This window comes from Cajanus cajan, chromosome 9 (genome assembly GCF_000230855.2).
Source record: "Cajanus cajan strain Asha chromosome 9, NIPB_CcT2T_4, whole genome shotgun sequence".
NCBI lineage: Eukaryota > Viridiplantae > Streptophyta > Magnoliopsida > Fabales > Fabaceae > Cajanus > Cajanus cajan.
This window is the reverse complement of record NC_138525.1, coordinates 15,108,119-15,169,066: the sequence shown is the minus strand read 5'-3', so window position 1 is coordinate 15,169,066 and position 60,948 is coordinate 15,108,119. Positions and strand designations below refer to the sequence as shown.

Here is a 60,948-nt window from a genome sequence, read left to right as displayed (position 1 = left end):
TTGATAGAGATGTACTTCAACGAGATAGTGAGGTTACACGAGATTTTTTACTAGTATAGTTTCTGATGGGAAATATTTAGGAAAGTGTTACATAAGAATTAGAAAGCAAGAAGCGAGGAGTCTACCCATTTCTGTTTGTAGGTAAATTTCAGGGATGAAATTTCAAAAAGGAGGGGAGAATTGTAACATCCCGAGTTTTCTACTAGTATAATGGTTAATTATTATTTATTTTTATATTTATGGAGATTATTTTCTTATAGTTATTTTAATGGGTTTTATAGGATGTTTTAAAGGTTTTTAATAATTATTAGAATTTTAATAATAAATATTTATGAAAAATTATTTTGTAATATTTTGATTTTTATTAGCCTAAAACGAGCTGTTATCAAATTGGAACGGGCCGTTCCAGACTACAAAAATGGCCTATAAAGACTAGACTGGAACGGACCATTCCAACACATGATTCTATGAGTAAAATGCGAAGCCAGAACGGGTCATTCTGATTTGGGAACAGACCATTCCAGATATGGCCATTATAGATTTATAGGTAAAATGTGATTTCAGAACGGGTCGTTATAGTTTTTGGAACAGACCGTTCTGAATGTGAAATTTACGCATGACGAACGAGTGCAGAATGAGCCGTTCCGGATTTGAAACGGGCTGTTTTGAGCAAGAAGGACAAACAATTGAAATAGGTCGTTCTGCATTCCTTCACCATGTGCAAAATTCACATTCAGAACGACCCGTTCTCAACCCAGAATGACCCGTTCTGGGGTTGTATTTTAACTCATAACGGCCATGTTTGGAACGACCCGTTCTCAAACTAGAACGGCCCGTTCCCAACTAGGTTTTATAGGCCTATTTAGTAGTTTGGAATGGCCCGTTCTAGACTACTAAATCACCCTTATTTTAATAGTTTGGAACAGTCTATTCCAATCTACTAACTACATTACACAAAACTCCTTAAATTAATAAGACAATGTTTAAAAGAATTGCATTCGAAAAACAAATTAAAAAAAATTGAGACGGTTAGTATTTTAAGAGACAAAAATTAAATGCATTCCACTGGTTGAACTCAAAAAATATACTCAATAAAGATATTTTTATGTATAATAAAATTAATGCTCAAGACATAATAGATTAAATCTTCTAAAAAAAAAAGGCTAAACCAATTTTTAAAGTTGACTATAATAAGGATGAGACAATAAAAGTAAGCAATTTTTGAAATAGGTAAATAAAGAATTTTGTTATAATCTAAGTAGAACTTTGTTATTATTATTATTTGAATTATTAGAGTTAATTTAATGATAGAAGGAATAAGGTAAATATACGATAACAGATTTAATCTTCGGTATGTCATTATTTTTTTTTGTTGGTTAATAAATTGAATTTTTTTAAAAAGTTTCTTATCCATCTTTCTTTGAATCTCAAGAATTGATTTTATTTTATTTTTAATTAATGGGCAAAATGCTTTTTACACTATGGTTAGGTATTTGGCTAGCCCTGATATCAGTGGTGCTTGATGACGATGGAATGCCTCCAACCGGCATTTGTGTGATTGTGTTACCCAGAAATTTAAGAGACATGTCTTTATGTGTTTCTCCCTCTTTTGTGTACATGTAAAATCAAAAGTTTTAAATATATCTATTTCCAAATAATTCTTTATATCATCAAAATGATTTATACAATATTTTTATTTTATAAATACACTCTTCTATTAGATTTGATGACTATTTTCAAATAATAATTAATTTTTTTAAAACTTTTTGCCAAACGACTTTTTTTTTTTTTTTTTTTAAATTCAGAGAGAGTTTTTAAATTAAAAATAAAAAAATGACAAACAATTTTCATTTCATTTTTAAAATTATTTTTTAAACTTTAACTTTAAAATAGTTTTTAAATAAAAGAAAAAAGAGAAAACATTGTTCCAAAGATAACCTATACTACATGCCAAATAATTTCATCATTGAATTAACATAAGAAAAAATTTAATCATTTAAAATTAATATAAAAAGAGTTAATCACCTATATATTATCAGTGTAAAATTTTTTTACACTGGCAGTCAATCAGAATCATTAATAATAAATTTTTATCTTCTCATTTAATTAAACTAAAATAAAAAATATTATTAATGATTCTGATTAACTGTCATTAACTCACGTAAAAAATTTGATGAAAAAGTTTTTCCCTCGTAGAGATCCGTGTCCCCGTGTGGGGTTGGAGAGTAATGTATTTGTCTTATGCTCCATTTTCTTACTCTCCAATTTTTAAATGCTAAATTTTTTCTCTTATCTTGAAAAGGAGAAAAGAAAGAAATTTAGAACATAATTTTGAGTGATGAAAAGGGTAAGGACAAGCCTGTCGAACCAAATAATGGCCCCATGATTAAGATGTTGACCTAAACCATGCTTACAAAATTCCTTTATATTTGGCTCATGGACCACCCTAACCGTATACACGTGTGTGTGGGTCCACTGTCCACACCACCCTTTTTCTTTCATTTATTTTTCCTATCTTTCCGTGTCCTTCCTCGTCAATGTGTGCATGTGGACACACAGTTTCACATGCATCTCACTTTAAACCACATCGTTAATTAATGTTGCTTGTGTTTAGTATTGAATGTCATATTAAGTTATTTTATACGTCAGATGAATGAGAATAATAATTTTATAAGATTAATTTTATAATTAATATTTTTTTCAAGAAATAACGTAGCATAATAACCATTTTTTAAAAATGTTATGATTTATGATATAAATGAAAAAAAATATTAATTAATATTACTTTGAAAAGTTGATATAATACTTATTTTGAGATTTTTTTTTCTTTAAATACAATACTTATTAGAAGATTATGAGGTGGAGAGAATACAAAATGAATAGATTGACTTAAAATTGGTAGTGTAATAGTGATTTGAGATAAGTGTTATTTAATCAATGACTCATGTTTCACCTTTGTTTCAAATTAATAACTTAATTTCTAAATAGAACGTTTTAGTGAAAAGGAGTTATTGTTTTTAAGAATTGGAGTTCAAAATTGTTGAATTGAATTAAATTATATAAAAACTGGACTAAACTAGAAAAAATAATTTGTTTGAACCGAATGAAATTAAAAAATAGTTCGTACAAACCCAATTGATAGAACTGTTTTTTTTTTTTTGTTTGGTAAACTATTTTGTAAAATTTGAACCAAACTAAATTATTATTTTTTAAATGATTAACATATATAGTAGAAATTAAAATTTGAAGAATTTTTACTCTTTTACAAAAATATTTTAGTTTTTATAATTTGGTTTGGTTCAGTTCATGCTTTTTTTTTATATATATAATAATTAAATTTTTATAATTTAATTTAATCTAGATCTCTACTAATTTAGTTGAATTCAGTTTTTTCTGAGCACTCTTAGTAAAAAAAAAAAAGTGAAATGAATGAATCACTACACTCCAAAGTCCCAACAATTGCATGGTGATGATCTCATTCTCTTTTGCAGCAAATTATTTTCACTCATATGATTGTACATTGCTGGGTCAACGTGTGACAGTGCTTTTTATATTTCCTACTAGTAATCTAGTATTTGGAAAGTAATTGCGTCATTATAAGTAACTAAAGAATCTAACTAGGCTCAAGTTGTAACATATGGAAAAATGTAACAAGGAGATCGAAGACTCTATTGTTGCAATATGAAACAAATGCAAAATCAAAGAAAATGATGGAAAGAAGAGCATCTTCAATCCAAAAGGATAAGGCCATTCACTAGTTGACAATAAATCAACATTACACTTTGGAGACTGGAGACGTACATATGTTCGGTTACTCTTCTTTGACTCTTTCTTTTTAGAAATCAATGTTCTACCAGCTCAAAGTTCTGTACCTTTCCTTCCTCGTAGCTATTTTTTTTTTTTTTTTTTTTTTTTAAATCTTATTAAGTTTAGATACTTGTAAAGACATTCTGTTTCAAGGTAGAAGAATAATTTAGGTATAGATATTTATAATATAACAATTTTCAACACTTATACTTTTTAATTAAAGAAAGATTGAGATATTCAATTCCTAATTTAGATATGAAATTGTAGTTGAAAGTATTATCTTAAAAATTGACTCGATAAGAACCCTTATACCTCCTTAAATAGAAAAAAAAAATTATAATAGGGTTATGTGTATGCATCTTATAATGTTTCTTCTTTATATAATCAAAGATGTTAATTACCTGAATTAATGAATAATGTTAACTTTAAAATAATTTTCAAAGAAAAATAAAATAATATTCTCATTTTTATATGCATCCCTTTTACTTCTTTACTTTGCTTATGATCAAGCATGCTTTCGATCATGTTGATCGATCAGCAGTGTCATTTCACATTCTATTAGATAATGATTATTGAATTTATCTTGTATAAATATTTTTTTTATTAAAAAAAATTGAGTTAAGATTGTTAAAAAAAAAATCTAGTTGCATAAAATATTTAACATAATTAGAAACTTAAAATTCGAATTTAATATCTATGAGATAATTCCACCGTTCTAAGGTTCTTTGATTGTTACTCCTACTATGTTAGGCCTTTGTTCTGTAAACCCTAAACACGTGTGAGTGCACGTGGGGAACTCAATGACAGGGAGCAAAGAAGTGTAGATAGAGAAGCAATATATTCAAAGATTCCTTTTCAAAATGACGGTGCAATTTTCAAACTCTTTGTGTAAATGGAAATGAAAATTTCCTTTTCATGGTAGACTCACTGATAATACTTTAAAAGGCTATGTTTGCATTCATAAGAAGGAACGTAATGGGAACTTATTAATCGTTGATATTTAAATTTCTTTAGAAACAGAAAAAGTCAGTATACTAAATAAGGAATGCCTTAAAAGGACTGGTCAAGATAATAAAATATTTTTATTAAAAATTATAGGAGTAGTAAAAGTGTATTCATAATATTAAATGTAATTTCATAAATATATATATATATATATATATATATATATATATATATTTAATTCCTTAAAAAGTATTTTAAAGGATTTGATTAGCATTTTCTTTAAAAAGATAAGGCATGATGCCTTTGTTTTATTTTATTTGATTTATTACTTTCTTCTTTTATTACAATTGAAGATATAATGGAACAACTATGATAAAATTATAATTTTATTACGGTTTTATTTATCAATTCAAAAGATATGCACAATCAGTGTACTTTTTTATTTTATTTTTTATATATATAATATTTAAACTATCAAATAATTAGAAATTAGTTTTAATGTAATTTTAGGAAGTGGTTATTATTAAATTTAACATATATATCATATACAAGACTCGTGATTGAATATTAATGTAAAAATGATTAGCGCGTATTTTTTCTTTCTCTTTATTTATATCTTAAATAATGATTAATATGTTAAAATTTTATTATAAAATACTTAATAATAGTATGATAATATTTTGTTTTCTTTCATTTTGATCACTCATTATTAAAAAAAAAAACTAAACTTAAGCTGTCATGTCATATATATTATTTTTTATGATATTCTACTGTTGAAACTAAGTTTAGTCAATGTTAGTAGTTAGAAATATGTTTGTGTTTATCTTATTAAAAGAAAATCTGCCTTTGAAAAATCATAAGTATGACTTGTACAGATGATCAATTTTTTTCTTTTTTCGTTCATGGAGTATCCATCGCCGGCTGCAGTAACTAATCTCCTCGCTACGAGGGAGGCACTCAAAGAGTAGGATAACTAGCCCCATGATTTAACGCGACTACATACACAAGGTAGGATTCGAACCTCTGACCTTGCTTAAGCGTGGATCAACCCCTACCACAGACATCAAATTTTGTATACAAATAAATATAATATTTATTTCCATTTTACAGAGCAGCTGCACGCTACCGATTACATATTAGTTTAATCAATGATTTCATCATTTCAGGTTTAACTCTCAAGAATACAATTGTGTTAAAATTCAATAAAGAAAAAATTATTTCTCTTGATGGTCTTATTTCGCTCGAACATGGTCAAATCCTAAAAAAATCCCTCACGTATTCTTTCTTTCTTTTTACAGTTATTGTTAATTTACACAAGTTGATAAAAATTAGGAATGATACAATTTAATGGTTATGTATAATTTTTTTTTTATTTTTTTTATATACAAGTAGTTAAATTAATATCGATTAAGTCTAGGAATTAATATTGAAAATTAGAGTAATACTATATTTTTTTTTATAAATATTCCGAATAGTTTATAAGAAAATATTAAAGAAAATAATATATTTATTATTTATCATAAAATCTTAAAATTTTTCAATAATTTTTTTTATCTAGTAAATAGAAAAATTAATAAAATATAAGATTAAATAAATTTTTAAGAATCTGATCTTTTAGTTTTTTTTTTCTTTCAATTTGTAGTCCTTTATTAATTTTTTATTGCATAAATTAGTCCTTTGAATTAAATTTTCTTTACTAATTGATAATGTATATTACTAAATAATCACTAACTTGATTATTAATATTCATGTGGTTATCTAGTAGATGAAAAATTATATGAAGTAACATTTTTATTATTCGCTCATGGTTAAATATTATTTTTCTGAAATAAAAGACTTATTAAAATAAATCTTCACCTATATAACCATGAATGGACAATAAAATTACATTTTTCATATGATTTAACATCTATATTAAATAGTCATGTTGACAGAATCATAATTTTTTAACATATATCATCACTTGATAAATAAGACTAAAATCTAAGAATTAATTTATGTGACAAAAAATTTAATAAAGGACTAAAAATTGATTAAAAAAAATATAAAAAGAATTAAAATTAAATTCATAAAAAATGAGAGAATAAAAATTTATTTAACCCTATATTATATAAAATAATTTAAAACTATTAACCATAATTTTCTCAAAAACAAACATGAACATAATTATCTAAATTTCCTGCTCAAACTTTATTCGGTATTACATATTTGACTCCTCTAAATTTAGAGAATTATATTTTAAAAAATAAAGTGCAATTGAAATTATTAATAAAAATTAATGATTGAAACTATAATTAATTTTAGATTTTATTTTATAAGAATTTAATTTTATTATAATTGTCAATTGTTCAATTTTTAATCAACAACTTTGAGTGTCTTTTGGATTTTAAATTACACCCTTCACTTTAAAAGAGACAAATCTTATTTTCACATACACAAATTTTATGGAGAAACACTTATAACATACCTGTTAATTTATAGATTTTTAACATATTTTTATTATTAATTTAAATATAATTTTAGTTCCTATAATGTACTGTTTTTGTTATCCTTAAAAAAATTGTTATATTTAAATGGTTCATGTAAAGTTTTGTTTTTTATTTTTATTCCTTATAACATGTGAATAATTTAATTTTTGCTTCTATAATTTTTTTTAAAAGGACTAACTCAAAAATAAACAAATGTTATAAAGACTAAAATAAAATAACAAAGACTAAAATATTTTTAAATTTTTTTTTTACAAGGACTATTTAAAAAAAAGTTTCACAAGGCCTAAAACGAAAGAAAAAAGGTGTATTATTACAAAATTCAAAAGTATATTTAAACAATTTATTATTCACAAAAATTTATTACAAATTATAAAATTTTATGAAACATATGCACTTCTTATTATTTTTTTAGTAAATGATCAAATTAGTCTTTAAAATTATAGGTTACTCTTAAATTATTCCCTGATTTTAATGAAACTCAAAAAAAGTCCAAAAAAATATAATTCATCAATCATTTAAATGCTTCCTTTAAATAAATTTTGTTTATTTAAACAAAAATATTTATGTGGCATGATAGTGTTGCATGACACATACATGGTATATATATAAAGTGACATGTGTTACATGAATATTCCATGTGACGTATATATATCACGTAACATATGACTATAATATAATATTATTTTAATATTTGAAACTATATTACATTATTTTAGTCTTTTAAATTATAATTTAATATCACTTTAATCCTTAAAATTTTAACTTGATGTCATTTTAGTCCCCATATATTATCATAATTTTATTTTAATCAAATATATAATTACGACTTGAATATTTTCACAATAAATAGATAATTATATTAATATTGTAAATAGGATAATAATTATATTCAAATTGTATTAAGAATAAAAATTTAAAATGAGAATAAATATTATGTACTACTTTTATAATATGATGTTAAATATATTAATCTAATAATCTTTCTTAAAATATTATTAATTTAATTATTTATTTTATTCTATAATTATTTAAATTAAAACTACAATACTATAAACACTATAAGTTTTAAGAAATAAAAATAAATAAACGTTTTCATAATATAGAAATGATTGATAAGTGAATTATTTATGAAAATAATATATATATATATATATACTAGAATTTTATTTATTTATGTATTATTAAAAAAAATTAATAAAAAGAATGAAAAAATTCAGAAATTTTTAGTTATGTTATATCACTTCCTTTAATTGTCAAAATTTTATATTTTTTAATTCATTTTATTTTATAATACATAAATAAAAAAATTCTAGTATATATATATATATATATATATATATATATATATATTAAAAATACTAAAATAGAATATCAAAGACATAAAAATGTAACTTTTGGAAAATGAAAGTAATAGATATTTTCACAATAGAAAAATAAAAAATATATTTATATAAGAGAGTTAATTATAAAAATAAAATACAAATATAGAGAAATTAAAAACTCTTTCTATTTATGTATTTTAGAAAATAAAATGAATAAAAGAGGGAGAAAATTGACAACAAGAAAAAGTGATATAACATATTTAAAATAAGAGACTGGTATTTTAGTTTGTTCAATGCACATGTTAAATGTTTATTACATATAACTAAATTTAAAATAAATTATGTATATAAACAAATTTTATATTTAAATATATAATTTTGAATAAATAGATATTTTTAAATATATAAACCATATTTTAGATTTATGATAAGTAATTTATATTATAGCACAACATTATCTTTACTTAATTATAATTTATTTTAAAATATTAAAATTTAACTAATAAATATTTATGATAAGTAAATATCAAACTAATATGAAATTAAAAGAATCTATAAAAATCCTTTTATTGAAGAAAAGTCACTAAAAGTACTCTCGCGCAATATAGATGTTTGTATTTTATATATAAGGATTGATACAATGTTAAATACCAAAATTTTAATATAATTTAAATATATTTATTATCTTATTTAGAATATTAATTTAATTATCTATTTTATCATGAAAATTTTCAAGACTTAATTACTTTATTAAAATAAAATTATGATGACATTTAAAGACTAAAGTGACAGTATTATAATTTTAGTGATTAAAATATTATTGTGTTAGAATCACATGTCAGCTAATAAATATACACTAAGTGACACACTCATATGATATGGGTCATTTATTTTATATATGTACTATGTAATGCAACATGATACTATCATATCATATAAACACTTTCGTTTTAAAAAAAATAAAACTTATTTAATGAAATGACTTAAATGAATGACATATTACATATTTAGAGACTTTTTTTTACTTTCATTAAAATCAAAAACAAAATTAAAAATAATATATAATTTTAAAGACTAATTTAACCATTTACTCTATTTTTTGAGTTAACATATTATTAGTAAAACTTCTTCTATGATTTTTCCACCTATAAAATATAAATTCAAGACTTAAAGAATTTGAACATATTTATATTTAGACTAATAATATATTAATATTCATTTCTTATTTAATACTAGTCTCATTCGTGATTTTATAATCTTTAATAAATTTTAATAATAATAAAAATATACTGAAACTTAAAAATAAGTATTATTTGTATTAATAAAAAAATTACAATAATAACAAAAAAATTCAAACTTAAATTTTTATATATATTACATCATCTAGCCTAGTTATGATTACTTAAGAGCAATATGCTATATTAAAATCATATATTTTCTTATCATTAAAAAAAAAATAATAATAATATTTAAATATATAATTTTATAAATATTAGTTGAATGTCGAAGTGGTGGTGCATACAAAAAGGCCTTGTTAATTTAAAAAATTGGTGGTCTTGTGAAATGGCAATCCCATCTTGTTTTGGTGGCCAAATTTGGATGTTTGTGACCTTATTTCCGAAACCAGCGCAATTGCTGGTCGACCTGACACGGATTCAACGAAAAGACCCAACCCCTTTTTTCCACACTGTCACCGCCAAACCCCAAAACTCACTCCATCATCTAAACAAGAGTAACGCAACACCTTCCATTTTAATACTTTTTCATATTTTATATCCACTCAATATAACACACAATACCCTAAGCTTTCCACCAATTTAATTTATGCACTCAATTTTTGTCGCATTTATTTACGACATGCTTGCATCATCCCTAGGGCCACCACTTTATATATCACTGGCTTATGTGTACAGTAAAAACGTGGGAATCGATTTTTATCAGTTAGTTTTCTTAAAAGTAATTTACCAAAAAGTCCAAATGTGTTTTGACTTTGACAAAGACTCACCCTCATCACCGTTAAGCACACGAGACTGTTTCATTTTAAACAAAGATCTTAATTTTAAATATGCATATGTTGTTGTATTAAATACTTTGATAGATTTGTCACTTGTAATAATCCTATATGACTCGATCAAAATTGTATTATTACATTTTCATCTGATAGATTTATCACTTATAATAATAATCTTAGCTATCTGATTTAATCAGAATTAGATATGGTTTATAAAAAATAAAATAAAATAAAACTCACTCTCATTCTTTTCTTCCTTTTTGTTCCTTTATCCCCTCTAAAGGTTTATTTGACATTCATACAAGTTAGACTACAAAACTTTTCCTCTGGCTACCAAAAGGAAAAGACTAACCACCAAGAATTTCAGATATTGCATCAAGTTTTGTTAGCCTTGAAGGAACCCTCACACTGTTATGGAAACTCACCAGCACCAAAAGAAGACAGAAAACGATGTGGCAAATCTCATAGTAGAAGTAGCACCACAGTTGAGGCAAGAAGGAAACAGAGAACAAGAGCAAGCACCCTCACCACAATCTTCAACACCCTCTTCCCCTTCTCAAGAGTTCTCCTTCAAAATCTCCCTCCACCACCCCACATTCTCTCACAACTCACCACCATCTCTTGCACTTGATTTGTCACCTGCTGATGACATATTCTTCCATGGTCACTTGCTCCCTCTCCAACTCCTATCACACCTCCCTGAATCACCACGCTCTTCAACCAATTCCATGGACAGTTTCACTCTCCCCATCAGAGACTTTCTAGAAGATGAAAACCAAAACCACCCCATTAAGGACAGTGGCAGCACCACCACCTCAGACAGCAACAACAGCAGCAAAAGAGACCAAGACAACATAGGAAGAAAAAGGGTACAAGGTAAGTCCAAGTTTGGTTTTTCATTGTTTGGATTGACCAAGGGGCACAAAGGGTGCCAAGATAAGGAAGGTAATGAAGTGAAGCACAAGAAGAAGCCAAGGTTTGATTTTGATGTGATCCATGCAATCAAAAAGTACTTGAGACTGGTCCAGCCTAGGATGCTTTTCAAGGGACAAAGAGAGAAAATTAGACCCCATAATGGACAGTGTTATTCTTATTCAGGGAATGTTACTCCAACAAATTTGAGGGGTTGGAGAGGGCAATATTCAGCACCAGCATCAATGAGGACTTCTCCAACAAACAGTGGTCTCTTGATTGCAACCACACCTCTTCCTCCTGCTAGTGACAGTACCATGGAAGAGTTGCAAGCTGCCATTCAAGCTGCAATTGCTCACTGCAAAAACTCAATTGCAAAAGAAGAGAAGCTCAAGTGCTGATTCAAAGATAGGAGAGATTTTTTCTTTATCTTTTTTGTCCCTAGTGTTTTATTTACTATCATTCATTTTCTATGTGCTATTTAAGGTATCTTGTACATAAAAAATGTACCATCATAATGTGGTTAAAAAATCACAGCTAGAAATAATATCTCAGAAGATTAAGAATCTTGCTTTCAAATACCAGGTAAGTTGAATTTTTGGTATTCATTATGGTCAAATAGACTTCTCAAATCGAAGAACGTTCTTAAGAATATTGTCTTTCGGAGAGGACAAAATTTTGTGTTCTTCTCCAAATAAAATTTATCTTAACAGTATGTAATATATATATTTATTCTTAATTATTAAGATAAAATTTCAATTCTAATTTAAAATATGAATGGTACGTATGATATTGCATCTAGTTTTTAGAAAATTACCCACCAATAAATTCCCCATCTCAACAGTGGGATAAGAGTATGATTTCCCATCTCAACAGTGGGATATGAGTCATACACTTATCGACCAGACCAATCTTGTTTCATAAAAATATTAAGTTGCATCCTGTTCTAGAATCTAGAGCAACTTGTATACTTTTCAAAGAATCTAGAGCAACTTGTATAATGTGTGCCTTGTATTTATGTCATGATTTTTTGTAAGCTTCTTCAGCTAGTGGCCAGTTCTGCTTCCATTTGGATCAACGATAGAATATAATTACTATGTATCCAGAATACACGGATTGATAAGAGAGAGATATCAATAATTAAGAAACTATATGTTATTTTCTCAAAATGGTACGGATTCTCTATGTGGCAAATTCGACATGAATGTGCACCTAGCAGCCAGAGATGCGTCAAATTTTATCATCTTAAAGGGCCAATGTTTTCTCTACATTGTCCTTGCAAGATCCATAATATTAATGATTACCTGAGCTACGTTATTCTTTTTCTTTCATTTTCCGTTGCGTTGGTATTTTGTTTTCTTTCAAAATCATACATATCCAATTAATTGCTGTCCAATTGAGACGTGTTAGGACCAGATATCATATACCTGATTCAATTCTCTTGCCAAATAATCTATTCTACCCTGTCACAATCATGTCAAGAAAGGTTATATGGATTTTTGAAGGTTACAACTGTTGGTGACAAATCACAACGTATTTATATGCTTAAAGGGTGTGAACAGGTTCCTCGCAGACTTAGGAGTCACGAAAGCTGAATCAACACCAACCAAATTATTTGCCTAGAAACATAAGGAATATCATCATCATTATGCGATTATAGTTTCAAACACAATTAATTACAATACTATTATTAATTGGTACCGAAACTATATCTTATTAGGACATTAGGGGATGGGGAGGGGAAACAAGTGAAATGAGATAGGGATGTTCCATGGTGATTGGACTCTATCAAGAATTTGTATGTAAATTTCCTACTTAATGAACTAGAGTCAAATCTAAACCTAACTCGTTGAATCTAAATAAACTTTTAACTCATTGAATTCAAAGAATTGTGATTTAGGATAGGCTAGAGTATTATTTTATTAGGAATGTGAATTTATATTTATTTTTATAAAAAAATATATTATTAGGATTATTTAGTTTTGAGAGGTTCCAATTTATAATAAATAGATTGATATAGAAAGAGTGGTGAATATTAGTATTGGTATGGTAGTAATTTTTTTAAAAGAGGAGATGTAACACCTTACGTTTGTGTAATTAGACTAATAATATTTTTGCTATAAAATTTAAAGAGTTGATAGGTTACAGGACATTTTAAGGTTTAAATTATATTTTATATATTTGTTGTGATGAAGATTATATTTTAATATAATGCTTTTATTATTATTATTATAAAGTGAGGGGAAGATAGGTAATCATAGATGAATTAGAGGGAGGTTAAGTTAGGTTATATTAAAAAGAGAGACGCATTAGTTTCTGCTCATACTCTCATTTTTCTTTTACACTCTAAAGAATCAGGGGGATAGGAGATCATTTTAAAGACCCATGTTCTTTGTTGTTTGCTGATAGAGGTAAGGAGGAGTGATAATTTTCGCTCTAGGGCATGAGATAACTGATAGGTAGTGAGGTTAGCCCGCAACCTCTATGTGTTGTATGCGTTACATGAAGAGGGAAATCCCAATTATTTTCTATTCTTGATTATTATCTATCACATGATTGTATATTGATATGAACTGTGAGTATATATAATTAACTTTGTGCATTAAGCCTGCTTGGAATGAATTGAGTTGTTGTGGATTCCCATGGGAAACTTAAGAGCACGCGTGAGAATGGTTACCGTGTGAGCACATGATGGGAAAGTACAATGATATAAAATTCATGTTTTATAGATGCATTATATGATAAATTAGAGTGTTTTTACCGATTGGAATGATAAATACATGTTTTGGATTTTTTGTTTGCAAATCGCGATTCTACAAGTTTTGGTGTTTCTAATATGGCACCGGGCGCCACTTGTGTCTCGCTGGGCGCTTGGGTGCCCAAGAGTAGAGTTCACCCCCTGTTTTGTTTGTGTTGGGTTTGGGGCATGTTTCATCAGGCATTATCGAGGGAGTCCCTGTTGTTATCTCATCGAGCGTGAGTCATCCTGAGAGTTATAAGTGCTCACTAGATGTGTTGCGTCGAGCATAGATGGATTTCTGTCGAGCACTGATTGTATATAAAAGTTGTTTCCTTTACGAGAACTAAGAGAGGTGAGGAGTAATTTGAATGTTGATGAGTGTGAAATGAACATGTATGCTTGGTAAATTGCTTGAGGGTGATACTTGATTCTTGTTAGCAATTTGTGTATGTGGTAACATATATGTATGATTAATAACAATTGTCAACATGACAAATCGTATATGTGGCAAATTGTTAGATGACAAATTGTTGAGCATAAGTATAAATTGAATTCATAATATGAAAGAGTCTGTGTGACATGCATCATAGGCATGCAAATCAACAAATCAACAAATAGTTTAATATGCATTGCTCATATCTTAAGATTGGTATCACATGCATGCAAATCGAGAGTTCGTGTCTATTGGATTTCATATTTGCATGTGCCTTGTTAACAAGTGCTTGTGTCGGTAGTGATAAATGAATGATGGTGATAGTTGATTGTTATTATCATGTTATTGTATAAATAATGTATGGAGTGTGTTTGACTATCTGTTTCTTATATTCCATGCCATAAGCTAGAGTGAGAAGTTTTCTTACACCCTTGTGTTCCATGTCTTGTTTATATGTATGTTGTTGCCAGTAATGTTCATCAGGATCTTGATGACGCTAGTGATAAGACGTAATTCTTGTTTTGGGAGTACTCTGATAGGACATATGACATCGGGACTTAGATTATGACTAGTTAGAATTTTGTTTATGTTAGTTATATTAAGTAATTGATTTTATTTTTCTTGTAATTTGTTATTTTTCCTAAGTTTATTTTATGTTAAAATGTAATACCTTTTTACACATGCGTGATAGAGAATATCACATATGACTCTTAAAAAAGTAAGAAATAATTAATGGGTATTCATCCAAGAACTTATTCACAATATAAATAGGTATTTAATTAGTAGAAACATAAATAAGGCTACTCGTAAAGAAAATAAGTATTTCAAGGGAAAGAGAAGAGTCATATATCCACACACACACACATATATATATATATATATATATATATATATATATATAAAATCAAGAATTAATAGGAAAAGACACTCTTTGTCTTCATAAAAAATAGATAAAATGATAATTTTTTAATAACATTTTTTATTATTTTAATATTTATAGTAGTTTTTGACAATTTTTTTTAAGAAGTTACTAAGGGTAAAATAGATATAGAAATTATGAACATGAAATGGGATAATTCCTTTTATTATTAATATAGATTACAATAATAAAAATAAGACTCGAATATATATATATATATATATATAGAGAGAGAGAGAGAGAGAGAGAGAGAGAGAGAGAGAAAGAGAGAGAGAGAGAGAGAGAGAGGAGTGTTATAATAATTTTGGTGTAGTTTTTACTAAGTATTACACCGCTCAATAACTTTATATTAAATGTGAATTTTGTAAATCCAACCGTTAGATTGAAAGTGCATATCTCTTAGATCATATATACAAAATTTTTATTAATCCAAAATGATTTGATACTTCATTTTTATAAAACAAAATTGGCGTAATATATTCATTTCAAAATATACTAAAATATGAACACTTTGATTACCTTCAAGTTGTTGTTCAATTTTAACAAAACTTGATATACACGTATAAAGTGATATAAACTTTCAATCTAACGGTTGAATTTACAAAATTCACATTTAATATAAAATTATTGAGCGGTGTAATACTTAGTAAAAGTTACACCAGTATAATTATAATCCTTCTCATATATATATATATATATATATATATATATATATATATATATATATATATATATATCTTTATGTATATTAGAGAAGTGACAATACACTTTTTAACATACTCACTCTTATCGATAGGAAATTAAAAAAAATTACAAAATCAAAAGAGAGACATTATATAAAGTGTGAGACTCACCAAATTTTATGTTTTTTAATAAATTTTAACCAACTATAAAAAATGTGTTTAAAAAAGTGTGATATTTTCATACATATTATTCTAACTCTAATTTATATGTATACCTATTATAAAAGGAATATATGTTTAATGTTTTACTAACTATATTTTGGTTTTTATTTTTTATTAAATACTTTTACTCTTAAATCTATGCAACAATTTATAATTTTTAAAACTACTCGTTTGATAATTAAAAAAAAAATAATCCACTCTCACTAATATGTATAATTACCTATTTTCAAATCTTAATTATTATTTTTTTTACTACAACCACCTTCTCTTAAAACTCTTAAAAAAATACAAAAGTATAAAACTTAATATTCATAAAATGATATATGAATGCAAGAGATGTGAGAGATTCTACCATAAAAGAGAATTATTATCATTATAACTTTTGTTTGTTTATGAGACTTACTTTTGTAGGGTGGTCTTTACTTGAGATTTTTTTTTATCTACAAAAAACTTATAAATATTTTTGTATAGACGTCTCTGAATTATGTATGAAGTGTTAAACTACATTGAATTTGTGCTATTTTTTTTATGTGTATGTAGTGTTTTCTCTCTCTATATATATATCCTTGTTTATGTTCGATATTCTCTCCTAACATTAACCAGACTCATCTTGGTTGAGTTGATTTAACAAGAAATAGAATATAAAATTCAAATCCAATAATAATCTTAGTTATATATAGACCTCAACCTTAGTGGCAATGACAATGAACTAGAAAGTGGGATGGTATATTTTAAAATAATAAAAAAAATTAGGCTAAAAACCTAATTTGGTCCCTTATAATTTTTTTTTGTTTCAATTTAGTCCCTCATTAATTTTTGATCTCAATTTGGTCCCAAACTAATTAATTGGTTTCAATTTAGTCCCATATTAATTAATTGGTTTCAATGTGGGACTTTCCGTCAAAATTGCTTTAACGGTGTTAACTTTTGGCCACGTGGACGCCACATAGATGCATACGTGGATGCCACGTGGATCAAATTTTTTTTTTAAAACACCTGGACCCAGAACGGCCCGTTCTGAAACCGGAACGGGCCGTTCTGGGTGCACTTTTGCTGTGTTAATTTTGCATCCGGAACGGCCCGTTCCAGGTGCAAAATTAACACAACGAAAATGCAACCAGAACGGCCCGTTCCATTTTTAGAACGGGCCGTTCCGGTTTTATTTTATTTTATTTATATATAAAATATTGATAATTTTATAAAATATATATTATTAATTATATTTTAATTATGTTATTATATCTAATAAAATAAATATATTAATATTTTTTTTATATTTTATTTTATTATGTTTATTTTATTAATTTTTATCATTTTATTCTTTTAATCTTAAATAAGTTGCAAAAAATTATAAAGTGATATTTAAATATTTCTTCAAACAGAAAGAGAAAGAAAAAATTATTACTCTATTTATAAGATAATTATATTTTATAAAAATAAGTAATTTTAAAATTTTTACTATAAAAAAATATTTTTCAAAATTATTATATTTTTTAATAAAATTAATCAAGAATATTGGTTTAATTGCATTTTATATCTCTCAAACAATTGTGCAGTTTTGTGATCTCCAAGATTTTAATTGCATAATTTTAGTGCTTAAAGAATTACAATTGCGCGATTTTGGTCCTTCAATTTTTAATTGAACAATTTTAGTCCCTCGAATATCATAATAGTATGATTTTTGTTTCTCCCATTAAAAATTAATAATTTTAATATATATATAATGTTTTAAAATTAAATAATTATTTATCTATTCAAATTAACATATATTATAATTTTTTGTAATGTATCAAATGATATATATTTATTATTACTAAATAAATAAAATTTATATATTATTAATATTTTAATATTACTAATAAATTAATATCAATAATATTTTTCCTATATTTATAAATAAACTAATAATTTGATAAATATATATTAATATATTTTTACAAAAATATAAATATATAAGATCAGATATATTTTTCTAATTAATATACTTATATTTTTGTAAAAGTATATTAGTTTATCTATAAATATATTAATAATATTATTGATATAATATAAAAAATTATAACATATGTTAATTTGAATAGATAAATAATTGTTTAATTTTAAAACATTATATATATATATGTTGGATATCAGCACATATCAATCAGAATCTGTTGGAAATCAGCATATATCAATCAAAATATTCAATTCTGATTTGTAAAGATTTAATGTTAATAAGATCAATTTTATTTCCCCTCCTTTAATTATTTAGATACAGCATTTATAGGGAGAATTATTTCCCAGATTTTTAGGGATAGATTAGTGTGCAGATTTATTCCCTTGTATTCTATTTATACCACTTTTGTATTTTTCCCAAATCAGAGAAATATACATTGTATTTTTCCGCAATATATATATATATATATATATATATATATATATATATTAAAATTATTAATTTTTAATGGGAGAAACTAAAATCGTATTGTTATGATATTCTTGATTAATTTTATTAAAAAATATAATAATTTTGAAAAATATTTTTTTATGGTAAAAATTTTAAAATTACTTATTTTTATTAAAATATTTATTTTATTAGATATAACAACATAATTAAAATATAATTAATAATATATATTTTGTAAAATTATTAATATTTATATTTAAAAAAAAAAAGTTAAAACCGGAACGGCCCGTTCTGAAACCGGAACGGGCTGTTCTGGTTTCACTTTTTGTGTGTTAATTTTGCATTCGAAACGGGCCGTTCTGAATGCAAAATTAATACACCAAAAAAGAAACCAGAACGGCCCGTTCCGGTTTCAGAACGGGACGTTCTGGGTCCAGGTATTTTAAAAAAAAATTTTATCCACGTGGCATCCACGTGGTATCCACGTATGTATCTACGTGGCATCCACGTGAGCAAAAGTTAACTTCATTTAAATAATTTGGACGGAAGTCCTAAATTGAAACCAATTAATTTTTAAGGGAACAAATTGAAACCAATTAATTAGTTTGGGACCAAATTGAAACCAAAAATTAAAATGGGACTAAATTGAAACAAACAATTAATATAAGGTACCAAATTAAAAAAATTATTAGTAATTATCGGAAAAAACATGAATGGATATGGACGGGATGGCTGAAGAACAAATTAGGGAAGTTTATAAAGTACCAAGCATGTCAATTATATTTCAAAACAAAAAAAAAGTAAGACAATTATATTAGAGCCATAAATGATGCCCAATATAATACATATTGACTTTGTCAATCTTGACATTTCAAATGCGTAACTTTCATGATAGGCAAATGGTGGTGAAAGTCACAAAGATAATACGAAGGATAAACACTGAACCATTGAAAACGATGATGAAGTCTACATATAGATACGAGTAGGTATAATCACAAACTCTTTTCCTTATTAAAAAGGGTCAGCATCATAATGTTGTCTACTGAAAGCCCAACTGAAATTAGAGCCCATTATATAAGCAAGTGCATGGATCCTCTCTTCAACGAGAAAGGTAGCCAAGACAACAACCAAACCATTCAATAGAAAATGAAAATGAAAAAGAAAAAAAGTTAGAAATCAACAGATACGATGTTATTAGTATGAAAATTTTATTATTGATGATTAATATGTGTTAAAAAAATTGATTGAACATTTTTAAAAAGGTTATTTCTTTCCGATATTAATTTTGTTTCATGCACAATGTTGGAACCGAAAACTTAGTTCTGCCCATGCTAATGATATATTAATAAAATTTAATAGCTCATGCATTTATATTTTTTTTTATCAATAGTATAAGCTATTTGTTTGATGTTTAACACTAATTTATGGATTTTTTTAACATTAATAAAGATTGGATCTAGAATAAATAACTAGTTTTCCCGTAGCAAACTAAGGTTCCAAATTTTTGTATTCAAATAGAAAAGGTCCAAATTTTTGTATAGAGAGATGTTTGCATTTATATCATATTGTCTCGAATAAATTTTCCTTCCATATAAGATGTTTACAAGAGACAAAGTACAATTTTGAATTCCTTATTTAATGAATATTCTTTAAATTAAAAATAAAATAATTACATTAGATAAGCATATTACATCAAGATTTTAGATAATAATGCATAATTTATTTTAAAATAAAATGAAATTTTCAAATAACAATTAAAAAAGTTCACTTAAAGTTAACTTTAAAATAGTTTAAAATAAAAAATATTATATATATATATATATATATATATATATATTCAAGCATTGTAAATTTGTAATATAACCAAGTCTCTTAACTTAGTGGTTGCAAGATTGGCTCTACAACACGGGAGTCGATCGGGTACCCTTATAGTTAATTTTCATTAATGTTAAAATAATGTTTAATTAACAAAAATTATATCTTGCAAATGCAAATTAGGTTTTGATTTTTTTTATGACATTGTGCATATCACATTCATTGACAAAAAAAAAAACTGTATTGTAAGATGAAAAAATGGGTTGCAACTTATAGGTTGGAGTGAACATTTTAATTTTAGCTTGTCTAGCCGGCTCGCTAAACCAAATAGCTAAATAAAGATAGGTTGATCTATTAGTTCATTTAATTAAATATTTTTTTATTTTGTAACTTATGGTGTGTGTCACTTTATATTGTGATATAGTCTTTGTTATTGAAGGATTATTAATACTTGTATTATAATTCTTAAGAACTATTATAATTTTGTATTGTTGAAAAACTATCAGTTATAATTTTGATTGAAAAATAATTTTTTTAGTAATTTATAATTTATTATTTTTGTATACAGTTTTAAAGTTAAAGAATAAATTTATGTTATAGGTCATTTAATTAAATTTGTTCGATTGATAAAAAAAATTAAATTTATGAATTTGAATTAATATTAAATATATATATATATATTTTTTAATTTTAACATACTAACCCGCAAAACCACACTATATTTTTTAGTCAGTGACGGACGCACCAAAACAAGCTAGACTGAGTTGTATTTATTGTAAGATGTAATGGTTCTGATTATTTGTCTCCAACCATTAATCCTTCAATGAATTCATCCGTTTGGTCAGCTCCTTTAACTAATGTCAATTATTACTATTCTACCAATAACAATATTGATGATACTTTTCACAACCTTTGTTTTGATGAGTGTCATCACAATGCCATGAAAAGGACTTATTTTTCCCATATTAATATTAGGACCAACACCAACTATTTTTTTACTATAGATTAGGTCATTGTCGACCAAGGAATAATTTGGTTAATTGGTAAACTAAACTATCACTTACCTGATTAAACCTTTTAAGGGTTGCAAATTATTCGTACAAGTCTATTGACTTGCTTTCTCTTTACTTATTAATATAAGAAAATATTATTTGTATAACAACTTATATTACTTAAAAAAAAAAAAAAGACAGACAGACAAATTTGAGATGTAATAAATGAAATAAGAGAAATCGATACGAGAGTTAATCTTGTACAAATTGTTACATGTATATCATATCTCTTAACATAAATATTGAATATATTTGGTTAAAATATATTTAATTAACTTATATTAAAAGAATGAAAATTATTTTAGAGTGATTTTTGTGTGCACAAGTTTAGAGAAATTTATTATAATGTTTCGAGTTTATGGATCAGGTTAAGTTAGATAAATTTTTAGCATCAATTTTATTAGCCCGTCTCAAATATTTTATGAAATTCTTTACATGAATTTAAGTTAAATTTTACTTTTGATCTTCCTATAATATATAATTTGTAATTTTGATCCTCCAATTTTTAATTCTACAAGTCTAGTTCTCCAATTTTATAAAATATTCCATTTTGGTCTCTTTGTTGAATTTTCATTACTTATGGTTAAAATTGCAATGTTGGTCATTATTTAACATTAAATAAACGATATGATAATTAATATTTAAAAATATTTATGTTAAATTTTAGCTTTAGTTCTATTTTTATCTCATAAAAGGTAAAATAAAATGAAAATGTGATAAAAATAGGAACTGAAATTCCTCTATGAATAGAGAACACATGAAAATTGAAGACAAGGAAACATCCCTACGAAATTGTTTGATGATAGAGGCGAGGAGGATCAATGGAGGAAGATGTCCAAGAAGAAACTACTAAGGACATCCTCCGGCTGGAAAAAGTTGAGAAATCTTATCAAGGATACAATCATGTGACTAGACTATGAAGGTGGGATCAGGTTTCTACCTAAATTCACTATTGCAACAACAAACTTTAATGAACTTTGTACCCCTTGGAAAAAGTGCTTGGTGGTGAAGTTGTTAGGAAAGAACATTAGGTTCCTTACAATGCGAGAGAAACTTTGTTCAATTTGGAAAATGGAAGGAGGTTTCAAATTGATGGATGGTTATTGCAATGTCAATTTTGATCTCGAGGCAAATCGAGAAAAAGCTGTGAACAATGTTCCTTGGATGATATTTGACCATTACTTAATAATAAGGCAATGGTCTATAGATTTTGTTGTTATAGAGACAATAATAGACAAAACCTTAACTTGGGTTTGTTTCCCAAGTATTGGAATGATCTACAAAAGTATTTTGATGTCCAATGCATCTGCCATTGAAACGCCTATCAAAATAGATACAAATACCCTCAACATGACACAAGGTTGTTTTGCTAAAGTATGTATTCAAATTGATCTTAATGTCCTTGTGGTAGGGAAATTCAATTTGAATGGTAGTTGGTACAACATGGAATATGAAGACCTCTATATTCTTTACTCTCATTGTGGTTGTTATGGACATGTTACCAAGGAATACAAGGTAGTAAGTTCAGAGCCCACACATGATGAAAAAAAGGCAGCATGGGAGGTTGCACCATTTGGAGAAGTTGTCATGGCTAACCCTAGCCATGCAAATGTGAAATCTTATAGCAATTCGCCCATAGCGGCACACAACAATCGGATGGTTGTTAAATGGAAAGTGAGAAAATTAGGGACAAATTATCTTAATAGATTTTGTGGAGATATGCAACATGATGACAACGATAACGACGATGATAATAATAGTAATAGTAATAATAGTAATAATAATAATAATAATAATAATAATAATCATAATCATAATCATATATCGCAATTATCAGGTAACGTATAATCGGGCCATGCGGGTGTAATAAATCTTGTAGGGTCATCAAGTTAAATCATTAACTAATCTCCAAAAGCAGTTACGAGAACCGTCAGGGTGCTCGAGCATAAAGAATGAAAAAAAAAGTCAAACTCAAAACTATGGATCGAGAAAAAAACTCCTTTGAAGACACCTATATACCAAGATAATACGTTGGCTCTAAATGGTGAGGACCACACAAAATTACCCATGAACAACTCAAATGGTGTAGTTATCTAGGTACCAAACCAGAAGCCTATGTTGCATTGCAAGTTTTACAAAACTAAGAATGGTCTCAAGACTTCCTTAAACCTCACATGCGGTGAGAAACAAATATATCATTAATCTTGGGGATGATATTATGATGTCTTAGGAACTATTGGTTGCAATAGGTTTGGATGATGAACCAGATGACATGAATTTAGATATGAAGAAGTCTTCTATGGCTCAAGGGGACCCATCACTCAATGATGTTGAGATGAAACCCTTACCCAAGGTTCCATTTCCTTCTCAATATCTTTTATGGATATCTTAAAGACTTGAACATTGTTTCTCAGAATATCTAGGGAGCAATAAATGCTAAAGGGAGACCACATGTCTGTGAGCTTGTGAAAATGTTTCAACCAAACATTTTTATCTTACTTGAAGCTCATTGCTTATTTGTGTCAAAAAATAAGTTTTGGAAATTTTTAGGGTATGAGGTGTGCCATATTGCAGAGTAATAAGACATACAAGAGCATTTGTGTACTGGCCCCTATCCGTAGGAAGTTCCAAACAACACGATCCAAAGCTTTTCCTAAGCTATCTCCTTTAAAGTGACACATGGAAACCCTTCTTGGTGTTGTAGTGTAGTTTATGCTAGTTCTCATGCACATCAAAGAATCCAATTGTGGGACTGTTAAGTCTCAATTTTACCTCTTTTTGGATGAGACTTATTGAACAAATTTCACTCATCCTTTGAACCATTGCAATATAATTGTTCTCTTTTTGGTTCATTTTGTGTGCAGATATAACTAACCCAAATTCAGCTAACAATACCTTAATACACCTCATTTTTTGTGCAGGTATTGAGCTAGTGACTTGAGGATTGAAGACTCTTAGGATTGGAAACCTAAGAAGCTAAGGAGCAGAGAAGAGGTTCTGCGCCGGGCTCAATATAACCCGCGCTGGGCGTGACAAAAACAGAGTATTTCATCTCTGCCGGTTATATTGCGCCGGGCGCAAAAGGAATTAAGCCGGGCGCAAAAAGAATTAAGCCGGGCGCAAAAGGAATTGCGCCGGGCTTGTGTTGAGACAGAGAGTGCTTGACTTCTCTGGAAGAACTTGCGCCGGGCGCGAAGAATTGTGCGCCGGGCGCGGAACCCTAATCTGATCTCCCAGGCTCGTATTTGAAGCCATTTTCGGGGATCTTTCTCTCCATTCTCACATTGGGCGCCTCCAGGAGTTGCGGAAGGGATTCCCAGGGCTTGGGATCGTCCGTGTGCGGATCTTTCCTTCGGTTCTTCATCCTCCTTTCATCTCTATTTTGTATTTGCCCTCTTTGTTGAGTGGTTTCACCCATTTTGTGGGGTTAGATGTAACCAACGTACTCTATTGTAATCTTTACGATTTTAATGATATATATACATGTTGTTTTATTCTTTGTTGTGTTTGTTTCTATTCTTAATGCTTGCTTTGGATTGATCACCCTTTGCATGATTTAAGGTTCCATGGGTATTGGAAAATAACCTGTGAAACTAGTTCTGAAACATATGCCTAGTGGTGATTGTATCTAGGGATAGAGCTTGACCCATCAGTAGTCTTAAACCCTAGCCTGTAATGCGGGTGTAGATATTGGGTACTCAAGGGATTGATATTCAATATCCGCACCTAGGCTCTTTCTCTAAGGGATTAGGTTTGAGTAAACTCATGGGTTGACTAAACAATGAATTCAACAAGAGATTAAGGATACATTAGTGTTACGTTTGGTGAAATCTGACCCCCACAACCTCACAATACCACAATACCATTCCTTACCTTTTCCACTCACAAAACAATATTTATTTACAGCTTTCATTCCAATAGTCACAACTTTGCATTCACTGCACAAACTATGAAATTGGAATTATTCTTTAGTCACGAATAGTCAATAAATGCTTATATTATCTTCTAATCCCTGTGGATACGATATTTTTACTACTTGAACGGCCGGTATACTTGCCGTGTTTGAGACCGTTGATAGAATTAAACGAATTTACAAATATTAACAAAAGTGTTTCAACGGAAATCTCAACAAGTTTTTGGCGCCGTTGCCGGGGATTAGAATGGCGATTTAGTATTTGTAGCTATTTGTGACTTATTCTTTGTTTTTATTGTTATTTTCATTTGTGTGTTGGTAATGAATTGTTGAAGCTAACCTGTGCGCTCTAGTCCTCTGCTTTCTCTTGTATGCAAGGTACTGTGAACTAGATTGACCAATTCCTCTGAGCAGTTGCTGAGCAATCCTCAGATTGAGCACAAAGCAAGGAGGAACAAGAGCAACAGGAGGAGAAGGAGAGTAGAGCACTTCAAGTTGGTCATCGTCAGGCTCGGGACAGTAAACAAGCGCTTCCTGGGAGGCAACCCAGAGATCTAAACTTTGTTTTAGATTTGTGTTGCATGTTGTTCTGTGATATATGTGTTGTTTTGTATTATGTGTTGGATTGTGTTATATGTTGTTTTATGTTATATATGTTTTGTGTTATATGTTGTTGTGTTCTATGTTGTTTGTGTTAATTGTTAAGTGTTTGAATCATGTTTGAATGAGTAAATATAGGGTATATTTTGCTTGGAGTGTGAGAGATGAGGTAACTCTGTTTCCGGGTGGTTATAAGGCCTCCTTTCAAAGCAAATTTAGGCAAAAAAAAACTGACCATATCAGGGTTACGCTCCCGGCGCGCTTCACCTCGCGCCCAGCGCAAGACTCGAATTGTGGTCTCTGGAACCCACCACGCCGGGCGCGTTTAACGCACGCCCGGCGCGATATCAGATTTTGAAACCTCGTTGATTTTCGCTGATATGAAGCCCGGCGCATCTGTGTTAAGCCCGGCGCACCACACCCCTGACACCCAATATTTATCTGTTTTCAATCATGTTTCTTTATGTTCTGTTGTATGTTGTATGTTTGTGTGCTTTATGTTGCATTATTATCGTCCAATTCCGTGTGCATGCATGTTGTGCTTAATTTTGGTCTAAGGATATTCTCCATTTTTTGCTATATTTGCTTGGTCATCAATGTGTATAATTTTTGTGCTCACCATGTTCTTTCATGATTATACTCCGCAATCACTTCTGGTTACCAGAACTTTCAGGCATATACTGGTTGGCCTGGGGACCAGGCTCCTAAGTTTGGGGGAGTGGAGCTGCTGATGCTGATGGAGTTGATGATGGTAGAGCAGCTCTTGGAGATGATGATGACCAGACCCCATAGATGGAAGCAGATGGAGCCTACCTTAGTTTACCTTTGTCTATTGCAATTTATTCTTCTGTCTTTTATTTTCAGTATTTAACTATTTTTATATATAGTCTTTTTGATGATTACTCTGTTGGTTCTTTTTGTGAATAGTCTGCCTTAGCATGGTTTTTAATCTTGTTGATACTTGTTTTGTTTGTGGTCGATTCTGGATTATAGTTTGCTTGATGTTTATGGTGTGTGTACCTTATACATTTTCAAGTCACATAAGATATTTAGTTCATAACTAGTTGCATACGGGTTTCAATGTTGATCATAGAACTGAGCTGAGTTTGATAGTTGTGCATGCATAGCCGGGTGAGGTGTGAGCCTAAATACCTATGAGTGAACTACACTTAGGTTGCATGATAGACTTTGCTTGAGTTTCCCTGGTGGTTTGCTTATGTTGTGCACTTATATGATCAAGGCATTCATACTCCTCTATTTTGTAACCATCTAAGCCAAAAAGCCATCTCCACTCTTCACTTGACCCATACCTTTCTAAGCCTAAACACCACACCTTCCACTTGTCCCAAACCATGAAAAATTAACCATAACCCTTGCTTTGGTTAAGAGAGCAAACTGATGACATCAAATAAGTTTGGGGGAGTTGAAGAATGGGGAATTTTGGGAAGAAGAAAGTATGTGGTCAGCCATTACAAAAAAAAAAAAAAAAAAAAAAACAAAGCAAAACAAAAACAAAAATATTAAGATGCAAAAATGTAAATATGCATCTCATAAAGGCTAATGGCTTGGATCAGGTAAAGGGCATGTGCCAAATTGTTGTAATGGGGTATGGAGAGGGACATCATTGTAAAATCTTATTTGCTCTCTTAAGCTATAGCACCTTCAATCCTTGAAAAACCATAAAACTGCTACCGCTTGACCCTGCTTGACCCAGATTGCCCTAATAAAGACCTTGTGATAAGTGTCTGCATTTGTTTTACCACTGGTTTCATTTGGAAACGAAGAGCAAAGTTGAATTATGTGGCGTGAGTAGTAGACTAGAGAGAAACACTCACCCTGATACACTAGTGTGCATAGAGAGAAACATTTTTCTAGTGAGGATGCTTACACAGATAGTCATTACTCTTCTCAGCTCTTTGATCTCTTTTGAAACCTTTGTTTGCACCTTGTCATGTTCTAGTGCAATAATTGTGATTGAAAATTCATCTGAGGTTCATGCTTGCGAAAAGAAGATACAAGTGAACTAGGATGTAGAAATTGACTCACTTGCATTGCTTGTTATCTGCTAGATTAATTACCTTTTGCTTGAGGACAAGCAAGGTTCTAAGTTTGGGGGAGTGGACCTATAACCAAGATTCACAATATGATCCACAATCCTTATATGCTAGGTAGAGACTTCAATAAAGACCCTCTGAGGTTTGTGGGGGCAACTTCTCTTCTAATAGAGTAGCTCTCTTGTTAGACATGATGAACAGTTGTGATATGTTTGATCTAACTACAAAATGGTTGCACTATACATGGTACTGCAAATAGATAGGTAAATTTGTAGCCAAAAAAATTGGATAAAACCCTTATTAGCCAAGCTTGGTGCCTTACCTTCTTAAAGGCCTTTGCAAAAAACCTTTGTATGGTGTATTCTAACGATTGCCTTATCTTGATTAAATGTGGTGGCATCAAAGGGGTTAAAGGTGAGATACCATTCTATTACCTAGTAGTTTGGACAAACCACCCTTTGAAAGTGTGGACTAAGGGTTCCTCCAATGTCCCCCAAAGGGCTACTTGAGGTTAAGGATAACGCCTTAATTTTCAATAGGAAATAGGAAAGTCTTTGGCATTCTAGACAAAAGCCCCAAGTCCAAGCCAGACTTAAAGGCATTTAGAATGATCTAGAGAAGAAGGATTTTGATAATTGTCAAATATGTCAATATCTTTTATCCAGTTCTAAGAAATTATCCAGCATATCTTATACTTTAAAGTCTTGTTTTTGTCAAAAATTAGTATTTTAATTTTGTCTTAATTAATTGAGTTCTTTTAGTTTTAGGTATTTTTGATGATTTTTTTTTGTTAATTTTGAGATATAGGGAGGAATGAGCTAATGTCAAAGGAATTGAACATTGAGAGCATTCTCTTAGAGTGAGAAGGAAGCATGCTCTAAGCGACTTCCTGCTCGCTCAAGTGAGCCAAATGGTATCTCTAAGCGAGCTAGCACAGATGACACCCTTAGAGAACCATGAAAACTCACTTAGGCAAGCCATCTAAGCACTTTGAGCGAGCTAACGCTACAATCCTAGCATGGGCATGTCATCAAGCTCATTTAAGCAATCCAACCTTGTAGGTTAAGCGAGTCTACATGAAAAAGCCCATTTAAAACATTATAAAACTTGGGCTTGAGAGAATAGAGGGATATTTAACATATTGTATATTTTAGAAAGATTTGAGAGAATAACATTAACCATCACAAAGTTCTTGAAAGTTTCCCTTAGTTTCTTTATGCGATCTCATTATCCATGAGCGTCATTAACTTGTTAGACTTTTGACATGCATACCAATTGTTGCAAGTTGTAAAATGGACGAAAGTCCAAGTATCAAATCTACAAAGACTTGTGCTACAACTAATTAATCTAATTTAATGCTAATTAGGGAAAATATATAAAAGATTATTTGCATAAAGATAAAGAAATAATTTTTAGGTTTTTTAATTATCATAACACTTGTTAAAAGATAATTGATAGATTTAATAATAAAAGAAGAAAATTAAAGATATTGTCAAATTGATGATAAAAGATGATAATGATTGATTTCACTAACTTTCCTCGTACATATCTTTCCCATCGTTATCCAATTTAAGTAATTATCAAGTTAATTCAATAGATAACAAAAATATTTTGACCTAATCTCTTAGGTGAGAAATTCTAGGTTACTTAAGAAAAATCATAATTCTTTGACGAAATTTGTTAAGAAACCCGCATTAAGGTTGGAGGCCTAAAAATTGATTAATAATATTTATTTTATTCCTAATAATAAGCGTTATTAATATTATTCTTTAGATTGTAGTTTCAAAAGGGTTTCCTAACCTTAATCAATTCTATGAGATGACGTAGACGGTAGTTAAGTCAAAACATGAATCAAGAAGAAAAAAAGAAGAAAAATTAACTAAATAAAAACTTTAATTGAATAAAAATAGGAATAGTTTTGTGGAGTAGGGTTTAGGGTTCAAATCATAGTTTTAAAAGAGTTTTCCTACCTCAATTAATTTTATGGGATCATGTAGAGGGCTCCCAAACTTAACTCATGAGCTTGAATTGATTCGAGTTCAAACTTGAAAAAGAAAAGGTTAATGTCGAACTCTAGTTAAATTGCAAGCTAAGCCAAATATTAATTAGTTAAGCCAATCAAGCTGAATTAAGCTTGGCTCAACTTGACTCATTTTCAACCTTAATTTAATAATTATTTAATTGATAAAAATAACTTATTTATGTGACAAACATCTCCTCTTATTAATTTAGGTAGTGGTTATTGATGTGTTGAAATTGTTATCATGTTGGTAATTCACAATTTGGAGTTAACAACATGCATTGACTCCCTTGATGAAAAAAAAAGTAAGGGACAAAAAATGTAAGAGAAATTTATGAGAGACTAAAAAAAAATTTACAGTGTAAAAGAAAATAATTATATTTTGAGAGATAAAAAAATATATTTAAGTTGAATTAAAAAATAAAGTTAATGACACGCATTAACTTCCTTGATGAAAAAAAAAAGAGTAAAGGACAAAAAATGTTTAAGCAATTTATGAGAGACTAAAGACAAAATTCACGACGTAAAAAAAAATTCATTATATTTTAAGAGATAAAAGATATATTTAAGTTGGATTAAAAAATAAAGTGGTTGTCACTTGTACTCTTTAACCAATTTGTCTAAAATTCAGATCCTGACATTTAGTATGAAATAAACTATGTTGAGAGGAGAATATTCATTTTATGTGTGCTCGCAATTAGAGTTAACAAAATGAACGACCCATTGTTGGTTGCCCCAATGCGAGCTAAAGGTTGGGCCAAAAAAGTCCAGATTGAATTTGATCTTTAAATTGATGTCCATGTACGACCCAATGTAGATTATAGGATTTTTGAATCTACCCATTTTTTTATTTTTTAATTATTTTTTTCCAAAATTTAATGTTAACAATTTTTGCAGTAATTATTTTTCTCCAAAAGTATTATAACATCTTCATAATAAGTTATCGGTGTCAAATCAAAGTCAACCAAAAAACTTAATTAAAAAGAAAAGAAAAAATAACAATTACAAACACCAATATGTCAATAAATAGAAACACACATGTAAAATAGAAGAATAAAAACATTATAATAAATTCCTTCCTTCTAGATAATCTATACTTAACAATTCAATCCAAATAAAAAAAATGTAGTTTTTTCTATCATGTATTTTAAATAATCATTCTTTATCTTCAACAATGGTATTTAAGCTCTCTTTATGAAATCTTATAATTCTAAATTAATGGCCTCTCTATCATTATCCTCGTTCATAATCTAAAATACAAAAATGAACATGTTATAAGTAAAATTTCATACAAAATAGTTGTTAAATTTCAAATCCTAAATATGATTAAGTGTAAAAACAAATTACCTACAAAACTGTGTAATCAACTACATGTGCAAAGTTAAATGGTGTTAGCATGAGTCCTTTTTCCCTTCCAAATGAACATGAATTTTGTGTTTGTTGTGACTCATGACTCGCACCTAAATGAGTACAATTCTTTTACTTTTTATCAATAAGTAAAATAGAAAATATTAAAATTTAATAAAAAAGTGGGTAGTGCATGACCCAATTGGACAAATTACCTACAAAACTTGTAATCAACTACACGTGCAAAGTTAAATGGTATTAGCATGAGTCCTTTTTTCCCTTCAAATGAACATGAATTTTGTGTTTGTTGTGACTCATGACTCACACTTGAATGAGTACAATTCTTTTACTTTTTATCAATAAGTAAAATAAAAAATATTAAAATTTAATAAGGAAGTGGGTAGCGCATGACCCAAATTCTATAATTTATCAAGTAGGTTTGAACTAGTCCAGCAAATTCAATCCATTTTGTGGATACTACTTATAGTCTCAAATAAAAATTAGTTATTATTTTTGACAATAATATTCCGTATAAGATTATGTGAAATGCACTTTTTTTCTCTCTTTAAATTCATAGGTTTAATAAAGATGGAATTATTTTTCATTAATAAATCAATTTTTCAACGGTGTGAATTAATGTTTATCAATTAAATATTTTTATAATAAAAACGAAATATTACAAAGAACCTTCAAATCATCCATTATTATATTGAACTTAACCCTCTACTCCTTTTTGGTTCAAAACCCCTTCATCTAAACATACTTTATAGTATGTTTGGATGAAAAATTTAAATGAAGTAATTCATTTATTTGAAGAATTTCAAATTCTTTGAGGTGAAATACCTTGTTTGGATAGAGAATTTATAAGGAATTTGAAATTCAAGTATTTGTGAAATTCCTTGAAATAGTAGAATTTCAAATTCTCCCAAAAAAGTAAGAATTTGAAATTCCTCATTTTTTTCTTCTTATTTCACTTATATGTTTTATCTTATCTCTTATCTCTTCATGTTTTAATTATTGAATATTCATAAATATTTTTAAAATTATTAAATATTATCTAATATTAATTTTTAAAATTATTAAAATTTTAAAAATTAACTAATATTTATTTTTACAAAATTTAATTTAAAAATCTCAACATATAAATATATTTTTAAAATCAATTTTACCATGGTAGAATCAAATTATCATATCCAACCCAACAATTTAAAAATTGAAAAATTTGAATTGGCTTATCCAAACAAAATATTTTAAGAATGCTAGAAATTGAAATCAATGTAATTCAAATACCAAGAATTTAAAATTCCTTGAGTTTGTAAAATTCTCCATCCAAACACACCATTAGTGAACTATGATGTGAACTCGGATTGTACGTTGAACCAATTAACCAACGCTATACAAGTCGTTCTTCCCAAAATTCAGGATTGAACCCATATCACATCAACCTTTGTTATTGTAGAATTGACCCTTTCTTTGTCGATTTTCATTTTTTTTCTTCTTTTTTTTTTCCCCTTGAAGAATTGATCCTTTTTGACGATTTTTTTATTTTACTTTTAAAGAACAAAACTTTAGTATAATTTTTTTTATAGATATTTTTAGTTTTATTTTTATCAAAAAATATCAAAATACCACTAGCCATCCTTTCCATGAAGTTGTTGTACTATACATTAATTTTACAAAAATGTTAGTGACAAATTTTCATTGATGTACTCTTACTAATATTATTTTTATTATTAGTTGAAAATTTTAAATTTCAATAAATCCTATTACTAAATTGAAAAAAAAATCATTAAATAAGATGTAAAATATGTAAAATTTATGATTTTTAATAAATTTTAGACGATATTAAAAAGACAGTATTTAAAAAAATATGGTTAGTATTTTTCTAATTTTATGCTGTTGAAACTTGGGCAAGTGGCTGATACCACCAGTAAGTGAAGGCCCAATTAATCCATTGAAAGCGTAAATGGCACATCCGCGTGTTGGGCCTACTATTGGGTCAAGTGGCTGCCACCTTACACGCCGTGTTTTTCGACTCTTCATTTTCTTGCGAATGGCATGATCCTGCATCCAAGTCACACTAATTTTAAACCAATACGTTTCTCTCTATTCATTTTTTTTATTAATATTTTAAGGTTTTGTGTCTTAGACTAATTTGACTTGGTTAAAAGATAAATAAAGTTTGATTAAAAATTATTTTCATCAAAAATCAGACTTAAATATTATCTAAATAATTCGATTTTGAATTCAATATATTAGAAATTTGTGTTCAACTTCTTGATTAAGGAAGTTTTAAATCCGCCATAGGGTTCATCATTTGAATTGTGTGCCCCATTAATTATGAATAGGATCCCACATTAGATGCTGATAGTAGACACTTGTTTGGAACCGTGTTAGTTCATCGTACGAAAGAAACGTTTACTTGAATCATGTCTTTGCAACAAATTATTCAAGTTGCAGATATTCTTGCTGACTATGGAATAAAAGTGTGTCAAAATTATAATGCTTTCTTTTTTTGAATTATTCTTGATTTCCTTTCCTAGAGGTTTCTAAGTTAATATAATAAATTCTATTCACAAAAGAAAAAAATGTTTGGAACCGTGTTAAGTAAGGTATAATTGATAGATGATTTTTTTCTTTTAAATATCTCATTAGGAAACCAATTCTCTCTGACCTAGTGTAGTGGACCCGCGACAAGAAAAAAAAATCTTTTCGTAAACATTCATAATATCTTCACTTGTCAAATTTTCATATGGCATAATAAATGTCATTAAAACTATCATTCATTAAAAAAAAATCCAAACGATGAAAGATTTATTTGAGAGCACATGGATTTATAATCATTTTGTTATTTCTTATATCTTTTTCTTGAATGGAAAATTTACCAAATAAGGTTACACTATCATTGATAGTCAACTTGAACGTATTATAACTTTATAAGTCTTTCTAGAAAAAAAAAAAAAAAAACTTGACCCTATAAGAAAAAAGTTTTAAATATTTATCAACTACTTTCGATTCAAAACTTAATATTTTTTTTAGAAGGAACCTATTGATGTTTAAAATTATGGATATTATTTATAAATATAATATTTTTATCACTATAAAGTAGAAATTTAAAAGAATAAATAGTAAGATTATATAGTTGATTTTTTTTTTCCTTCATCAAATCGTTTTCTTTGTTGAAACTTAAAAGGAATGTGTTAAAGTTTTATTGGTAAGACTCTCTTTATTAAAAAGAAGTTTAAATATTTTAATACATTAGAAATCACTTTCAATGTGACTTCTAAAGTAATTTTATAATTTTCAATAATTTTAATATATGACAATTTCTAATTAATATTAGAGTAAAAAAAATTTTTCTGTCAACATTTTTAAATTAAATTTGAAAGAAAAAATAGAAAAATAATAAACAAATTTTGGTTTGATAAATCAATAAAATTTTTGAAACATTTCTTAAGTAAATATATTTTAAAAGAAAGTAATTATGAATTAATAAAATATTTTTAACACGGTATATTAAAAAAAATATTTGAATTTTGATTATGAATAACACTGAGGATAGATTAACTAGTATAAGATTGTTTTGGTCTATCAGCGAGATAACAAATTTGTTTCAATAGGTAGACCTATTTAACCCACCTTTGTGGATAGACAACTCGAGTTAAGAGTATTTAACTAGTTAGCCTATTTTTCTTGCCTCATTTTAGTTGGCCACTAATGAGTTGAGTGGGTCAGCTTGCCTAACAAACATTTCTTTAAAATTAGGAAAATAATACAAAAAATATAATGTAAAATTTTGGACTTCTATTTTATTTTCCACAAAAAGTTAATTGTGTTTAAGATCTACTATTTCTATTTGAAGGTCATAACAAAGGATTAAAGGTTGATCTATCTTTTAAACATTATTTATTTATTTATTGATTTTAGTACTAGAGAGACAAAGTTGTTAAAGAAATAAAATGAAATGATTCAATTATAATTACTAGGTGTACATGAGAAAGGAATGTTAATTAGTATAAGTGAGTAGTGATGAGTTGGGTCAAATTTATTTTTATTATTATTTAACTTAATTTTGATCGGGTTATTTATTTGAATCTAAGCTTGATTCAAAGTATATGAGATAAAATATGATCAAATCAAAATTTTAATATAATGAGTGTGAAAAACATTTGAACAGGTTGTAAATTTTTTTTATTAACTTATAAATTAGTTTGACTAAAATAAGTTTATTTGAAAGGAAAACTTATTTTATAAACTTATAGCTTAGTTAAATGTGTTAACTCTTAACTTTTTTTTCTTTTTTTCTTTTTTATCTTCATTAGTTTAATTGAATTTTTTTTCTTCATTTTTTAATTTAAAAATTATGTATCTTATCATATATTATCTGATAAATAATATGTGATTTTGTATGAATTAATTTATTATCTAAATTACACGAAGGTCATTATGACTAACTATGGTGAAGTCTTAGAAACAGAAAAAAAAAAAAAAAGAGATTGAAAGATACAGATAATATTATTAGCCAAAAGAATTTAGTGATCTAATTAAGAGCAATTAATAACAAAATTAAGGTGCATGATGAGTTAAAAAAAAAAGTAATATCAATAACAATTCCCCTAAATTTTTAGGAGGACTTACCATTCCATGAATGAAGCTTCGTATTTGGAATCCGCCAGGGTAGCGTAGCAGAGAAATTCGCATTTTCTATATTTGCATGGAAATTCAAAAGTGTTGCTGTCCCCGCCAACTCCATCTTCGCTTAACAATGTTTTCAAGTTTCAAATCAAACCCCAAAGGGACCCATAACCACTCAAACTCTTAATTATTTTTATTTAAGTGATAATATGCAATTGGATTAGTTCTCAAGAATATTCTCAACTTTATCATAATTGCCTCGCACATTCCACTCTCTCTAACCGAATATTCTTGCGTTGGCGGTTATGACTCGTTCGTTGCTAACATGTGTTTAACGTACGAGGTCCAGATCTCAAATTAAGAATGTCCCTCTAGCTGCTAATTTGTCATACCCTATTGCAATTTTCTTTTTGGAATCAAAATTCAAGACATACCTCATACATTGAGATCGAGTCTTTGAGCATGCTATTGAGTTTCACGTAACGATTGTTTTGTGTTGCAATTGGAAGAACGTTAACATGCAAGCAATGGGGAGGCTCGGCAGCTACATCACGCGTGGCGTGTGCACGGTGTCGGGGCCGTTCCTCCCCTTCGGTGGAGCAGTCGACATTGTTGTGGTTAAGCAGAAAGATGGGAGCTTCAAATCCTCTCCTTGGTACGTTAGGTTTGGGAAATTCCACAAGGTTTTGAAGGAAGAGGAGAAGGAGAAGGTGAAGGTCCATGTCAGTGTCAACGGTGTAGAATCTGATTTCTACATGCGTTTGAACGCTAAAGGGGAAGCTGTTTTCTTCCATGCAAAGGCACAAGAAGAAGAAGAACAAGAACAAGATGGGGAATCTGTGTATGGTGGGGATGGTAAGAGGCATCTCAAGTCTAGAAGTTTTAATTTTGATTCATTAGACAAGAGAAATTCGGAGGCTAAGGTTGTGGGTAGGAGTAGTAGGTCTCGGAGAATTCTTGGCCACGTGTTTGGGTCAAGGTCTTTGAGAGGGGGAGGTGGAGATGATGATGTGAATAGGGTGGATTCGATGGAGAGTGCTGAGATTGCAGCCAAGTTGATGGAGCTGAAGTGGTCTACCAATCTCACTTGTGATCAACTGCCTAAGAGGACAAAGGGTGGTGCCTTGAACAATGGTTTGCCACCAAGGAAAATGAAGGAGGGAGATTGTTCTTCGAATGATAATGAGATGCTGTGCCTTGCAACAGGATGTGGAGATGTCCGTGTCCATGCTGAGGAGGTCTTGCATGCTGCAACTCTACTTCAACCTCAGGTAAAAGATTCTAAATTCTTCTTGGGGAACTTAACTTGTTACATAGCTTTTCCTCTTTGAATTTGGGTTTGATGATCCTTACTCAAATTTTAAGATGGTATTAGAGTTTATCTTATTAGTTGCTGAGCATTTTTTTACACAAAATGTTCGGTTCTTAGTGTAAATGGATGTGCTAGAAATCTCTCATTGACTAGTGATATGCACGAAATAATATATATAAGTGAGAGACAAGTTTAATAGAGTTGAGTTTGACTTAAATTTAAATTCTAAGATGGTGTAAATCTTATCTTATTTGTTGTTAGATCTATTAAGTCATCTTTTGCTACAAACATTAGGCACATGATCTAGTCTTGAAGAGGGTGTATTAGAGATCTCCATTAGCTATTATGCTATTGTTATGACCAAAACAATGTATGTAAATGAGGGACAACTTTCATTTAATGAGTTAGTTTTTGGAGTTGAGTTAGACTTGAATTTAAATTCCAAGATTTACACGTTAACAAGAATAAAAGCTGCTTTGGAAAATTTCTCTGTGACCACTTACACAAAAGGAAAATAAAACGAATAAATTGTTTACATGTATTTTAAATTAAATTATACACATCAAATATGTTTTTTTTATTTAATTTATATATACACTACCTTATTTACCTTCTGCATAAGCACTTGTAAACTTGAGAAAGGTCGACATTCCTGTTCTATAAAAATCTTAACTAAAGGGTTTCATAATTGAAAAGCTAAGCTAGATGCTAATCCGGAGTCTAAGTAAAACAAGCGATGGTATGACTATGAAGGGGGTATTTTGTGTTAGGTTGACACTAATATGTTATAGTTCTTGTTTAGGTTAATGGGAGGTCAGTAATGGAGGTCTCAGATTTGCATTCTCAGCAAAGAGATTGTTCCCATTCTAGTCTGTGTGATGCTGGGGATGTTGGAAGCACACTAAAGTTTCGAAAATCTAAAACTGTCAATATTGGTCAAAGAGATTGTTCAGTAAAGGTTAGTGCAAATACTCCAACGTCTGAACAGCTAGCATCCTTGAATCTGAAGGAAGGGAGGAACACAATAATCTTTAGTTACTCTACAGCTACGGGAAAGCAACAGGTTAGTAATCAATAGAATTCTTCAATTTATTTCAAGTAAATGAACTACTCCTCCTTCCCTTTTTTTTTGTTTCTTTTATCGAAATATCTCTTTTATTGTTATTTGTTTTATGTTTTGATTATTAGATTGATGCTCAAATATATTTGTGGAAATGGAACACTCGAATAGTGATATCAGATGTAGATGGGACAATTACAAGGTGAGGATATATCTTCTTGTACTCTGACAGAATTATGCTTAATATATATTTATTGATAGCTTCTTGCCTTTCCATTGGTAATTTGATATACGAAATAAAGATACTTCATACTCGGTGTTTACCAAAAAATTCTCCTTAGCAATCTTGCTGAAGTATTGGCACTGAGTGAATCAATGGCTCAGCCGAAATCAACTGTGTCCTGCCTACAAAAAGAACAACAATAAGTCAAATGTTTTACGCAAAAGCTTCCCGATATATATATTTTTAAAATAAATCAGAAAACACATAACACCATACACTTCCTTCATATGTAAGGCAGGAGTGTAAACTTCTATGGTGCGAACAAGTTAGAAGCTCTTTGGATCCTGTTTCTTTTGAGCCAAGCACAATACTTTCTTCGTGTCCTGTTATATCACTTAACGAAAACTAGACATAGGGTCTCTGTCTCTCTAAATTGCATGTTTAATTTATAGTACTGATGGGATACCAAGATGAGGGCCATTTGTTAAGTTATTTGCTTCTGTGTTCAAAGGCCATACAAATCTTATTCCATTTTTTTTCTTCTTTCATTTGGTTGCCATTTAGTTTCACTTCTCATCAAGTGACGTTTTCAGCATTGTTACGTCGCGTTCATGGAAAAATATGTATGGTAAACACTGTACAAGCACATTATGTTTGGCGTGTACCTATAGTTATTATTATATCACAGTGCTTTTGATAAATGCACTCGGTGTATTTTTCACTCATTCACTGTGAGGGGTATTCAGATTGATTTGTTTGTTAAACTGTTAATTGAACTAGACAAACCAGATCATCCAGCAGTAGTTCAATGACAATGATTGGATGTGAAATTTTTATCAGCAGATAAAGAATCATCCTTGTATTAATCCATTACAGTGGTGATAGATGTAAAGTTGGTAAATATAATTTACCTAATACTTTCGGTTTTCGCCATTATTATTAACATACCTTGAGGATTGAATTGATTGACAATTTATGACATGTAGTAGTAACATATTGGTTAAATTTTAGCCGAGCAGATAGTGTTTTGAATATTTAAATGAGACCAGTTTTATTAGAATTCAAACTGCATAACGATAGTAAGCAAGAACGCAAGGCAAAGGATGGATTACAGATAGTGTAGCTGTAGAAGTTTGAATTTCTTTCTCCTTACTGCTGCAGCATTTATAATTGTAATATCTTGAAATATGCCTCTTCCTTTTAGTTTTCATATTCATATTGTCACGGTCTCTTTTGTTTTGGCTCGAGTTTAATTCTACTCCATGGTGAGACAATGTTAAACTCTTTCTTTTATTTTACGCCTTACAGGTCAGATGTTCTAGGTCAATTCATGCCTTTAGTAGGAATCGACTGGTCGCAAACAGGCGTTGCTCATTTATTCTCAGCTATTAAGGTTTGTCTATCTGCCCATGTGTTTAGGTGTTTTGAGTTTTCTACAACGTGAAAATAGAATGTTCTATAGTTCAATCTTGAGTAAATTGATGAATTTTATTTTACAAGTTCATTCATTCTAATGATCAATTAATTATCTTGGGAGGTTCAGGATGGAAACTGACCATTACCCTCCCTATAACAACCATTTTTTTGTGTGTGTGGCGTGGTATGTTTTCTTGTCTAATAGACTACTATACACTTTTCAGGAAAATGGCTACCAGCTACTTTTTCTCAGTGCTCGTGCAATATCTCAGGCATATCACACTAGGCAGTTTTTATGCAACCTTAAGCAGGTGATTACATAGATTTGAAATCAATCTTAAATGTCAAGGATGGACAAAACAAGAATGAAGCAACTTCCATTTTATAATTTATTGTTATAATGCAGGATGGGAAAGTTTTACCAGATGGTCCTGTTGTTATTTCCCCCGATGGACTTTTTCCTTCTCTATATCGAGAAGGTAACTTGTCTGCTTATCTTTATTTTCTATTTCTTCTCACTTATAGGAGTACCCTTTTACTTTTTTGGTTTAAAAAATGTTGCGGATGAGAGGAGGCTACCCCATTTCAAGTTCATGACATACTATAAGCCTTAATGGTGGTTTGTAGTAGTCTACTGTATTGTTATATTCATTAGATGTATGTGGATTCAGACCGTCGGAACTTGATGTTTGAACTTGTATTTTAGAGAGGGAGGAAGAAAGGGGAACGGGAAATAACACATAGCTTTAGTAGTTATAATTTGTGTTTGCATAATTTTTGTTTATAGTTGGCTAGGAAAATCCCATGAAGTTGAAACTTCTAGTATTGTTTCATGTTTCTCATGATGATACGTTCAGTGGATGACATATCTTTGTAGATATGGCTCACAAATAATAAACAACTGTGGAAATTTTAATTATTGGATTGAATGATTTGTTTGAATTTATTTATAACCATATGGTGTAATTTTTGATAACTTGAATTATAGTGGAGGTGTTGTCGTATAGATGGGAGTCTAAACTCTAAACTAGTCACCACCACTAGGCACCAACAACAAAAACCTTATCCTAATAGGTGAGGTCGGCTATATGAATTAAAGGTCTCATTTGACTTTATCAAAGACCGAGACACATTTAATAACCGATTAAAAGAAAAGTGTTAAGACACGATGCATCTCAACCCTATTTTGCGTGGCATATTACTTCTGACTAAACCTTCAACTTCGTCCTTGAAATTATAGGATTATGCTTTTTATCTTTCAAGATTTTAAAAATCCTCTAGTAGACCTTAATTTTGCAAAACAGTCTTCTTTATTTTTCACTATTATTTTTCGGTAAAGAAACTTAAAGTGAATGTTGTCTGTCTAGTTTGGAACTAATAAAAGGTTTTCAAAATCTCATGACCTAAAACGCCTGACCCAAACAATCTGAAGCACTATTCTAAGGGTTTACTCACTACTTTTTGTTGGAGTTCTTTGGTGATCCATTATATTCTTTTAATGATAAATTATAGTATAAGACTCTGTCAAGGCTTTGAATCTGGAACACCTTGATCATGCCTTTATAATATTTGGGCCAATGATGCATTTCTTCTCTATTTCCAGTTATCCGGAGGGCTCCTCATGAGTTCAAAATTGCATGTTTAGAGGTTAGCTTCTTACTATACTAAAATTAACAAAATTAATCATTTTCAGTATGGTCATGTTATTAAAGATAAGTAGAATTTTAATGCATCCAGGACATCAAGGCACTTTTTCCACCAGATTGTAATCCGTTCTATGCTGGATTTGGAAATAGGGATACGGATGAAGTTAGCTACCTTAAGGTTGGAATCCCCAAAGGAAAAGTATTCATCATTAACCCCAGGGTAATAAATCTGTCGCATTATTTTAAGATAAATTAATGCTAAAACTTCCTTAATTGTTTATTGTTTGTCAAACTTCCATTCTCATGTTTTTCAGTTTTTCAGGGAGAGATTGCTGTAAACCGTCGTTGTTTTGACACACAATCATATACTTCTCTGCATACCCTTGTGCATGGAATGTTCCCCTCTACAAACTCATATGAGCAGGTTTAATTCTGAAGGAATTTTCTTTATCTTTTTCCATACAAACTCATTTTGAAGAAATTATTAGGTAATGCAAGACTATTTTGGTCTCTACTAACTTTCATATGACATATAATAAAGTGTTATTAATTATTTCTTGCAATGTAAAAACCTTGAAGATGTATCACATAAAGATTGACCAAAACTATGGACATATGGTGATTCAAGGCTACCTAATAATTTCTTCATATTTTGGATCTACTAGAATTTAATAGCGAGTCTGATGTTATAAGGATTTGTTGAGAATCTGAATCAGCATCTATTATTTGAGTTTATTTCATATTAATGGAGCATTATTAGAATTCTTACGGTTATGATTTTTTAATTATAGGAATTATAGGTGCTGTTACACTTTTATGAGTATTTATATTTGTCATTTAATTTTATGTTTATGAACAGAATTTGTATCAACTTTCAATTATGTATTTAAAAGGTTACAAGTATGAATAAAATATATGAGTTTAAGCCTTCTAATTCTTCTTGAATTCCAACAAGTGGTATCAAGAGCTTGCTTCTTACGGGCTGTGAGGAAAAGTTTATTGAGCGCTAAACACATTAAGGTTGAGTGCAAACACAAAATTGAGTGATTTATTGTTTAAACAATTTTTGGTGCAAGGATGTCTACTTCCACCAATTCACCTGCAATTCCAATGTTTAATGGTGAAAATTATCATATTTGGGCCTTCAAGATGAATAAGATCTCAAGGCTTATGGAATGTTGTAATTTCTGAAGCTGATCCACCACCATTGAGAGAAAATCCAACCATTGCACAAATCAAAGCTTATGAGGAGGAGAAGCTGAAGAAAGATAAAGCCATCACTTGTCTACATGCAGGACTTGCAGATCATATTTTTACTAAAATCATGGATTTGGAAACACTTAAACAGGTGTGGGACAAGATTCAAGATGAATTTGAAGGCAGTAACAGAGTCAAATCTGTTAGACTTCTCACATTGAAGAGAGAATTTGAATTGATGAAGATGAAGGATAATGAATCTGTCAAAGATTATTCTGGCAGATTAATGGATGTTGTGAACCAAATGCGACTTCTTGGTGAAACATCATTTATAGATCGAAAGGTTGTCGAGAAAATCATGGTTTCGGTGCCTGAAAGATTTGAAGCCAAGATTTCTGCAATTGAAGAGTCTTGTGATTTGCAAACTCTCACAATTACTGAATTGACCAGCAAACTTCACGCACAAGAGCAAAGAGTCTCCATTAGAAGTGATGAAGCTGTTGAAGATGCCTTTCGAGCAAAGCACAATGGAAGGAATTTTGGAAAGTCACGAACTTTCAATAAGAACAAAGGAAAAGATGAAGGTTCTTCGAGAAAAGGAAATTTTTTTCCTTGTTTTCATTGTCAAAGAACCAACCATTCTAAAGAAGATTGTTGGTTTAAAGATAAACCACTTTTTCACTGTAATTTTTGCAATAAAAATGGTCATAGTGAAAAATATTGCAGATTAAAGAAGAATCGGCCTGAACAACAACTAGAAAAACAGGCAAATGTGGTTGAAGAAAAAAATGATGATGAAGATGAGTATTTATTTATGGCATCTCAAGAATTCAATTCACATGAATTGAATACTTGGCTCATTGACAGTGGTTGCACTAGTCACATGACTAAATATTTATCATTTTTTACCTCCATTGACAAATCAATTAAACCAAAAGTCAAGATGGGAAATGGTGAAATTGTACAAGCCAATGGAAAAGGTACAATTTCTATTGCAACCAAGAAAGGTATGATAATTGTTAAAGATGTTCTCTACATTCCAAAATTGGATCAAAATGTTCTTAGTGTTCCACAAATGCTAAGGAATGGTTATGGAGTCTCTTTTAAAGAGAATTATTGTTTTATTATGGATGAACATGGTTTAGAGATTGCAAAGATTGAGATGACCAAAAACGGTTTTTATTTAAAATTTGATTTGATTGAAGATCATGATTTTATTGCTAAAATTGATAAGAGTAATGTTTGGCATGAAAGATTTGGTCACACTTTTAAGCAAGATGTATTTGATACGACAAATTCCAATAAATGGTATTCAAAGACAGGAAGAGTTAGATTGAATAACAGAAGATCAATTGGCAGACATCTTCACAAAGACACTTCCAAAAGGAAAGTTTGAGAACTTGAGAGGGAAACTTCGAGTTAATAGCTACTGATTCAAGGAGGAGTGTTGAGAATCTGAATCAGCATCTATTATTTGAGTTTATTTCATATTAATGGAGCATTATTAGAATTCTTACGGTTATGATTTTTTAATTATAGGAATTATAGGTGTTGTTACACTTTTATGAGTATTTATATTTGTCATTTAATTTTATGTTTATGAGCAGAATTTGTATCAACTTTCAATTATGTATTTAAAAGGTTACAAGTATGAATAAAATATATGAGTTTAAGCCTTCTAATTCTTCTTGAATTCCAACAGGATTCTTTTGCAATGTACCTTATTTTTTGGCCTTGTTTTTGCTGAATATTGGTTGCAGGAGGATTTTAATTCATGGAATTACTGGAAGTTACCTGCTATACATACTTGAAAGGGTCTTTTGGCATTCATCTTCTTCTGGTGTGGATGGGTGCAGCAGGACTGCAGGCTGTGCAGCTCTTAGAATTATAAAGGTTAACTTGAACATGTTTAGACTTGATATCTTTCCCATGATTATTATTAACTTGAGTTCTTCCTTTTATCAATCAGATTTTCGAAGTGGTTTAGGGAAATGTCTTTAAACTTTTTTAGAATAACCTGTTTTATATTTCTGCTTGGTGTGTAGTGTGACTAGTGTTGAAGGTGCTATGCGACAAATTTAAAACTTAGACCATTTATCATTTTCAAGTCATAACATCCTGGACCTCTTCATAGAGATCTATTAGCATCGTCTCCATGTGCAATATGCTTCATTTTGATAAATATTGCTAAGATATTAATTTATATAGGTGATGTGTGGCTAAGCTAGATGACAACACAACATCATTCTGTGGAATTCGATGGACGAAGGATTTATGACTGCACGCTATAAATTTTGCCTGCTTCCTGCTTCAAAATTAAAACTCTTCATGCTCGATTGTGTGACATGATATCAGACACCTATTTTTTCTTCATTGTACGCTTGTAGTGATCCATGAAAATTTATTTCACTCGATTGTCATGGGCATGGCAATAAAAATGGTATTACCATACAATAACTTGGACAACATTATTTTTAGTGTCTATCTCTTCTCATCTTTAATAAATATCTCTCTCTAATAAATGAAGTTTCGGAGAAATATAGACATAAAAAACAATGTATATAAGGACAAGTTATTGTACATGTATCATTGTAATTGTAAGAATCTCATTCCCATCAATTCAACATGGTTCTCTTCTCATTATCATTGAGTGGCGTCATCTTATATGCAACTATGCATATATGTAATCTTGAATGACTAACTCTTCAGGTGCATTTTCTGGAAATGGGAACAGATGAACATTTGCTCTTGAAAACTTCAGAAAGGGACTAGAGTTGTATGCTTAAAGAATTAAATGACACTATGACAGTGTCTTTCTATTTTGTAAATCCCAACAAATGTATGATATATTGATAGAAATATATGTAAGAATCAACTGGTGAAAAAATTGATTTGAGCTCCGAAATGTCTGCCTCCACCCTAAATGTGGATCACTCTACGATTGGATATATTTTGTTATGGCCGTTCAGTTCTGTTCTATGATATTCTCACCTCTTTTCTCTATTTTTACATCCTAATTTGATTTTTGATTTTTTTAACAAAATATTCTTGTCAGAAATATGTTTTTGTTGTATGTCTTTTAAATTCTTCGTGTAAAATGAATAGAAATCTGATTTTTGTTGGAAGATGAAAAACCATCACAAAAGAAGTCTAGTAAAATATTGTTAATTTTATAAGACATTTGTGTATGACTTCCAAAATATTCACACAATGTTAAAAGTAAATTAATAAATTAAAAGGTAAAAATAATATTAAAAGTAATAAGATCATTGTTCATAATTTTTTTATATATATATCATATATTAAAAATAAGTTGTATATAATTATTTTATTTATATAAATAATAAATTTATTACTTAATTAAAGTATGCATTTAAAAATAGTTGAATTATCCTCATTTAAATATATTTTCCTGATTAAAAAGATTTAAAATATTTTTTATTATGTTAATTATTTTAATATTTTTTTTATTATTTTGTTAGTCATGTCAACACTAAACTAACTAGAGATAATACTAGAGATTAATAAAAATACTAAAATGTTAAGATCTAAAACTGGTAAATGTTTTGCAATGACTATAACGAGATAAATATATCTATTGACACTTAAAATATATTTAAGTTTATAATTTAAATATTAAAAAATAAATTTTAGGTTAAAAATTTATTTTGGTCCCTTATAATAATTGTTTGTTTCAATTTAGTCTCACTTTTATTTTTTGTCTCAATTTGGTCTCTAATAAATTAATTGGTTGCAATGTCGGACTTCCGTCCAAATTATTTAGACGGAGTTAACTGTTAACCACGTGGAAGCTATGTAAATGCCACGTGAATGTCAAAATTTGTCATGCATCTAGAACCAAAACGGGTTGTTCCGGTTGCACACATGGTGTGTAAATTTTGCATCGACCCGTTCAAGATGCATTATTTAACACCAACGCGTGCATCAGAATGGCAGAACGGGCCGTTCTAGCTTACAAAACAGGCCGTTCCAGAACGCCAACCAACACAATGCACTAGTGTGGGTCAAAAATTAAAAGCAAACCATTTACACATACACAATTTTTTTTTATCTAAAAAATAATAATTTTAAAAAATAAAAATTATATTCTAATATATATATATATATATATATATATTTAAATTATCGTATGTATAAAATATAAATTTCAAGGAGTTATTCATTTATCTGATATTTGTCAAATTTTTGTACTTTCTATTTATTGTTTATGTTGATAAAAATAAATTAAAATTGTAAAAATTTATATCACATATTAAAAACATCTCTATATGATAAATAAATTAAACTTAATTTTTATAAGATTTAACATATTTATTTATATATTTTTATTAGTGTTAAATTATTATTAAGTAAGTTTTTAAGATTGTTATGTAACCAAACATTTTAAAAAATGTTTATGACTGATAAATATATAATATTTATAACATGTATTTTTAACAAAAATTAGGTTTAAATCTGTTAAATTATAATATAACATAATCTAACCTAGTTTATTTTCATCCTTAATCATAATTGTAGATATAAAAACTTGTAAAAAATAACTATAATATATATTTATACTTTTAAAAATATATAAAATTTTTAATATTACAAATATATGAATAAGTATTGTCCTTACGATCTAAAATTTCTGGATATAATCATCAGCTGTATGTGTGGCCATGTGGAACCAAAACGGCCCGTTTTGAAACCAGAACGGTTCGTTCTGGTTTCACTCCTGATGTGTTAATTTAGCATCCAGAACGGCCCGTTCCAGATGCAAAATTAACACACCAAGTGTGAAACCAGAACGGGTCGTTCCGATTTCAGAACGGGCCGTTCTGGTTCCAGATGCATGACAAAAATTTGACATTCACGTGACATCTACGTAGCTTCCACGTGGCATCCACGTAGCATCCACGTGGCCAATAGTTAAGTCCGTCTAAATAATTTGGACGGAAGTCCGACATTAAAACTAATTAATTTATTAGGGACCAAATTGAGACCAAAAATAAAATTGAGACTAAATTGAAACAAACAATTATTTTAAGGGACCAAAATAAATTTTTATCCTAAATTTTATAATAAATTACAACTTCATAAAATATTAACTATGTATATTGTACTTGTTAGAATACTAGTTAGTATTTTTATAATCTTTATTGAATATCACAATACTTAATTATATTATTTAAAAGTTTTGATTGAAAGAACAACCCTAAGTAGTGGGGATTGGAATAGTGTATATTAACTCTTAAATTCAAATTCTATTGTCATCATTATAATTCTTATTAATAAAAAATATTATAAAAATCATTAAATTTTAAATAATTTTAATTTTTTTTTATAATTATGATATTGGTATTAAGAATCTATATCAAAATAGAGACTAATATTGTAATGTACACAAAGTGAATACTCTCTCTTCCAATATAGTTTATTCAATATCCAAAGTCAAAATTGAAACATTAGACAAGTAGCTACCACTTATACGTCGAGAAATAGATTTTAACTTACTATAATAACAAGATAATCCAATTTTCACACAATATTTTATATCATTATAGTAACTTCTTATATGTTATATACAATTATTTATAATTATAGTAGTTAAAGTTATTATTTAAATCTTATAGACTATCATTAATTATTAAATAATTAATTATTTCCAAATTAAACCTAGTAAAGTATTTTGAAAACTAATCAATTGATCTCAAATTTAACGTCACGTGTAATTTAATTTCAAATTCAACGATATAAAAATTACTAAATAATGTCATGTGTACCTATCATTTATAACTATGGTAATTGTATTTATTGATGTAAAGAGAAATATTATATATATTTTTAAAAAGTTTATAATATGTAACAATGTGTTGTTTTCTTTATGCATGTTTGTGTTTTGTCATGTTTTATATAGTCTTGAGTTACCATGCATTTTATGTTGTTTTAATAGTTTTAAGGGTTAAGGAATATTTGAGTTAAGTTGTTCAGAGTTGATGTCAAAGTTGACCAAGAATAGGAGAATATATAACCTTTTAAAAAAATATGAACATCGTAAGTTTATTATCCTTGAGAGTTTAGATAGAAGTTAGAGAGAGAATTAAAGTTAGAGAGGTTTGTTCTTCAATCTGATTTCGCCAAGAGTTTCTTTTCCTTCCCTTGATCCCTAGTTTGTGTTGTGGAAGTTGAGATTCAAGTTAAGAAGCTTAGAATTGAAAAGAGAAGTCATTACTTGGAGTTCGCGGTTCTCCCTTTTCCTCTTGAGTTTCTTAGATTTTGAAACAATGGAGGTAAAAGAAGCTTGTAATTTTGATTATTTGTGTGTTAATAATGTTGGCTTTGATGGGTGCATAATATTTGAAAGATAGTCGACAAAATAATTTCATATAGACTTAGTTGATGCATACTAATGTCGTGATATATTCATACCCAAAATATTTTATTATTGACAATAGTACTAGACTTACTTTGTTTCAATAGCAAAATCCAAGAAATCATTTATGCGTTAATAAAGACTTTAAAGCCAAACCTATGTGTAAGACCTAACTAAGAAAGGTCTTTATGTGTTGCTAGTTCGGTACAGTCAAATTATTTAAACTACTCGCTTTTGTTGTTAGAAATCTTCTGAGTTGAAATGTCTGATGATAGATAAAGATGTTGTATTGTTTTCTTTTGTTGATGTGTTGTTTACTATGATGTTAAGTTGCTTATCTTATAGGAAATTGTTGAAGTTGAATAGTTGTGTTGCGAGTTATCTGTTTTGAGTTGATATGTCTTCTATGAGGTATATATATGATGAGTTTTTTATGGTGATATAGATAGTTATTACTTTCTATTATATATGATATTTTCTTGTTACACAAGTTTATCTTATTTTTCATATATTAAACTATGATGATCATACTTTGGTATTGGAGCAAGTAAAAATTAGGTGGTGTGCGAGCATGTAAATGATGACATTTTGTGATGAAGTCATTCTCATACAAATTCTATTTAGAGTACTTGACTTATACTTACGACTTGTTTTCAATTTCTTATGTTATAGATATTCACCACTTGTTTATACATATTTAAGATGACTATATCTCTTAAGAGATTTTATATTTTCAATCTATGAACAAATTTTGTTGTGTTTTCCTACACTGATATATATATACATGCAATTGTTGCAGGAATATCAAAAAATTATTTGCATGATAATCCTATACTAATTAATGTTTATGTTTTCTCTTACATAGTAATTTAGCTGTAAAAAGTATAGTGATTCGTTATAGCATACATTTTTATAAATAATTAACACAATAATTTACTGTATAAGTTTCAAATCTAGTTCTTGCAATTCTTTAGTCTTTTAACTTCGAATTAATTACGAACATCCATAATTAAAATGATCTAAAGATATAGAAGTTACGATTCAGAATTCTTCATCCTTAGAGATTTCCAAACTTTTAGGGCAAAAACTTTATTGAAATGATCACATAATGGATGACAAGATATACTTAAATTAATGTTATTTTTTTTATTAACAATGTATTTTTACCGACAATTTTTCAATGTTTTATGCAACTTTGACAAAATTCAATTTATTATATGAAGTGATTTAGTTGATAAATTTGAATCACTATTATTGTAGAGGGAATATGTTACAAGGTGAAAAAAAAATTATGAATAATCCTAAACAATTACAAATACAATTCAAATTAATTATTTGTATAGGTCATATTTGAAATCAATAACCATTTTAAAGTGGATGGGTGATTTTTCTATTTTTTTTTTTATCAAGTTTATCTTCACACTATATACAAATATTTGACTCCTTTGACTAAATAGTTCATTTAGTTTTCTTATAATTTTTAATTCACAATTTTGATCTCTTTAATTTTAATTATGTCATTTTGATTCTCTCTATCGTTAATTGATAATGAAGATATTAATGATAATATAACTTAATGACATGTCACTTTGATAATGATATAAAAATTTATAGTAGATGAGTGATACTATAGTGATGACGTGACTAATAATTTGACAAAAAAAAATAAGATTTTAAAAAATGGTAAAAAAATAACCTTATGAAAACTAAAATTCCATGACTTTGAGAATAACCTCAACATTCTCTTGTTATATAATAATATATTATATATAATATTACTATCTGAATTAATTATTATTTTTTAATTCCTTATCTAACATTAATCTAATTTAAAAATAATAAATAATAATTTTCAAAAAAGATAATTAAATTTTATTCAATGATTTTATAAAATTTATTATTTAAATATACAATCTCCTTTTTTTTTCCCTTTTATTTCCTTTTAAACTATGTTTTTCTCTATTTTTAATACACCAATAATGTTATGTTATTTATTTTAGTATTATAAATTTATTGTATAAAAATATATTAAATAATATATATATATATATATATATATATATATGTTGATATTATATTAGTTATTTTCTGTTTTTATTATGCTTTTAATCTAATAAATATAATTTTTATATTCAATATATTTATTTTATCAAATAAACTAATTTACTAAAAATTATTATTTTATAAAACAAATTTATTAATTTTAAACTAGATTAACATTGGATAAAAAATTTAAAAAATTAGCTCAAGCAATAATCTTATATATAATATAGTAGTCACATTATAAAAAATAAAATATTAATTTAGTAGTTTAAATGGTAAAAATAATAGTGTTCTATAACAAAAGAAGATATTAGGTTACTAATTAAAATGGTAAAAATTATAATAAAGGCCATGAATTTTAAATATTGTAAAATCACTCATTATCATTTTTTAAAAATTATATTTAATTTTTCAAATTAGCAAATATCATATTAGTAATCTACATCATCACTAAAGTGCTATTTCATCACTCCATGTAAGTCACTACATCATTGTCAATGTGACACATCATTGAACTATGTCAACATTAATTACACAGACTAAAATAAGATGAAGCCATATATGCAAAGACCTAAAATATATTTAAGCAAAAAAATTATTTATGAAATTAGCCCTTGATGAAATAATATAATGTTCCTTTTTTAAAATAATTAGATCAAATTCAGGAAAATATGCCAATGTTAACGTGTGATAATTACATTTTTCTAAATCAAATTACAATAAAATGATTAAATTTTATCCCTAAAATATAAAGTAACATAAAAAAATCACATGTTGCATAATTTAGTTTCAAGGTTAGAACATATTACCAAATTGAATAAGCAAATGATTTTGTTTGATACAAGGCTTTATGTCGTTTTGAAAGGTTTTTAAGTTTACTTTCTAAAACGTCAAGTCCTATATTCAACAAAAATCTAAAAGATTCACATTAAACTGTTAAAAAGATAGAAGTTGGGACAAATTCAGTGCGCAAAAGTTAGCTTCCAAAGCACATTTATGATTCAAATAAAAAAGAGCCCAAGAAATCTATTTACCAAAAAGGTGCAACACGTTTTGTAATTCATTTTGTGCAGTGTATTGAAATTGGAGATACGGAATTAAACAATTTTGATCAATCTTTTAAGATAGTAAATGAATGAATTAAAAAGCATATAATATGTGTCAAAATACTTGAGATGTACGTAGTTTTTAACCATGTAACTCTTTTCCATAGCATTTTTACAAAATGTAAAATTGCAAAATAAGGGACATTGATTATTTACATTTTCTAGACAACATCATCCAACTTTGAAAACATCACATGACAAGACCATTTCTTAATATTTTCAAGCGTTTCTTATTTGGTAGCCAATCAAGTCCAATTTCCAACCCAATAAATAGAACTTGTTTCAAATTTTCAATGCACTAAACAAAAATGATTTTAAAAAGATTTAGTGCATGTTTAGATTTCAATGCAAACGTGAATTTTCACGTTTAGTTAGCAAAAAATTTTTGCTTCCACGTAAAATTTATCTTTAACGTGGAGAGAGAGTGTAAAATCAAGTTTGAAAATCCAATTCAAACATGCACTTAGTTGCACTTTTATCGCTATTGGATTACAACCATACAATTTTGATCCCTAAGTTTGTTCCTCCAAATTTTAATAAGCAATTTTAGTCTCTCAAGTATCATAATTATAATTTTTTTTATTTAAATTATATATTATATAACTTTCATGATATTATTTATTTTCACCAATTAATGAAATAACTGCTCATATTTTCTAAGTAACCACCAATAAATACTCATTCAATATCTCTTTTATATTTTATTAGTATGATAAAAGGCACTTTGTGCCTTCACAAGAATAGTAATTTTTTTTAGTAATGTATAGTTTTTTTTAAGATAGTTAACTGAAGGATAAAATTGAAAATTAAATTGTGAACACCAAAAAAATGATATCCCTTTTATTATTAGTATAGATTTGTATTTTTTAAAACTTAAGAGGTATAAAGTGTTTCTTTTTCCTACTAGTTTGTATAATTGCAAACCTTAAGAGACTAAAATCATACAACTTTGATACTTGAGGGACTAAAATTGCTTAATTAAAAATTAAGGAATCAAAATTACAAAATTACAATACTTGAGGGATTAAAATTGTTCAATTAAAATCTAAGGGACTAAAATTGTACAACTACTATATTTCAGATACAAAAACACATTTAAGCCTTTAAAAAATAATTAGGCATGTTGACAGTGTAAAGTTTTCCAAAATGGCTCTAGTTCTTCTTTTTAACTTAGGAACAAAATAAGTAAATAATGATGTAGCAAAACCTTCAAAACAATGTGCAGAAGGAACTGACAAGGCTCTAACAGGATGCATTTTGCAACTTGAACTTAAATGAAAAAACTGAAAAGAGTAAGCTATATATCATTTGAAGAATGTTGACAAATGGATCAGAACAAATAAAACCTATTTGGAGGTTGCTTAGTCGCCAGATTTTCTGTATTCAGGCTTCAGTTCATATGTGCCTTGATTAGTTCCTTTGTTGTTGTAGACACAAAGATCTTTTAGTATATCTTTCAGAAATTGCTGTAAAAATCCGTTAGGCTCAACAAATTAGTTAAAACGGGCACTACTAAAAGTAATAACTTGAAACAGAAATAAATGTCAATTTGAATGTACATATTCACATTGTTTCATAATCATGTGATATGCTTGTAGAGAGACTTACCTAGTTAACAGTACAATTATATCATATAGTAACTAATATTTCAAGCAGGATTCTATGTATGTACATGTAGTATATCTTTCAACAATTGCTGTAAAAATGCGTTAGGCTCAACAAATTAGTTAAAACAGTCAATACTAAAAGTCTAAAAGTAATGCCCTCAAACGGAAATAAATGTCAGTTTGAATGTATATATTGACATTGTTTCACAATCATGTGGTGTGCTTGTAGAGAGACCTACTAGTAAACAGTAAAATTATATAGGGTCTATTTGAATAAATTTCTTCGAAAGCATTTTTAGGAGACAAAAATAGAAAAAATAAATAAATAAATTTTTCCATAAATTAAAACTAGTTTATGCATAACTTAAAAAATAAGATTTTGGAGAATCTAATTGGAGAAAACTTCTCAGATCGATTTTTACATAAGTTAATTTTAGCTTATGAAAATACTTGTTTTATTTTTTTCATATTATTTTTCTCTCTTAGAAATGCTTTTAAAGAAATTTATCCAAACCAACCCATAATAACTAATATTTCGAGCAAGAATCTATGTATGTACATTTTATATATCAATCGTTATTTTCATCAGAAACATAAATGACACAGATATACAATTATAAATCTCAAGAATTCTCTGAGAATGATGTATACAATTTATGTTAACTTCTGAATCTATATTATATCAGACAGGTCTGAGCATTCACCATATATGCATCAACTAGACGCAACAAAGTTTTATGGTTGTAATTCATTTTGTGTATAGAGATTTAATGTTGTGTAAGTGTATTTGTGTTAATAAATATCAAGTGATATCCCATAATTTATATTATAAGAGTGAAACTACTCAAACCACGTAGGCACATACTTCAGGTTGGTCCGTTTCTTGTATGAGATTTCTTAAACTCCAATTTGGCTGCCGTTCAAATAGCTTAAACACAATCTCTTCCATCTCTCCACGGTCTCTTCTTGTTCTCTTTGTATCTGTTGCTTTGGCAGGAGTTTTCTTCTTTTCCTGCTAATCCAACACAAACTTTTGTTACAGCTTTAGTATAAATTAATAAAAATTATTGAACCGCATAATAAGAATGTAGATATAGAGCCTATATAGATGCAAGTTAGAAGTACTTCTAAGAGTTTCTCTTCTAATAAAATACTCTTTATTTTGAGTATATAAGCTCTTAAAAGTACTTTTAAACTTGAATCCAAACAAGCTCATAATTCCAGCTACACCCTGTTTGAAAGCTACGGAACATTGACCAAGTCATTTTTACCTCATGATGAACCCAAAAGGAAGGAAAGGGGGAGGGATGACTTCATCAACAAGTAATAAAATATGAGGAGATGAAATGATATAAAAAGGTTTTTTTTTTTCTTAGCATGCAATCACTGAGGACTATAATTGGTAACAGGAAGGAGAATAAGCCATTTACACTGGGTCCAGAAGTCGAAAAACTGATCATCCCAGGCATTGGCCTCATATGTGCCCCAGTATCGTTGTCAATAACCTGAAAATAGAATTGAGATGTCAAAGGTAATGAGCCTGAATCTATGGATCAGCATTATGAGAATAGAGCCATATGAAAACCTGTATCTGTCTACTTTTGACCATATACTTGTTTGTCCTTTCACGGCAGAGCTTTGCATAGAGTTCAAGGTTTTGATTATGGGGCCTCATGTCAAACTTGTTTAGTATTTTTCCCTCCACAGAGATCTTTCCTACAATACAACAGAAATTTCAACAGCTGGATTTACATTTTGCTAAATTAGCTTTAATAGAGGAGATTTATGATGCTCTGAGTATCAAACCAAATACTGGCCAAAATTAAAATATCCTTGGGAAAAGAAGAAATTTCAAAGGAGTCTACAACATAATTATCAGAATCTTAAGATTCACGATTCGAATCTTCCCATTCAATACAATTTGACAAGCTACCGATACACATCTTAAGATTAAGATGAATCTAAAATGATTTTGTATCTTATGATACATGAATGAATCTAAATTTCATACATCAACACGAATTATACAATTCAACAATTCATTATTTTTATTTCTTTTTATCTTAATTTTACCAATTCTCATGAAAAATTGGAAAGTCATATAAGCTTAAATTGTTAAAGGAAAAGAAATTGAAGGAACAAAACTGGTTTTTTGAGAGGCTCTGCTGTTGAACTGTGCAGTCAGTCACTTCTTTTGGCCGTGTGGCTGTTATTATTTATATATTTGCTTGTATTGAAGCTTATATGCTACCATATAAGCTTATTTGTAGACCAAGAAATTGTATCAGAATATACAAGGGTCAAGGAGAACATATTAATTAAATAAACTCACCAGTTTCTCTGCACATTCAACAAAGAAAACCCCCGTGAAATAATCATTTTCTAGGCATCACAGAGAAGATAAGGATTTCTTCAGAGAGAATTTCTGTCTAATATCTAGCCTCTAGACATTTTAAATAGTTGCTAGCTGCTAATAACAACACCAGAGAAACACAATTCAAAAACATTAGGAGAAAGCACAACATGTTGTCTATATATCAGCCACAAAACTATTACTCTTATGAAGTGCTTCTGTCCATGTGAAAGATTTCTCAGTAGAGCGAGTCTTAGATTTCAAAAGAGGAGCTTGACAAGAAGACAGTGATTACTTATTGAAGATGAATAAGGAACTGAAAAGGATTTACAAGGAAACACTTTAAAGGAGTTTACAGTGCAAATCCAACATTAGTACAGAAAAAATAGCTTATGGCTTAAGAATTACGATAGTTAAGTGAGATCTTTTATGAGAAAAGGAGCATTGCTAATAAATCCAAAACCTTGGATGTAAGTCTGGTAAATTTTGATTTAATTTTTCTATTTTGCTGCAAATGATCATTGCAGTTTACAATGCTATATTGAAAACTAGAAGTCACCAAGACGGAATATCTAAATTGAAGAAAATATTTCTTGACTGTAAAATTCTAGTATCTATCATTATTTTGCTTTGGCACATAACATAAACTATATTGTTAGGAAAATAACTAAAATGAATTGCAAATATTAAAAAAAGTTATCCTCTGCATCACAGATTGAAAAGACACAAAAAATCTGCCTGTCTTGAACAAATATAAGATTGTGTTTGGCCTAACTTATTTGCAGCTTAATTTTTACTTATAAACAAAAATTGGATCAAACACATTTGTATAAAAATCCTTAAAAAAATTAAGTAGCTCATAATTTATGAAGAAATCATAATAAAAAAATAATCTTTTGGAAAAGCTAACTTAAGGAGTTTCTCTAACTGACGGACTCTTGCTTTTAGAATGTGGATTTAGACTTAACTCAATCCTATAAAACTAGCTTGTAAAGTGAGAGTTGTACCTCACTTATATGCTCTTTATTTGTCTTATTTGTATTCAATATAGGACTTGAGTTTTTCTTAATACACCTTCTAATACTTGGCATTATTGGGTTTGGTGCATCCTTTTTAATGATTTAAAAAAAGTAGGACTTTGGTTTTTTTTTCCAATATAACTCCTTCGTCCAATATTATTGGACTTGGTACATGAATAAACGGTGGATAAATTTTTAAAATAAAAAAAAATTACACAAGGTAAAACAAATGAATTCATATACAGTCTAGAAATTTTCATGTTTCAAGCTGCATGACATTTTTGCTAAAAATCTAAGAGATGCACATCTCATTCCTCTATCAAATACTTTCCCTATCGCAACAAACTGTTGAGCTCCTTATATGGAGACCTTAAATCAGAAAAGGTTTAAAATTTCTTTATCCCCGTGGGAGAATGCATTATCATACTACAAGCAATTCATCATCCCTATTAAAATCCCTTTTTAGACAGTCATTCTCAAAACTGCACTAAGCTTTTCAACCTATCCATTAATCTGAGCTTCTTAACTTGTTCTCCATCTGATCAATCAACTCCTTTACTTTTATTTTTTTCTGCATCCATTTCCTCTTCAATATCCAATGCAAGCTTCTCTGTTTGCCTCCAATTTACCTCCTGAAATTTTAATTTCTTCTCCATATCATGTATATCATCCTCAATTGCCACTATCATCAACTTTTTCTCTTGTATTTTAAGTGCAGCTAGAATCTCAGCTGCCGTGATCTTATCACAAGCTTCTTTGACATGAATAATTTCAGCCTGTTTCTCAGCAAGCTGTGAAGAAATGAAGGTCAAGAAGCTAGTGAACTTCTGTTCAATTGAAGTCACATGCTGCACAAGTTCATCTGTTCTCACATTCTTTCCCTTTATAATCTGGATAGAATTCTCTTTCTCAAGATCATTGGTTCTTTCCATATTGCTTTTTGCAATCATAGCACTTTCAAATTCTCTTCTAAATGATTCTTGTTCAAGCCTAAAAACAAACCTCTCTCTGAAACTCTTCTGAAATATTTTCCTTCTCAATTATCTGGAGATATCTCATTTCATCAATTTTAGAGGACTCAGCTGTTTCCCCACTTGCTGGAATTAAGGCTTCTGTTTCCTTTAGTTTTTGGTTCTTGTTCATATAGGAAAACATGTTACTGCAGACAATGTAATATAGTCTCTTTATATTCCAGCTATTATGCCAAGCTATCTTTCTCTTGCTTGAGGCTTTCACTAAAATCTACTTGTGCAAGGAGTGAATTTTCCAATTTTTTATGCATGGCAAGATTTTCTTCAAGATCACTCCTCAAACGTTCAACAAATGACTTCCATATTTCCAATTCAAACTCCATTTCGCTTTTTTCACATTCTCTCATCCAATTCAATGTTTGCCCTGTCTAAAGCATCATAACATAAACTTCCTTTAGTTGTTCTTTTAAAACAATTTCCATATGCAAATCCTTCTCTATGAGGAGTTGACATTTAGTTGATTCTTCTGGCATTTCCTTGGGCCTATCATGTTCATTGTGTGGGAAATGCTGCAGTTCATCGGCAATTATGGACTCAACCTGCCTCATCAAAGATGCTGCCTTTTCACCCTCTTCATTGTTATCTTTCTGGGCAATGATCAAAACAGCATCTTTCAACTCCAACTGCTTCATCAGTTGAAAACACTTTTCTTCTCTCTTTATTCAAATTTGAGATTTCATCTTCCAGACGCTTTCTCTGGCTTTCTTCATTAGCAAGGGCTTGGTTGCATATCTGTAACTGGTGTTGCAGATTGTGCGATTTTCTTATATAATAGTCTAACAAGGACTGCAGTGAGGAAATCTCATCAAGCAATGAAGACTTTTTCTACTCCCACTCCTCCTTACTTGCCTTAAACTGGTCTATAAGTTTTTTATGCCCCTCTTCCAGAAGTTTAAACAGTTCTTTCTTCCACCTCCATGTTTTCCTCCTCTAACTTCTGGAACATGTCATCTGTTTCTCCACTTTCTCATTTGCCCCCTGTAATGCCAATACAAACCCTCTTTTTTCATCTTCCCACTTTCTAAACTTCTTATCACCAACTGCACCAAGTTCATCATTTGCAGCACTGAGATGTTTGATGATGGACTCTTTATCATTTAAACTCCTGTTGATATCTTCATTTATCTACTCAGCATCACTGATCTCATCTGCTTTTTGAAGCAGTAATTTATTCAGCTTCATAACTTTCAAAATAGCTTTCTGTATCTTATTGGCCTGTGCCTTATAGGATTTCTTCAAGTTCTGAAGTGAATTTGTCTTGTCTCCTAGTTCTGCCTTTTTATTTAGAAAATCTAGGATAGCTCTGATATATGGGAGAAGGGTAGAAAAGGAAGCAGTTTGGGCCATGGACACAAAAAGTTAGGCAGGATGAGAAATATTCAAGATGATCTGCAACATAACAATCTGCTTATATGGTAGAGGAAAATGGATGGGAAGGAGAAATCCGTTGGGGGGAGGATGAGCTTGAAGAGAACAGAGAGTAGAGGTAGGCATTTGAGGCTGTTGCCACCAGCAGAGAAGACATCATTCTCTGATAATTTCTTTTCTATTTCTACTTTTTTTTTCCCTGCATTTTCCTACTGTATTCAAGGCTTCATTGTCTAAATTTTCCAATAATTCCTATAGTGAACTCCAATTCCTGTCACAGTTCAAGGAGCATAACATAATAAAACTTTTTTATCATAAATAAATGATGCCCCAGATTTTCTACAGAGTAAGGGTAAAACAACTGAGCAAGCTACTGTTTCATTTAGTCAAGACAGTTGAGGACCTTATAACATACATCACAGAAAATGAAAACAAACAGCTCTATGATTCTTCTGATTATTGAAAAATTATAATTAATAGCTGATGTACATGAGGTTCACATATTTCAACCTACATTGTTAAAATGAATGAACACCTTTACGAAGGATCACCTACATTTCACTAAGCTGTTTCATCAAAGAGGCAATCATTTAATGACAACAAAATACGATAAAATCATAAAAACATAATGACATAAAACTACAAGGTGATAAAAAAGGAATACAGCTCAGAGTGATAAAATAATCCCAGCTACTTCATGTCAAACAAACATATAAATAACTATGAGCTTAAATTATACACCAAAACCTTTCAATACACATGGTCACTGAAAGAAGAATATAATTTACCTTGTGGTGTGTCTGAAAACACAGACATCGGAATGAAGTCTTTAGACATATCCATAACATAGCATTTGGGTATATGTCCAGCTTCAGTTCCAGCCAAC

General features: G+C 29.0%; 3 protein-coding genes and 1 pseudogene across 10 annotated transcripts in view; 2 read left to right on the top strand and 2 right to left on the bottom strand.

Moving 5' to 3' along the window:
* The first annotated feature begins 10,801 nt into the window (after positions 1 to 10,801).
* Positions 10,802 to 12,065, top strand: LOC109812313 (BRI1 kinase inhibitor 1). Its single transcript, XM_020376250.3, has one exon. The coding sequence runs from the start codon at positions 10,988 to 10,990 to the stop codon at positions 11,885 to 11,887; it is 900 nt and encodes a 299-aa protein (XP_020231839.1). The 5' UTR covers positions 10,802 to 10,987; the 3' UTR covers positions 11,888 to 12,065.
* Positions 12,066 to 36,580: 24,515 nt separating this feature from the next.
* On the top strand, positions 36,581 to 46,168 carry LOC109812285 (phosphatidate phosphatase PAH2). Of its 7 annotated transcripts, none has more exons than XM_020376211.3 (11): positions 36,588 to 37,576; positions 38,420 to 38,680; positions 38,806 to 38,879; positions 40,209 to 40,293; positions 40,541 to 40,627; positions 40,723 to 40,795; positions 41,920 to 41,963; positions 42,054 to 42,182; positions 42,285 to 42,386; positions 44,920 to 45,052; positions 45,869 to 46,168. In XM_020376211.3, the coding sequence occupies exons 1-10, from the start codon at positions 36,824 to 36,826 to the stop codon at positions 44,968 to 44,970; spliced, it is 1,659 nt and encodes a 552-aa protein (XP_020231800.1). In that variant the 5' UTR covers positions 36,588 to 36,823; the 3' UTR covers positions 44,971 to 45,052; positions 45,869 to 46,168. The 7 variants fall into 7 exon arrangements, with proteins under 7 accessions (XP_082919266.1, XP_082919267.1, XP_082919268.1 ...); XM_020376210.3 differs by having other exon boundaries at positions 45,368 to 46,168; XM_083063140.1 differs by lacking the exon at positions 45,869 to 46,168 and having other exon boundaries at positions 36,581 to 37,576; positions 42,037 to 42,182; positions 42,277 to 42,386; positions 44,920 to 45,049.
* A 7,472-nt stretch (positions 46,169 to 53,640) lies between these two features.
* Positions 53,641 to 60,948, bottom strand: part of LOC109812309 (uncharacterized) — a 7,920-nt gene continuing 612 nt past the window's right edge. The window contains exons 2-6 of one of the 2 annotated variants that reach the window (XM_020376245.3): positions 60,851 to 60,948; positions 55,877 to 56,007; positions 55,722 to 55,796; positions 55,157 to 55,306; positions 53,641 to 54,150 (exon numbers count right to left, since the gene is read on the bottom strand). The exon at positions 60,851 to 60,948 is cut by the window's right edge and continues 11 nt beyond it. In XM_020376245.3, the coding sequence (XP_020231834.1) occupies positions 54,046 to 54,150; positions 55,157 to 55,306; positions 55,722 to 55,796; positions 55,877 to 56,007; positions 60,851 to 60,948 (559 nt within the window). In that variant the 3' untranslated portion in view covers positions 53,641 to 54,045. The remainder of the gene's footprint in view (positions 54,151 to 55,156; positions 55,307 to 55,721; positions 55,797 to 55,876; positions 56,008 to 60,850) is intronic. The other variant, XM_020376246.3, reaches the window with a different exon arrangement.
* On the bottom strand, positions 57,837 to 60,841 carry LOC145951687 (uncharacterized protein At4g38062-like; annotated as a pseudogene).

Coding starts and splice junctions, on each gene's coding strand:
- LOC109812313 (XM_020376250.3), top strand. CDS start 10,988: ATGGAAACTCACCAGCACCAAAAGAAGACAGAAAACGATGTGGCAAAT.
- LOC109812285 (XM_020376211.3), top strand. CDS start 36,824: ATGCAAGCAATGGGGAGGCTCGGCAGCTACATCACGCGTGGCGTGTGC. Junction 37,577..38,419: donor CAACTCTACTTCAACCTCAG/GTAAAAGATTCT, acceptor GTTCTTGTTTAG/GTTAATGGGAGGTCAGTAAT. Junction 41,964..42,053: donor TCAAAATTGCATGTTTAGAG/GTTAGCTTCTTA, acceptor TAATGCATCCAG/GACATCAAGGCACTTTTTCC.